At 53.9% G+C, this 60,948-nt stretch overlaps 2 protein-coding genes across 5 annotated transcripts; one reads left to right on the top strand and one right to left on the bottom strand.

Moving 5' to 3' along the window:
• The first annotated feature begins 784 nt into the window (after positions 1 to 784).
• On the top strand, positions 785 to 10,593 carry Maff (MAF bZIP transcription factor F). Of its 3 annotated transcripts, none has more exons than XM_063243795.1 (3): positions 785 to 1,046; positions 8,483 to 8,549; positions 8,946 to 10,593. In XM_063243795.1, exons 1-3 carry the CDS (start codon positions 802 to 804, stop codon positions 9,420 to 9,422), a joined length of 789 nt encoding a protein of 262 aa, XP_063099865.1. In that variant the 5' UTR covers positions 785 to 801; the 3' UTR covers positions 9,423 to 10,593. The 3 variants fall into 3 exon arrangements, with proteins under 3 accessions (XP_063099865.1, XP_063099867.1, XP_063099866.1); XM_063243797.1 differs by lacking the exon at positions 785 to 1,046 and adding an exon at positions 1,053 to 2,910; XM_063243796.1 differs by lacking the exon at positions 785 to 1,046 and adding an exon at positions 5,561 to 5,635.
• Positions 10,594 to 12,685: 2,092 nt separating this feature from the next.
• Positions 12,686 to 54,487, bottom strand: Tmem184b (transmembrane protein 184B). Of its 2 annotated transcripts, XM_005003843.3 has the most exons (10): positions 54,361 to 54,487; positions 33,029 to 33,278; positions 31,808 to 31,973; positions 21,875 to 21,965; positions 21,386 to 21,461; positions 18,713 to 18,804; positions 17,834 to 18,003; positions 17,231 to 17,425; positions 15,654 to 15,674; positions 12,686 to 14,961 (listed from the first exon to the last, which is right to left on the bottom strand). In XM_005003843.3, exons 2-10 carry the CDS (start codon positions 33,218 to 33,220, stop codon positions 14,720 to 14,722), a joined length of 1,245 nt encoding a protein of 414 aa, XP_005003900.1. In that variant the 5' UTR covers positions 33,221 to 33,278; positions 54,361 to 54,487; the 3' UTR covers positions 12,686 to 14,719. The 2 variants fall into 2 exon arrangements, with proteins under 2 accessions (XP_005003900.1, XP_063099864.1); XM_063243794.1 differs by lacking the exons at positions 15,654 to 15,674; positions 54,361 to 54,487.
• Positions 54,488 to 60,948: the final 6,461 nt, after the last annotated feature.

Here is a 60,948-nt window from a genome sequence, read left to right as displayed (position 1 = left end):
AAATACCTGATGCGACACCTCCAGATAGGAAGGCAGCATAAGACACATGTTGGGTTGACAAGACTGTCACAGGCGAATACGCCTGTGGCCCTGGTGGTCAAGCAAGTCCTGCCCTGGCTGGTGACCTTGAGCTGACCCAAGAAGGAGACAGAGCCTAGCAAGTGGACAGAGGAGAGCACATGCTAAGGGCTGGCAGCAGGAATGAGCTTGGTGTGGCTGGAGAACAGGGGCGGGGGACAGTGCCACAGGTGAGCTGCAAACTTAATAGAGATCAGATGGCCAGGACCCCACAGGCTAAGGCGAGGAGCATACTTTGATACACTGTATACTGGGCTGTGGTGCAAGGGGAAACTGCTGAAGTTGCCGAGCCAGAGAGAATATAAAACAATCTGGGGTCTGCTGTGTCCGCGGTCCCCACCTGACACTCGCGTGGAGGCGCGGAGCGGCGCGGTGGCCGGGCTCACCGGCACAGAGATGGCACTGAAGACCACGGGCGGGATGAGATCATCCTGGCAAAGGGGGCAGGTCCAAAAGAGGACGTCGCGACCGCAGACGGCGATACGAAGGAGAGACCCCCTCGGCCCGTTCGGGTGGCCGCCAGGGGGACGTGACGCAGCCGGCGCGCTCCGGAACCCGGGCTGAGCCCCCTGGCGGCGCCGAGTCAGCGGCGCCCCCCCCCGACGGGGGCGTGGCCGTGCCGGGAGGGGCGTGGCCGTGCCGGGAGGGGCGGGGTCTGGCCGGGAGGGGCGGGAGGAGCTGGCGGCCGGGCGATGACGTCAGCGCATGACTGGGTTTTTATGAATGAAAGGAATCTTGTGCGTGAGTAATTCCGGGAAGCTCGCCTTACAACTGCGCGCTGCTCCGGCCCCCTGCGCCGCCCGCTCCACAACAAAACTTTGGCGCGACGCAGCCGGGAGCTCGGATCCGAGGGATCGGCGGTTCGGACCGGAGAGGAGACAGCCCAGGGCACGGGCTGGGACAGCCGCGGGGACCGCACCGAGACGCGCTCGTGCCAGGGGCGCCAGGCCTAGCGGGCCAGGAAGGAGGTGAGGGGCGCTGCTCGGGGACTAGGACGGAGCGCCCGACCCCAGGAGGCAGGGTCGTTTTGCCCGGGTTGGCGCTGCCGGCGTCCTGGGGCATCCATCACGGGGATGACGGGCGTCAGGGTCAGGGGACCTGGACGGGATCGGGACCGGGCCGAAGCCCAGCCGGGCGGGGCGGAATCCAGACCCGGAGGAAGCGAGCGCAGCTACAGTCCCGCGGCGGGGGGTGCACGTAAGGGACTCGGTGAGAACAGCCTGGGACCGGTGCCCGCGGTCGTGCGTGCTCCATTTGTTTACGTCCGCGGGCGGCGGCCGTGCGCGTGTGTCCTAGCCCGCGTCCTGGGAGCTCTGCCCGGGCGTGTGCGCGCGCGCGGGTGTTTGTGCGTGTGTGCACGGCGTGTGCGTGTGTCCCGCGCTCTCCTTGAAGCCCGTGGGTACCTCGCGGAGGGCGTGTCCTAGGGTGACCGCAGCAGTAAATGCGAAATGAGAACCTGAGTTTGGGAAGCCACCCAGCCCGGGACACTCAGAGAATGGAAATTCTCTCCTGGACCGCCCCCCACCCCTTCCCACCAGCCTGGACTGCCTGGTTTCTGCTGTCCCTGGAGTTTCCCAGGGCCCTAAGCATGTGACCCCAATGTTTGTCCCCCGCCCAGAGCTGGCGCCCGCAGCAACAGGGTGGGGCCGAGGTACCAGTGTCCCCACCCAGCTGAGCAGGGCTGAGGTAAGCCAAAGCCACCCTTCACCTCCTCACCCACCCCGTGGACCTGGTAGCCAAACGAGTGGGAGGGCAGATCAGATCGTTGTTTTCAAACTCCCTGGGGAGGGCAGACCCTAGGAACTCTGTCCAACCTCTTACAGTCTCAGGAGAAACCGGAAGGGCCAGAAACCCTGGGCCAAAGTCGGGGTTCCTCCCTGGTGGCTACTGTGGCTAGTCTGAGTGGCCAGCCATACCTGGTTGGCTGCCTTCGTGGGAGTTTTAGCCTGTGGAGGGACTGGTTAGACTGGACCCCCCTCCAGGCTGTGGGACCCCAGAACCAGTTAAGCTGCCAGGGCCTGATAGGGTCCACAGGCAGTCGGGGTGGGAGGTCTTTCTTCGTGGAAGGTTCAGGTGACCTGCAAAAGCACCTGTGCAGGCCGGCAGCCTGAAGCTGGGCTGGGGAAGGGATCCCTTGGTCCAAATCTGTGTTCTCCGAGGCCCTCTGGGAATTATGGGGGGGTGCGTGGGAGTTGAGCTTCTTAAGGTGAGGAACTTTGACTCTTTGTGCCCCGTTGATGTCTTCTACCACACCAGGGACCACCCTCCCACCACCCACCCCCGCCCCAGGTCCCCATCCCAAGCAGAACTAGGAAACCTCCTGCATGGCAGGGCGGCAGGTGGAACTCAGGACTGGCAGCTGCTCACACAGCCTGTTACAGGGAACTGTGGGAGACCAAGGGGAGGCAACACCCCCCCACACACCATGCCCACCAAGAGCTGGGGTGTCAAAGAGTGTGGGGAGGGGCTGGGGATTTAGCTCAGCGGCATAAGCACCTGCCTTGCAAGCAGGCGGTCGTGAGTTCGATCCCTGGTACCGATAAAAATGAAAAAGACAAAAAAAAAAAAAAAAAAAAAAGAGTGTGGGGCTTCAGTAAGGGAGTTAAAGCCAGAAGCCAGGCAGGCCCATCCCCCAAGCCAGGCAGGAAATGCCCTGGCATGGGGCTGGTGTCAGGGGATAAGGGGCGTGGCCGCTGGGCTTGGTCACCTATGGAAAGTTAGTGGCAAGAAAAAGGGCTTCACTTCTCCTGGGATTCGAAGAAAGACTGACCTACCAAACTAAGGCAGAGCAACACAGGGCCGTGTGAAGGGAGGGGAAGTCACTGGTTAAAGGTAAGGAACAGGGCCCTCACATGGCCTGCTCAATCAGGAAAGGCTTCCTTGAGGAGGTGGCCACTGGGCAGAGTCTGATGGAGAGGTGATTTATGAAGTCCTTGAGAACAGAGGAGTGATTCCTCTATGGGCCTTCAAGGCCCACCAGGGAGTCTGGTCCACTGTAGTCAATGCTTGGATGTTTGTTGATTGAATAAATGAGCCATGGCTTCATTTCATTGAAACCACAGTGAGAAAAAGGCCTGGGAGGCTCAGGGAAGCAGAAAGCTAGGACATGGGTCCCTTGAGCTGGGTCTCAAAAGTGAGCAGACCTTTAGGGCTCAGGTAACATCTGCCTTCCAGCACACAGTATCATCGGAGGTTAGCTGAGGTCCCAGGAGGGTGGGGAGGCCGAGGTGGAGGCCTTGAGGTCACAGTGCCTCTGTGGGGTACAGGGGCGCTGGGGCTTGGAGGTGAAGGAGGTGCTGTGGCCCTGGTCTAGCTGGAAGAGGAAGCAGCCCTGGTGGAGGAATGATACTGTGTCCCGCCTCCAGGAAGCCTTCCCTGATCCCTTTTCCCCCTCTGCTGGTGGTCTCAAGTACTCACTAAGGGCTAGAATCTCCCACGCTAAACTCAGCCATCCTGGTTCATCATTGCTGGGCAGTGCCTTAAGCTCAGGGGAGGCTTGGCATGAGGGGAAACTGAGACTCAGAGGGGGACCATGCCATACCTGAAGTCACACGGTGAGTGTGAGTGGGGGCAGAACCAGGTGGACCGCAGGCTGTGGGTGCCACTGCTTCCCGCCTCCCCGTCTTCCCGCAGGGAGGAGGCTCTGCAGCACCAGCTGCCAAGAGTCAGGAAAACACATTTTTTCCCTCTGTCCTCACAGAGCAAGCAGCCCGGCTGGCTCAACAGGCAGAGAGGGGCTCTTGCCAGCACGGGGCCAGCTAGGGGAGGCTACGGGACTGGGATCCACTCTGGGCAGCCACCAGTCCCCCAAGAGCAATTGAGGTTGGTCCCTGTGCCTCCTGTGTCAGGACCTGCAGCCCTGGGACTCAGCTCTGGTGGCTTTTGGGGAAAGGAGAAGCCAGGAGGGGTAGGGTCCTGGGGTCAGCCAGGCTAGTGGCGATCGGGTACCCGGGCACCTTGTCTTACAGCCTGGTGGAGGCCAGAGACTAAAGCCTGGGGTGACGGGAAAACCCCCCTCCTTGTGATTTGTTCTCTGTGCATGACTGCTGAGTGAAGACATTCCTGGGTACATGTGGGTGCCTCAGCTGACACCAGGGAGAGGCTGAGGGGCTGAGGTCAGGCCAGGGCATGGAGGAGGATGAGCAAGTTCAAAGCCCTCCTTGGGCAGGGCTTGGGGGTGCACACCTGTGGTCCCGGCCCTTGGGAGGCAGGAGGATCCCTGCAAGTCTGAGGCCAGCATGGCTTAACAAAACAACACACACACAGCCCTCCTCAGCCTTCAAGGCATTAGGCCCAGTGCAGACTTCCAACGTCATCTGAAGAGGGGGCGGTGGCCAGTTCATCTCAGGGCCACCCTGAAGGCTGCTTCCCGAAGGATTCTGAGGCTGTGTCCAACTCAATGGGAAGCAGCTCTGTGTTGAGAAAGCTCAGTGCCGGGCCACTCACTGGGAATAAGTGCTGTGACATTTGTGCTGAGAGCAGAGAGGGTGACGCAGGCTAAGCCACCATGTGCGACTCCTGATCTTATCTAAGCCGCTTGGGTTTTGTATACCGATACGGTGATGATCGTCCCACTTTTCAGGGGTGGAGACTGGCAGGGGGGTACACGGTCCTCTGCACCTCATTCTGGGCACTGCTGCCACGTTGAGTTCCCCGTGCTGTGTGAGCCTGGGCAGTTCCATTGCTGTCACAGAGCTGCCTGGAGGGCCAGGCAGGTGTCTGAGGGATCCGGAATCAGAGGGCCCTGAGCCCTTGTGGGCCATGCCCAGATGGTGAGTCAGGGCGGGACCCCTGTGCTGGCTGGCGGGTCAGAGCAGCAGTTTGAGAATCTCTGAATGCTCACTGGCCTCTGCAGTCTGTCCGCTTGCACCAAAACCCTGAGAGGGAGGAATGTTCTGACTCTGGAGTCGAAAGCAGGGACCCAGAGAGGTGGAAGCCTGGGGAACGCAGGCACAGGACAGGACTCACATCATGCTGGCCTCCCTGCCCTCCTTCTGTCTCCCCTTTGGCTGGGCAGAGGGGGTCCCTTCTCCTTGCTCCTGTGCTCCCCTGGTGGGATGTCTCCACCTCGAGAAGCCAGGAGGCAGCTGGAGAGGTGCGAGAGGGGGAGACAGGGCCAGGGGGCTCCGGCTTGGATCTGGGGTCCCACTAGGCTGCTGGGAAACAGCCACCCCACACCGGCACACAGCGGTGTCCAGTGCCCCCTGCCCTGGGGAGCATACAGCTCACCCCAGGGGCGAGGACAGGGAGGCTTCCTGGAGGAGACGTCGGTACCCAGGGCAGGATGAGCAGGAGGCAGCTGCTTATCCTGGGGAAGAGGGAAAGGAGAAAAGCATTATGTCATGGGACTGGGACCCAGCCCAGAGGCAGGAAAGTGCAGGCGGGAGGAAGTGAAAGAAATTCCTCTCCGCTGGAATGCAGCAGGAGGCGGGGTGGTAGGGTTGGGACCTGGGGTGCCTTGTTCTCAGGACGGGTGGGGGTGGGGGGCTGAGCATTGGAGCTGGAGCCGGGGGAGCAGGAGCAGGAGCGTGCAAGGTTTTGATCTGGGAGGCAGCAGGTCAGGTTCGCAGATTCTCCGGGTGGAAAAATCCTGTCGTCGTTGCTGGGGGAAGGGAAGCTGGGGCCAGCAGGGCCGAAGGTGTGGGCAGGTGGCCCTTCTGCTGGCAGCAAGGGGTTGGCATGTGAATGGCTCCAGGTAGTCTCTGGAAAATCTGGCAAGGATCTATGCAGGCAGGATGGGGACAGGGCACGGAGGCCCCCAAGGAGAGCTGGGTGGGTGGGGCAGCCTGGCCTAGGTAGGGAAACGGGCCAGGACCTACACTGAGCCCAGGGGTTCAGCAACTTGGAGATCCACACCACGAAGCAGGCCTTACCTGTCACCCGCACCTGGGATCGGCACAGGAAGCTGAGAGCTCCTAAGTCTTGGCCTATGGCACAGGTCTCAGCCTCTCCCAGCCATCCCACCGGAAGCCTGGTGCCAGTCGGGCATGGTGGTGCACACCTGTAATCTCAGCACTAGGGAGGCTGAGGCAGGAGGATCACTGAGTTCTAGGACAGCTTGGGCTACAAAGTGAATTCAAGACCAGCCTGAATTACATAGTTAGAGCCTTCTCACCCCTCCTCTTCTCCCCAAAAAGGAAGCCTGGAAGCTGTTAGACCCTCCCGGCCCAGGGCCACAGCAGCTGCTTCTGCTGGGGAAGCTCTTCAAGTGTCAACTTCCCTTTCCTGCCCCACTCCTTCCTTTCCTCTGAGCTGCCAGACCCCTGACTGCGTGGGCCAGCCGAGGCTGGGGGTTCCCGAGAAAGCTGGACTGTCCCCTGAGTCATGCTGATAGTTTAACAAACACTTGGGCATCCACTGTGGCCAGACAGGGTTTGGGCCCTGGTGGATGGGCCAAGACGGACGCTGAGTGGATCCGTAGTGCGGTGAGAAGTGACTCTATATAACGGACAGTGCAGTGGAGACAGAGGTGGGGAGGGAGTGTGTGTGTGCACGTGTATGTGCATGTGTGTGCGCTTGGGTTCTGTGTATCCAAGCTGGGAATGCTGAACGAGATGAACATGTGTTTGTTTGTTTTGAGACAAGGTCTCGCTATGCAGTTCAGGCCGGCCTTGAACTCACTGGGTAGCCCAGATTGGCCTCAAACTCATGCCAACTTCCTGCCTCAGTGTCCCCAGAGTAGGTTCAGGGTTACAGATGTGCAATGCAGTGCCCAGTTGAACACGGGATTTAAAGAGACCTGAAGGATAGGAAGCAGATTTGGGGGCTGTCTAGAGAACCAGACTGCCAGGTGGAGGGGGCAGCCGGTGCCAAGGCCCTGGGGACGCTCACTGAATGTAGGGTACAGCAGGAGGCTGCAGGGCTGAGCAGGAGCTGAGATCAGGGAACAAATGCAGGGGCCATATCACCTGCACCCCGTGGCCTCTGTGGGGACCTGGCTTTACTGCCAGAGAGGGAGCCAAGGAAGAGTCCTGAGACAAGGCTGGCAGGATCTGCAGATGCTGTCACCCAGGGGAAAGTGAGGCACGGAGAGGTTCACTGACCTGGTGGCGTCCCACAGCAGTGAGTGGGATGCCCTCCGAAAGGGCCAGTGGGTCTGGCAGCAGGTCTGTGCCCTTTCCATCTCCCGTAGTCCCCCAGAGTCACCTGGGTTTTCCCAGTGTGCGGGAGGCAAGGCTGACCCTTAGGCAGCTCACGGAGCCAGGGCCTAGGCCTGGCTTTTTTTTTTTAAAGTAGTCTTGCTATATAGCCCATAATTTTCAGCCTTCCTGCCTCAGCCTGCTGAGTTGTTGGCATTACAGGTGCGCTCAGCTGGAAACACATTCTGGTTTGTTTTTGTTGTCCTGGGGATGGAACCCAGGACCGCTGGGTCCTACTAGGTTGCCTAGACTGGGCTCAAACTTGTGATCCTCCTGCCTCAGCCTCCAATCCACTGGGACTACAGGTGTGCACCGCCCTGCCTGGCTGAACACGGTTTTTGCCCCCTGATCTCTAGCAAGCTGGGCACTGCTAATGATAATGCACAGGGGAACTGGCAGATGAGGAAGCTGAGACTCACACTGAAAGGGTGATCAGATCACATGGGGGCAGAAAGATCATCGCTTTAAAGGGGCTGGGAGACTGTCCCTTTCTCCGCCTTGGCAATGACGGCTGGCCCCCAGGACGTTCCCTGCATGAGTTTTCATCCCCAGTTCAGCCAGATGTAGCGGTGCACGCCTGTAATCCCAGCCAGCATTCAGGAGGCTGAGGCAGGAGGATCACTTTGAGCTGGAGGCCAGGCTGTGCGGAGCTTCCCCAAGAAGCTGGGATTGTTGGTGCAGGCCACTGTGTCTGGCTTGTCTGGTTCCCATCTTGGTTTATGATCTATCTCTCCTTCCCACGCTTCTCCAGCAAAATGTAAGCCCGCAAGGGCAGTGCCTGTCTGCCTCAGTGCTAGAGTCAGTGCCTGACACAGCAGATGCTCAATAAAGATGCACTAAAGAAGCTTCTGCCACCAGCCATTCTTCCTCCATGTGGGGCCAAAGCACACCTATTTGACTTGGTTTTGGTTTTTTCGAGACAGTGTTTCTTGGGAGGCTCCCAGGAGAGGGTCATCGGCCAAGGCCAGCCTGGGCAATGTATTGAGACATTGTCTCCAAAAGCAGAAGTGACTGTTACGAGGGTTCATCAATGAGATTAATGATGTCACATGGATGTTTTAGCCAAGATGGTCAGGGAAGACCTCTCTGCAAGGTGGCATTGGCCTAGATGATAAGTAATCTCATGGGGAGACACAAGAGAACAGCAGGTGCAAAGGCCCCGAGGTGGTAGTTCTAAGGCAGCAGGGCCCTTCAGTGCTAAGGCAGTGAATTTGGATTACTCTAGGTGTGGGGAGGAAGTGGCCTTGACTGCGGTTCTTCCCTAGGTCTCCAGCCCAGAAGGCATCTGTGGCAGACATGTCTGTGGACCCTTTGTCCAGCAAAGCCCTGAAGGTGAGTCAGCCCATGCACAGCCTCGCATCCCAGCTTCTCCTTTCCTTCCCAGAATCTCCAGGGATGGCTCCGCAGGCGGCAGGAGTTCTCGGTGACACGGGACAGGTCACTTCCTGGTTTGGGCCTGCTTCCCCGTTCTAAGGGGCTTTCCGGGCTGGGTGTCTCTGGCTGAGCCAAGGACTTGACACTTGGTTAGGTTTCAGCGGAGCCCTGGCCTGACCTGTTGTGTTGCGATCCGGTTTGGCCCGGTTTCTCTTTTCGGGATTCCGACTCTCCTTCGAGGTCTTGGATCGGGTCCAGCTGCCGCCTCTGTGGCTAAAGTGGTGTCGAGGCGCACGCGCCTGGGGGGGGGGACGCGAGAGTGGACCCCGGACCTCAGTGTCCCCGCGCCCGCAGGTCAAGCGCGAGCTGAGCGAGAACACGCCGCACCTGTCGGACGAGGCGCTGATGGGGCTGTCGGTGCGCGAGCTGAACCGGAACCTGCGCGGGCTCTCGGCCGAGGAGGTGACCCGGCTCAAGCAGCGCCGCCGCACCCTGAAGAACCGCGGCTACGCCGCCAGCTGCCGCGTGAAGCGCGTGTGCCAAAAGGAGGAGCTGCAGAAGCAGAAGTCGGAGCTGGAGCGCGAGGTGGACAAGCTGGCGCGCGAGAACGCGGCCATGCGCCTGGAGCTCGACGCGCTGCGCGGCAAGTGCGAGGCGCTGCAGGGCTTCGCGCGTTCGGTGGCCGCGGCCCGCGGGTCCGCCGCCCTCGTGGCGCCAGCCAGCGTGATCACCATCGTCAAGTCCGCGCCCAGCCCCGCCCCCGGGCCCGCCCCCAGCACAGGCCCCGCCCCCAGCACAGGCCCCGCCCCAGGCCCGGCCGGCTGCACTTAGTGTCGCTGCGCCCCGCCCGCCTCCCCACCGTAGCCGCGCCTCCGGCCCCTCCCTTCTCGAAGTGCCTGAGCGCCTCTGTTCCCGGATTTTATTTCCCTGCCTTCCCCTGTGGCGAACACGCATTCCTTTCCTGGGTTCTGCAGCCCCTCAAACGGGGAGCCAATAGGTCCGGGGAGGGGCACCTTTGCTAGGTTGGCAAACATTTGGGGCCAGGGGTCCCGCGGCCGAAAGCCTTCTTGGGTTGGGAGGGACTGCAGGCGGGGAGGCGAGGCCACACCCCTCGGGAGTTTGGGAAACTTCGGACCCGGCCCGCAAGGCTTCTCACCCCGCTGTCCGGGACTCAAGGGGGCTCGGCACTGGGGGTGACTTGGGCTGTCCTGCTGGGCGCATGCACCTCTCTTGGGGCCTAGTCCTGAGGGTCGTAGAGAGCGAGACCCAGCTAAGATGGGGAACCTCCCCACACCCCCGCCGATGGGACAGTGTTCAAGGCCACATATCCTTTAAGGACTCAGCTAAAACCAAAAACTGGGCTTTTTCACTGCTACCCCAGGGTTCCAGCCGTGGTTTCTCCGGGGGCGACAAGGGTCAGGGACTGATGAAGGTGTGAGAGGCCTCCGAGCCATTAACAGAGCTGATGAGAAGGGAGAGAAGCAAAGGGAGAGAGAAGGTGACACAGATGGCAGAGTGGAAAGGGGCTGGCCAGCCAGAGAGGAAGGGGACAGTGACCACTGTGGCGGTAGAGAAGTGAGGAGACAGATCCTGCATGCAGTCCCAAAGCATGGAGTGCCTTGACCTCTGAGGGTTCCTTGAGAGTTGGGGGTGGCACTGCCGCCTTTGGGGAAGCCCAGCCCGCCCACCCCTGTATACAGTCCCCCTTCCCTTCCCTCCGTTTATTTATTGCACAAACCTAAGTTATTCTCCCCAGCCAGAGCCCAGCTCCTGCTCCCTGGGAAGAGTGGCATGTGGCCCTGAGCTGGGCTTTATATTTTGTATCTGCAAATAAATCACATTTTATCTTATATTTAGGGAATGCTGGGTGGCAAAAACGTTTTTTAAGAAATTGCCTGACCCCCAGAATTTATTTATTTTCTGACTTACAGTGAGCGAGTTATCCGCCTTCTGTATTTTGTAGACTTTCTCAATAAAGTCAAGTTCTCTTTTCTGCAGAGAAGTGTGTGTCCTGGGCCATGTCGTGTGATGAGTGGCTGGAGGGCCCTTGGGGAGGACACCCCACCCATCACTTGTCCGTTCACAGGGTGCACATGGGCGAAGGGTGGGTGAATGGAGCAGGGTACTGAAATTTGACCTTTCATAGAGTAGGGTTCAATTCCTGGGGTCCCCTGCAAGGAGCAGTCGGTTCACCCAGAAAGGAAAAAAAAAAAAAAAAAAAAAAAAACCCTGAATTTTAGAGAAACTTTCCCAGCACTCACACCAGAGTCTGATTGTCTACAGCCCAGCTAGATATGCGGTCCTTGGGACAGAGAAAGAAGAGGTCTGCCCCATCCTAGTCTGCAGGCTTGCAGCTCAGTCCTTGGTCTTGTCCTAAGCCCCAAATTTACACCCACCCACTCTGCCAGGCCACCTGGGGCACCCTGAGGGAGATTCAAGGTATCATAATCCCAAATACTGAATTCAGTCATCCAAGTACTGCAATCCTCTTTCTAGTTTCCTCACAATCCAAAAAGTTGTATTTGTAACCCCGTTGAATTGGAATCCCAGCAAGTTAATTCCAGTCTACCACCACCAATGCAACCCACGGCAAGAGTAAAGACACCAAGACATGTTCCAAACTTAGGGCAACCAAGGGGACCTAAATCCAATCCCTGTGAGGATGTGTGGACCTCGGCCTTGATCCTAGGCCTCTCCCAGCATTTATTATCTTGTGAAGAAGCGGGGTGGCTCAGGGATGAGTGACAGAGAGGACGGTGGGAATTATGCAACTTGAGCTGGTGGCCAGGTGGGAGAAACACTTCTCAGTAAACTGCAGAGATAAAGGTACACAGAAGGATCAAGTCACATAATCTAATTAAGGTAGCAACTGCATTGTTTTGGGAGGCTGTCCTTGGTTTCTGATATGCAAACTCTTGTGTCCTGGGGAGTCTTGGCCTCTTCACCTTGAGGCTTCTCCCCAGCTGACATTCCCGGAGCTACTGGCTCTAGCATCCTGCTGTGCTCACATCCTTTACAGAACACTATTGGAGGAGACAGGACTGCCTGTTGGCTTTAGAGATTACATACCAGCACCTCAGCTAGCCTTATTTGCAATGCTTAGAGCCAACTGAAGAGAGAAGGGAATACCATAGCCAGCTCTGTACATATTAGTATAAGGAAGTAAGTCTTCAAATAATCAGAAATGCAGTAATTGTTTTGCATTCAAGGAGAGACATTGGCGTTGTCTCCCACACAAGGAATCAGCATTTGTATACAGCGGTGTGTCTTCCTAGTGACATGATACTGGTGGTGTACTCGTCATGTTTTATTTGGCTTTTTTGTTGTTGTTTTGGTACCAGGGATTGAACTCACGATCTTGCACTTACCAGGCAAGGACCGAAGCCACTTAGCTAAATTCCCAGCCCCCTTGTTTGGCTTCTTGATGCCTGTTTACCCAGCAGCGTAAGGAGGTGCTGTGAGGTCACAGGTGTGAAAAGCACTAGGGCCTGAAGGGCAGGAGGCTGAAATAGCAGAAACAGTGCCCCCATCACACAGGGCTGGGGGGAGGCCTGTGTGGGGCTGGATGGGGAAAAGTGCAGGGTTTGAGTGTGGGAAAGGGCCAAAACATATGGCTGGTTCAGGTGTACCTGCCTTCCTCCTGGGCCCTGCCAAGACCTCCATCCTGAAATGCTAAGCTCAGGCCTGCAGCAGGAACAGGACCATGGGCAGCAGGAAGCGGAGGGTCAAGCCAGCTGTGTTTCTCCCCGCTCTGCTGGCTGGGAATCTCCCTCACCCACGCTGCATTCCTGAGCACCCTTGTCAGCACGGGGCCAGGCCCCTGGAAGGCACGCAGGGTGGGGACAAGGTGCCCAGGTCTCCCAACTTCTGGGGTGCTAGGTGGAAGAGGACTCAGGAGGGCAGAAAGAGAGCCTGGATTCCAGGGCCCCGTGGAAAGGGCCTTGGTGGTTTGGGCCCCAGCCCTCTCAGGTGGGGCCTTTGAGCACCTGGCTGGGGGACGCAGACATGCAAACCCTACTACCTACCTGGGGACACCCCTGTCCACCCCACTACACCCAAGGGGGCAGGAACAAACCTCACTTCAGGCAGAAGAGTTCAGTACAATCTATATTATCTCATATATATATTTCTTCCTCATTTTATTTGCTTACTTCTGTCACGCATTTAAAATGTCACAGAGACCAAAATAGAGTGGCTTTCTGGTGGAACTCATGGCAGTCATACGATGAGATACAAAACTAAGGGACTCTGTCTTCTCATACATCATACAATTAATTTTTCAAGTATTTTTTTATGTACAAAGAACTACTCTATCTGGAAAAAATTAAAAAACAAAAACAAAAAACAAAGAACCCAACAATGTTAGGTTATGCATCCTAGAAAGGTGGGGATGGAGCAGCCGGGCCTAGGTTCATCCCTGAGGCCCCTTGGCCCACTCATTCCCTGCCACCAGCTCCCCAGCCCCGCCCACCACGCTCGGGAGCACAAGCCAGGAGGGGCAAAGGCCAGGAGGGGCAGGAATCAGCAACACACTTTGGCCTGGAAGGAGAAGGAAGATGCGTCAGAGAAAGCGATTTGTAAAAGCCAACATGGGAGGGAGGCAGAGCTGCTCCTGGAACAGCCTGCACCTGCCAGCTGCCTTCCAGGGTGGCCTGGGACCAGCTGGCCAGGCCCACCCAGACAGGGCAAAGCTGGCCACCAGCACCCCACACACTGTCTCCGGGCCGAAGAGGACGAGGCCAGGAAGGCTGCTGGCAGGCAGGAACCCCACCAGAGTGCCTCACAGATCCCAGGGAGGGAGCCTGTTCACTCGAGTGACCAGAAGAGCGAGCTTCCAGTGTGCGCCCACCACAAGGGAAGGACCCTTCTTCCTCCACCAACATCTACAGCGCAAACCCAGGTGCTTTCAGGGTTTCCAGTGCAGGGCTGTGGCCTGCAAGATCGCAGGATCTCCCTCACTCCTAACCGTGGCCAGCAGAAGCCAGGCCTATCTGGGCCAGGCTCTGGGAATAGGGGCATGAGGCAGGCGAGGAGGACCCAGCCCTGGCCACCAGCCCTGGCCCAACATTGAAGGATCCTGAGTGCCAGCAGCTTACCAAGGAGCCCTCTGGGGGCATCCGTACTAATGGCGGGCTGGGTGGGGTGGGGGGACTTTCATGTGTGACTAAGGCACAGAAGAGATGGGCAGGGGGCCAGACAAGGCCAAACAGCAGGCCCTGTGTGGACAGGGGGCCAGGAGAGGAGCCTGGGGCCACTCTTCCTTTCTCAAGGCCCTGCTGCATGGCCATCCCTCCTGTCCTTCCTAAATGCTGGCCTGAAATGTGGATGTTCAGACCTAACCCCTGAAGGGGACAGAGAGACACTGGGAGTCCCTGATCTCTGGGGCAGCCAGGAAGCAATGGTGCTCTGCCTCCAACTCCATCAAGAGTGGGACCTGAGTAGGGCAGCGCAGCTTCCTCAGCAGGCCGGGAAGAAGGGGCAGCAGGCAGGCAGAGCACGGCCAGTGCCAAGAGCGCCTGCTTCAACAGGGAGGAGCCAGAGGCCCAGGAGCTCCTTCCAAGGGGCCCAAGGCTCCTGGCGTCTGGCTCTGATCCTTGTGATGTGCTGGGTGGGCCTGGGTCAGGGAGGGAGATGTGCTGGGCATCCACGATCCCTCCTCCTGCAGGACTGAGATGAGTGGATCTAGGCTCTAGCACAGGGTGAGGGAGTGGGCAGGGGGAGCCCAGGTCAGGGTATTGCACAGTACGGGTGGGTGGGGCCTGATGGGAAGGGCCTGGAAGGCTGCAGAGAAGGCTGGTCCCCACACTGGGCCTGCACATGGCTGGTCCCTGCAGGGCTGGTCCCCGGGTGCTGTGCCTCTACCACAGGCCAGGCAGCAGGGGCATGAGAGCGGCTCCCACAGTCCTCTGTCCTGGTCGGGCAGTGCAGGGCTGACCACGTATAAATATTCCTGAAGGCTCGTGGGAGAGCCCAGGCGGTCCCTGGCACACAGGGTTGGGTTGTTCCTCTGGAAGCGATATGTGTTTCTGGTCCAATAAATAAAGGGCACTGGCAAAATTGCCAGCTGCCTCCTGGCGTGGCTGGGAGGCTAGAGCAGGGCACGGGGCCCTGGGCCAAGACACCCACACCTAGAACTCGTCATCGGAGCTGAGCAGGAGAGTCTTCTCGGTGTCACGGGTGCCACTGAGGCTGTGGGAGCGGGACAGGCTGTGGGCACCACCCCGCCAGGTGGGCCCGGGCTCCAGGGTAGACTGCTGTGTGTACTGCTGGTAGGCGGGCGAGAAGTTGTGGATGGCATCCTGCACGATGTCATGTGGGTTCATGGTCTCCTTGAGGCTGCTGGAGATGCTCTTCATGGGGGCACAGCGGCCTGCGGGCAGGAGGTGGATGGGGTGAGGAGGGCCACATGGCCGGGAGCAGACCCACGCCCCAGGAGGGTCAGTCAGCCTGCTCTCCTGGGACAGACAGGACAGGGACAGGATGGAGGTGCCTCTGCTGGCCGGGAGCAGAAATACACAGCAGCCAGGGAGCCAGGGAGCCCAGCGCTGGCCACTGGGCAGGCAGGTGGCAGGGGACCTGGGTGGAGAACAGCAAGCTGCTGGCCAAGTGCCCCAAATGAGCGCTCCCAGCCCCAGGGCAGACCCGTGCTCCTACACAGGGAGTGTCTGCTGCTGTGGGTGGGGACCGGTACACAGTGGCCCGCTGGCTCCCCGTGAGAGGGCAGCAGCTCCCTGCCCCATAGCTTCCTCCTAGCAGTCTAGTGACAGGTCCCTGGGCCATCAAGCCCAGCCCTAGGCCCAGGACTCCTGGCCCAGACCTTCTTTTCTCCGTGTTCTCTGCTAAATGCCCCAGTTACTCCTTAACTGCCCTGACCCAGAACAGCCAGAGGCCAGACCAGGAGCTGGCAGAGAGGGGCCTTCAGCAACTGGTGCCCTGGGCTCCCCCGGCCCAGTGCCCATGAGGATGGGATGTGGACAGAGAGGGGATACAGAGAGGCATGCCTGTGACATGTGACCAGGACAGACGTGCAGGACAGACGTGCAGACAGAGAGCAGGACCTACCGTAAGGGCCATACGTTGGCACTGCCCGCGGCCAAACCCGGGGCAAGTGCAGGGCAAGAAGCCGGAGAGATAAAGAAGACAAGAGATAGCTGAGTGAACGGGCCGGCGAGCCCACCCCGGCCTAGGGGACACCATGCCTCCCCCCCAGTCCCCAGGGCTCCTCGGGCTGCAGACTCAAGAAGACACCTGCCCTGGGACGCCTCCTCCCAGGTCTACACAGGGGCCACCCTGACTAGCAGGCATGCACCCTCGCGTCCAGGCCAGGGTGCCCACCCTAAGGGTCCCAGGTTGGGTGGGATGCATCTGCATAGCCACGTGTTTCACAGACCTTCAGATGCCTCCCAGATGAGGACAGGGAAGGCAGGTGCGAGTGCGTGTGTGGTGTGTGTGTGACACAGCCCAGCTGGTACTGCACCCCAGCAGCTGCACTGCCAGCTGGGGTACTTCCCGCTTGGGTGGGCAGGCCTGGGCAGTGCATGTAGAAAGATGGCCCACATTAGTGGCAGACAGCGTCAGCAGAGCCCCTAAGGTGTGGACAGATTCTTTCCCTGTCCCTTGAGGTGGCCCCAGTTGACATTTTCATGGGCCCAGACTCTGCCAGACCGGGTTCAAGGAATGTGGCCTTCAGCACCAGGTGTGTGTGTCAGATCCTTTCCTCTGGCGCCTGGTGGCTACCAGCACCAACAGGCAGGGGGTGGGCACAGAGTACGTGTCCCATGCAGTGACACTGGCAGGTGTGCTCAGGGACAAAGTCCAACCAGAGTAGGAATAGGGAGGGAGTGGGCCAAGGAATCCTGCTACCCTCCATGCTGTGCACACAGGCCTGAAGGGGGGGCCCACGGAAGTATGTTTCTGTCTTGGGAAGAGAGCTGACCCACGGTGGACACACTGGACAGGCTTCCCCATGCAGCCCCTGCTCTTCCTGCTGGATCAAGCTTTCTCTGCCCACCAGGCACACTGCTTCTCCAGGTACCCGGTTTCCCTGGAGCTCCTGAGCATGTGCTGCCACCAGGCCCAGTGCAGCAGGGTCTCCGACAGTGGTCCCTCAGCACTCTTAGATGTAACCAAGGCACCTGCTGTGCAGCCAGGCCTGCTAACCCCATTCCAGATGGGATGACTGGCAGGTGTAAAAAACTGTCAAACTATTACCAGCTACTGTTTCTCAGAAGGCATCCGTTTTGTTTTTCAAGGAACTTCAGAAGGACAGAATTACAGGACAAAACGAGTAACCGCACCCAGGCTGGGAGTCCGGGCCCCTAAGAATGAGTAACCTCACCCAGGCTGGGAGTCGGGCCCCTAAGAATGAGTAACCTCACCCAGGCTGGGAGTCGGGGCCCCTAGGAATGAGTAACCGCACCCAGGTTGGGAGTCCGGGCCCCTAGGATGCGTCCATTTGTTAGTCTCTGTGCCGGCCTTCTCTGCCATCTTCAGCTCTGCACCTGGGCGGACTGCGGGACCCAGGTGGCTTCTGACTCCCAGGCGCTGGCTGCAGGGTCAGGCCCCGCGCTCTGTGGCACCTTTCCCAAGGAAATGCTCTCAACTCCCCACTCCTTCCCGTCCCCAGACCCCGCTCACACCTTGGGCATCCAGCCTCTTGTCCGCGTAGACTTTGTAGGTGAAGGCATGTCGCAGGGCCAGCGCCGCGAAGAACATCTCCACGCAGATGATAAAGTCCTGGTAGCCAGCAGCCACAGTGCCCTCGCCCACTGAGACGCGGGCTGAGTGGATCTTGGGGATGGCCCCGCACTTCTCCAGGATGGCCAGCAGCATGCCTGAGTGGGAAGCCACTGTCTAGCCCAGACTGGACTTCTTCCCAGACCCCGTTTTCCCCAAGCCCCACCAGATACACCCAGGGAGGCTAAAAAGGGGCATAGTTGCTCCTCTAAAGCCAAGGCCTCCAGAAACTCCACTGTCCCAGTTCCCTATCAGCCAACAAAACCAATCATCACCAATTATGAAGGGCTCCTGGGTCACCCCCACCCAGGAAATGGGACCCCCAAAGTTTCCTCAAATGAGCTGTAGGAGGTGCCAGACCTCACCCCCAAGATGCACAATGGGCTGAGGTCCCTGAGATGCAGGATGGCCAGTGGCCTGGGCTCTGGAAGCCCTAGAGACATGAATGGAGGGGACGGCCTCAGAGGATGGGGATACACGCCCCGGCAGGCTGGACGGAGGCTGACCTTGCCAGAAGGAGAGGAAGATGACCGACTTGACCATGAAGAACTTGAGGACAGGGCTGTAGGGACTGAGCAGCTCCCGGGTAGCGAAGTAAAAGAGGAAGAGGGCGTAGAGAGCCAGGCTGACAGAGATGTTGTAAATGATGGTCACGTAGAGGTAGCCGCTGGTGACACTGCAGAATGGCACACGCTGGCTGGGACCGAGCCTGCTGTGGGACAGGGCGGCTCCTCACCCTGGCCGCAGCAGATCCCCAGCGGTTTTGACTGCTCACAGTGGGGTGCACAGCAGAGGCACTGGCCGCCCTCTACTTCTGCTGCCCTCACACCATGTCCCACTCAGGGACCATGTGAGAGGTCACAGCCTGATGGCCAAATGCCAAGTGACACCATGCTTGCTGTGCTGCCCTTTCACATAGCCAAGTTACCTCCCCCAAGGTCACCCTGCTTGCATGCCTGGGCAGGTGGCAGGGCAGGGCTCATGGTGGGGACAATGTGCTTGCAAGCCCAGGCCCAGCATGGAGCCGCTCTCAGTAACCCCAGATGAAAAAAGACAATTTGCAGCGTGGACTCTGCATGTGAGGTTGAGGCAGCCTCTGGCTCCCCACCTTGGGAGTGGCCTGCCCATTCATGCCTCACCCTGACAGCACTGTGTGCTTGGACATGAGCATAAACCAGGCCAGGGCTGGCTCCTGGGGTGGCACCAGAGCCAAGTGCGAGGGTGAGCACTGCCAGGCTCAGGCTGGAGGTGCAGGGAGACACAAGCACCATGATGGTCGGCAAGCACACGGCCGTGGGGCCCATCTGGCTGCCACTGGCCCTCAGCCAGAGCGCTGCTGCAGAGCCAACGTCCCCCCACGCGCCAAAGGGAAGACCGCTGCTTACTCGAAGTCCCCATCCCGGTACTTGCCGAAGGCCTGGAGGACCACGGTGCTGACAGCCATGAGAGGCTTCACCACGCAGAACTGCAAGGTGGCCTGTGAGGGAGCAAGGGGAAGGTAGGGTGAGAGATGTAAAAGGCCTCTCGGAAGGGGCTGGGCCTAGGAAGCCTGCTGGGGACAGAGGGGTGGGCTCTGCGACCCGTCCCTGAGCGGACCACTGTTAGCAGAGGAGGCAGAAATGTGGGAGATAGTGACATGCAGTGCAGCCGTATGAGGGCGTAGGGGAAGGAAGGACCAGCAAGGCAGGGCACAGGGGCAGGAGGTGAGAGAAGCCTTGGCGTGGGAGGCACAGAGACAAGAGAGGCTGCTCTCCACTTCCGGGCAGAGGATGCGCTCAGGCAGGGGCCCAGAGGCAGAGCGGGGCTGGGTGCAGGCTGATGACTGGGGAGCAACAGCATTGGGGAGCGGCTGGGATGAGGCAGGGGGTGCTGGATGAGGCCTCAGCACTCTTGGCGAGTGGGCCCTGCTGGAGACTGAGTACGAGCACAGAGCACAGCGGGAGGCTGAGGGCTCCTCCCCGCTCCATGCCCATCCCCAGTTGCTCCCCTGTCCCATGTTCTGGGCCCAGCCCAGGGCTTCTGACTGGCACTGGAGACAAGTCTGTAGGAGCAACAAGAAGGGACAGGACACGGGACATGGCCTATGCACGCGTGGGCTCCAGAGTCCCCAAAGCAGAGACTGAATGAAGGTCTGGCTGCCTGCTCACTGTAGCAGCGTGGTCAGTTGCCTGGCCTGAGCAGCAGGGTCACTGCTGTGGGGACAGGAGTACCAGAAGGCAGTGTCCTCATGGAGGTCTGCTCTCAGTGCAGGCTCTACAGATCCAGTCAGCCTACAGATTTCCTCAGCCAGGCTTCCACAACCCCTGCAGAGGTCCTACAAATTCGGGGGGGGGGGGGGCACGCATGTGCCCCAGAACCACACGTCCAACAGGGCAAGTCCAGCTGCACACGAGCCCCGTGACGAGGAGTGGCAGGGAAGCCCCAGGAGCTGGAGCTGCAGCAGAGAGTGGCCTATCTTACGGGACTGTTACACGAGAAGCACACGTGACAGGCAGGGCTGTGGTGCTGCTGCCAGAAAACCCCACAGAAGTCCCCTGGCCTAAACCCTGCCAGGAGGAAGTGGGACCCACTCCCTGTGGGAAACAGGCAGGAGCAGCAGGCCAATGAGCGCTCCAAGAGCTAGCCAGCCGCTTGCAGGGATGTGAGTGCTGCAGCTACCCTGGTGCAGATGGAGAAAGCAAGGCACTGATCAGCCCCAGGGCAGACGCAACACTGGAATCCAAGCCACCAGGCCCAGGCCATTGCCAACTACGTCCTGCGTCAGCACATGGCTTTCAGGACAGTCTGGCCTATCCATTCTGGCCATTCAAACACGTGCCATTTTGGCCACTCCAGACCTTCTCCCTGAAGCTGGGTGGGCAGCAGCCTGGGAACCTCCTCTTAACAGCACTCAGGCAGGGTGCTGAGCCCCCCAGGGCTCTGATGAAGCTGCAAGCACTGGCTCACCACGGGAAAGGAACAGGAGCCCTCATGCACTCTCTCCTCCTGCCAGCATCCAAACCCACAGGTCTGGGGAGTCATTTACAGCCCAGTGATGTTCACTGTGATCAGGAGATCAAAACTGTGGACCATGGAACCACCCAACGAGGCCCAAGCCACACTGGGTCCTTGAACCTGGGGGTGCAGAGCTGTGGCTCTCAACACCCCACCCTGTACCAGGGATGGTTTTAACTCCTGCAGCCCCAGGAGTGAGACTTTCAGGGAAAGCCCCCGGGGAAGAAAGTGGGGGACACACAGGCTGCTGGGCCAGGAGGCCCTCAAGGTCTACAGCCATAAGCCAGCCCTCCAGCGGCTACCGAGACTCAGCCACAGGTTTCACTTCCTTCCTGACCACTTGAGGCTGGAGAGGCTGACAGAGGCCCTGGGGACACCGATCCCAGGTCACCAAGACTGTGCATGACACCCTCAGACTCCCTGCTGCAGGAGCCTGTACTCATACCAAAGACTTAACCTTTCTGGCCTTGGTTATGTCTTACACCCACTTTACAGAAGAGCAAGCCACACACACAGAGGTCAGGTAAATTATCTAAAGTCACACAGTCAGAGGAGAAGCTAAAGTCAAACTCAGATGGTCAGACACCCTGGCTCAGGCACTTAATGTGGGACATCAGTGTACTGTCGCTGGCAGGCAGCCACCATGTACCCTGGAGGGTAGCTGAGAGAACTAAAAGCCTCTGGACTGACACCTGGGAATGCAGGAAGAAAGCAGAGACCACACGGGCCTGTCTCTAGTGCCCAAGTTTACCTGGTCCCAGTCCCAGCCAGTATTTTCACATCAGGATTCTAGAATCTCATCCTCTGGTTTGGTCACACCCGGAGATTTGGTCAAAAGGAGCAAGACTCTGGAGCCACCCCCTCCTGCCCCACGGGTAACCCACCCTTCCAGGAAGCTGCTCACTGCCCACTCAGCAGGCACTGCCACCCTAGCAGCTCGGGGATGGAAGCTGGAGGCCTAAATGAACCCCATAGGTGCGCCCAGGGGATCCTGCAGTCCGCTCCTCCACCCGGGCCCAGTCCCTGGCCTGTTCCCCAAGCCAGGTGGTGGCAGTGACACTTACCTGCTTGCAGAACCGCAGAAATCCAATGGAGTAGGTCTTTCCCCAGAGGCAGCATGTCCCATACATGCAGCTGGACCTGGGAGAGCCAAGCACAGGGGAGGGCTGGAGAGCTGAGCACCAGGATGTGGGAGAGGCAGGCTGGGGAGGTGCCCCACTCATACCAGACCAATGGCCCAGGGGTGGGGGGCCTGCAAGGAGGCCAGACTCAGGGGCGCGCTGCAGGACACAGGGAACAAGGCTGCCTGGGCCACACAGAGCATAAAACTGTTAAGGAAGAACTACAGGAAAGGACACGTTGATGGGAAGACAGAAGGCCCATGCCTCCCAGGCCCGTGGCCTCCCAGGAGGCCACAAAAATGACTTTGCCTAGGAAGGGAGAGGCACAGCTGGTCAAGACTGTAAGCATAGAATGTCCGTGTGTCCCACTGATACCAGGACAGACTGAAGAACATGAGGTCACGAGGGGCTCCAGGGAGACACAACACTCACTCGATTGGCTTTCCTCTGATCTCCGACATGATGGCACTCTCTCCTCCAAGGTATTCATAGCACAGGCTCAGGAAATTGTAGATGACCAAGGCTGCGGAGGAGAGGCCCAGAGACAAGACTCAGACCAGAAGCACAGGCGAGCAGCAGGGAAAATCTTAAGCAGCCACTGCCACCGCCACAAGCAGCGCCATGGAAAAGTCTGACATCAGGTTGTGCAAAAGAAGTCAACATCCATTTGTAAGTTCAAACTCAGGCGCAGCTGCATCAACAGCAGGGAGACCCACATGGCAATGACACCCAAAGGACAGAAGTGAGACCACGATTTCAGGGTGGGTGGCAGCATGTTGTTCTGGGTGGAATACTGGCTGGGTAGTATTTATTAGTTTTATTCCCCAATTTGTACATTCTAGATCACAATTTCCCACCTAGATAACGATCCCGGGGTCTCAAGAGAAAATTTAAGCATTAAGACTGAGCATATACTGGTATTTTCAGACAACTGAAGGCAGATGCCTTGTGCCCTGGTGAATGATTTGCAGATGACAATGCACAGTGTGTGTATCAGCGCTGCTCCCTGATTATTGATGTGCTTTGAAATTTTGTTGTTGTTTTTTTTTTTAAATCTTTGAATAAAATGGATTTAAAAAAAAAAAAACAACTCAGGCTGGGGATTTAGCTCAGTGGCACAAGCGCCTGCCTGGGGAGTGCACAGTCATAAATTCAATCCCCAGCACAAAAAAAAAAAAAAAAAAAAAAAAAAAAAAAAAAAAAGAGCATAGAACTTTCACATAACTGGCAGTGGAATTTAGCATCTGGAGAGCACCGGGGGGGGGGGGGGGTGTGTGTGTGTGTGCACAGAATACGGGGGAAATGTCCAGGGGGCTCAGTGAGCTCACATGAGGATGTAGCTCAGCATCACAATGACCTCCAATTTACAGCAGTAAGTGACAGGCACCTCAGACTCTGCTGGGAACGCTGTGGCAATAATCCAGCAAAGCGCCGGCAGGTCTGCAGGGTGGAGAGTTTCTGCGGGGCTAGCTGCAGGGGTCAGAGGCGCACAGACATGCCAGCACCCCATGCTGCTCCCCTGCAGCAGTAGATGCCTCTTGCCTTCTGAGCAGTTTCTGCATCCGTCCTGTTTTTGCACTTGGCTTCTACTGCCGGATGCCCCTGCCTCTGCTCTCCCAAGACCTGTGACCCCAGCTCCAGACTTGGTCTTGGGGCGCACGCTTTCAGTACAGGGATCCTGCCCTGGAACACATTCATCCACTGGCTTGGGTCATGGGTCACTTCAAAGGGGAAGCCAGGGCCCGTGAACCAAGCAAGAGCTCTGGATGCTGCCTGCTGTGATACCGACTGCCACTCTCCACAGTGGGCCGGGGCTGTTTGAAGGTGCTACATCAGGGCTGGGGGAGCAGCCAGTGGAGTATGGGCCTCGCATGCTTGAGACTTTGGGTTCCATTTCCAGCACCATGAAAATTAAGAGCATCAACCTATCTGAGCCCAGGCACACAGAACCCTGCAGATGTGTTTTTAGGCAGAAACTGGCCCTTCGGGATGTGGGAAGAAATAGATTGGGGTACTGAGTGCCACTCCCAGGTGCTGAAATCCACTAAAAACCTCCCATCTTCACAGCCCAGAGCACACGTCATGCTTTGCTGTGACGGCTCCTTTATGTACACTGAGCAGAGGACTTGCAAAGTGGCTCTGTGTCCAGCCAGGTTGTGGGAGCCCAGGACTCTCAGTCTCCTCATGTCCTGGTGGGGACAAGAGGATGGTAAGAGGAACACTTGCTTTTACAGCTGGTGCAGGTGAACACACAAAATGCTCAGAGTGACTGGCTCAGGGTGCCACAGCCATTACTGCTGTCCACTTGCACCCCTCAGCTGGACACCTGTGACAGGATCGATGATCCTGTGCACTGCCTGGCCAGAACAGAGGCAGCACAGGACATCTGGTGACAGCAGGGCCCTCCACTGTCTCCAGATCACTCCTTGCTGACAAGAACCAGGGTGGGCACCCAACCAAACCTGCAGTCACCCTGCTGGAAACCTTGTCCAAGACGCACAAGGCCAAAAGGTGATGCATCCATTCTATGCCAGGTCCCGCTGTGAGGTGGCAGCAGTTCCCAGAAGCAGCCACGCTGTGTGCTGTGCCACCCCCTCCCCTGAGAAGTTCCTTCCTTTTGAATCTGCGTGGACCTGGATGACTACAGTAGGAGGGACATTATGGGACATCTGAAAAGACCCAATTTTTTTTAATCCATCTATTTCAAGATCCTTGATCTTCTAAAGGTGCTCTGGGACCAGTCAGTCTGTAAAATATCAACTTGTTGATGGTTTCTTTAAAGAATCATTAATGAGTCAATAACAGAATCATTGATTCTTCAAGAAAGGGGACAAGATAAAGTCCTTTGGACATGACTCAATCAGCCCAAGCTGGGCCCCCACCCACCTGGGCCAATCTCACCCCTTCCTAGGAAATACAGAACCACACAAACTGCCACCCGCTGCAGCTCAGTAATGGATGAAATGGGAATCTCTACCCAATTATAGAAACAATGCAAAGGCCCAGTGGTCCTGGGCCCAAAAGCAGAGAAGTTGAGATGCAATCAGCTCCTCACCTGGTAGCCTTCTGACCATAGTTTTGAATCTAGGGAGACCCCAGAGATGTGAGATGACCTGTCCCTCCTTAAGTTCCCACCACAGACTGTGAACCAGGCTCTGTGCAGGCCCTTGAGACACCAGGCTCACCAAACTACTCATTTAGGGGGAACTAAACTTGCTGAATTGTTCAGAACTCGGTTTTTTATTCCCAAACTCTCCAAACTGACCACCTCTTTGAGCTCCAGATGCCCACAGTGCTTGTTAGTCAACTCAGCCAAAAGCTCTATGCCTGACATCGAGGAACTGTTCTAGGAGAACATTGGGAAGTAGACTTCACGGACATGGTAAAGCCTGGTTTACAGGGGCACCGCTATCTCTTGGTATTAGTAGACACCTTCACTGGCAGGGTAGAGGCTTTTCCTACTAAGTCCGAGTCAGCCTTAGTGGTAGTTAAAAAGCTATTGCATGAGATCATACCTCGATTTGGCCTCCCACTATCAATGGGGTCCGATAATGGCCCAGTTTTCATAGCCCAAGTCACCCAAAAGTTAGCCCAGGCATTAAAGATTAATCGGAAACTCCACTGTGCCTATCAGCCACAAAGCTCAAGGCAAGTAGAAAGTATGAACTGAACTCTCAAGGACACTTTAGCTAAGCTGTCTTTAAAAACTGGCGATAATTGGGTGAGCCTTCTTCCCTTTGCACTGTTAAGAACTAGATGTATCCCATATGTTTCTGGAATTTCCTCCTTTGAGGCTATGTTCGGAAGGCCCCCTCCACTGGTCCCAAGACTGTCAGAGGACAAATTAGTTGAAATAATTAACCAAGATCTCATTAAGTCCCTGCAGATACTCCGGCCTGTGTTGGCCTCGATCCACCAATTGTTTAGACAAAAACACCGGGACCCGCCTTCAGAGACACCACTCAAAGCACCCATCAAGCCAGGAACTTCTGTCCTGGTGCGACATCACCATCGAGACTCCCTCGAACCCTGTTGGGAAGGACTCTTCACCGTGGTGATCAGTACCCCCACTGCCATCAAGGTAGCAGGAAAAACTGCGTGGATTCACCATACTCACGTAAAGCCACTGGAAACAGCAGACAACGAGGGACATATTGAGTGGACTATACAACAGACTGGTAGCCCCTTAAAGTTAAAACTGACTAAACATAGTTAGATTATACCAGTCATGAGCTGCTTTAGCTTGCTTGCTTTTGCTCCTTCTGTCCCACTGCTGGGGATTTTAATACCATTGATGCCGACCTTGCATGGCGGCTTTGGTCCCCCTGTAAGCAAAGAACAATTGTTGAGATCTTTGTATGGGAGCCCCGTGATTGTGGAGGAGGCTATACTAAAGGTAAAGACACCGGCTGGGGGGGATTATACATACATACAATAGGAAAAAGGATCATGGTCCTGCCCACATAAAGGATAAATTATATAATATAGTCTTCAGACAGGGGTTTTGACTCAAATGTGGATGTGTAAGTTAAAGCCCCGCATGATACCTAACAAAGGCAGCCAGCCAGGGCCATGCCCTCAGAATTGTTCTTATTAAAAAAATGTTTCCCCAGATACATTACCACCCCTTGATGCTTCCTAAATGGCGGGGAGTTATCTGGATTTTCAAACTTCTGATATTCTAAAAGCCACTCATAAAGCCTTTTTATGCTTCCAACCCAATTTTGGCTGAAGATTGCTGGTTACGCATGGCACAGGGCTCCCCCATGCCCCTTGTGATCCCCACCAATGTTTCTCTGACCACTCTGGAGGAACAAGATTACTTAAATTGTAGTGCTGGTCCCCCCTTTAGAGTACAACCAGTATGCTTCAAGGACTCTCTCTGTCTCCAAGGAGGTTTTCATAACAATACCTCCAACATTGATGTGGGGTTTGTTGCATTTACTAACTGTAGTTCCATAGCTAACCAGACTACCTCCCTTTATCCCGCCGAAGGACAAGTATTTATTTGTGGAGGAAATATGGCCTATACTTTCCTCCCAACTAACTGGCCAAGGATTTGGCCTCAGTCACAATATCAGAGGGGAATGTTGTAACCTAGTTCTAACCAATGTGTCTCCTTCCTATTCTGTATGCGCCATTTCAATAGAGATTAAAATTCCATTTCCAGTAAAGACTTAAGTTTCAGCTCCTTGTAACTCCCCCTACCCCCTTCAGCCTATCTGTAATACAATGTGCTGTCCTTAAGAAACGTTTAACTACAAGGAAGTTACAGGAGATACCAAGAAGCCCAGATGCTATCAAACTGGGTCAAAGTTTACAACATTCCTGTGGTTTTTCAGCTTTAAAACCCAACCCTTTTAGCTGTAAAGCACAGTCTCCATGTTGGCTCCCGGAGGCTGTGTAGTCAGGCCTGGCCTAAAATAAAGCCTTTGCTCCCTAAATTTTAATTTCTTGCTTCCTTGGATTTTATCCCAGGGTCCGAGCTATCATACCATCACATGTGTGAAATCCCTTGCCCCGCAGGGAGAAGCTGGCCCTGTCCTCCTGTCACTGAGTCTGGCCACTGCTCTCCAGTCACCTTGACCATTCTATAGCCTACTTGAAACCGGGTTTTCACATGTGTACAATTCAGATGCTAATGTGTACTCCACTGGGTAAGTGGGAGATAAGGAAAAAAATGGGGTAGCACTGAGTGCCACATAAGCTTTCTCATCAAAACAGTCCGTGTCATCACTTTTGATCATGGAACTGCCTGGGGCCCCTTCCCAACCATCACAGCCAAACCCCGGATGCACGCAGGCAGCCACATCCCACCCCGCTGTCAGTGATCTCAGCGCCGTGGGGGCCACACTGTGCAGGATCCTAGGAAAGTTGCCTGACTGCTATAAAGAGCCACAGCCCTCTCCATGGAGAATGGGAACCTACCACTGACTTGAGGTTCACAGTTACACACATTTATTCCCACTCCCCTAAAATGCCACTGAAATTGAGGGCCCTTCAAAGACAGGAGGGTGATAATGGGAACAATCTTCCAGAAATGTCGATGAAAGTTCTGGAGGTCACTGACCTGGGAGAGGGAGAGACCAACAAGAACCCAGACTCTGGCCCTGCCAGGCGGCTCTGAGGCACAGGGGAGGCTCAGCCCATCAGCTCGCCCATTACAACAACCACACCTCTTCTATCTCCTGCGGGATTTTGGAACACTGGTGACCAAAACGAGATGCTAAAGAAGTGGAGGGGAGTAAGGTCACAACAGCAGACTGTCTAAAACACCAGGAAACAGCCATCAAATGGAACAATAAGTAGCCATCAAATAGGAAGATTCTTCCAGATTTCAAGAATAGCCACGGGGCACCTTCCTGCCTTCTCAAAAAGTTCCTGGAGGATGCGCTCCAACCACTGAGAGCAAACCACTGGCAACGCTGAAGTGGCATCCCGGGACCAAGTGACACAGCACAGCCAAGAGATGCAAACACGTCCCAGGATGATGGTGAATGAGAGCCAGAGTTCTAGCTGAGCAGTGAAAGGTTTGGAAGCCAGCAGGCCAGACCAGTGTGGAAGGGCTGCAGGACAAATGCAGCCTTGGAAACAAGCCAGAGCCCACAGATGCACGCTTCCATCTGACTCTACGCTCACTCCCACACTGACTGTTAAACATTCAGTGGAATCTGAGCATGGCGATGCACACCTGTAATCCCAGCACTAGGAAGGCTGAGGCAGGAGGATAGCCGAGAGTTCGAGGCCAACCTGAGCTATGCAATGAGTTCAAGGTCAGCCTGAATTATATAGTGAGACAGGCTCAAAAAAAAAAAAAGAACATTTAGCGGAAGCCCTCAGGCACAAACAAAAAATAGGCATGTGGGAAACTGAGCACACTAAAAAGCAAGACAAATAGCTCCTAAAGCCAATTTTAGAAACAATGACAGCCGGCACACTGAAAGGGGGAGGGCCAGCAAAGTGTAGGTGCGTGGGGGTGTGTGTGAGCCTGTGCATGTACAGACCGGGGAAGTCTCCAAACCAACACTTCCTAGGTGGAAATCACCACAGAAAACTAAAAACTTGAGAGCAATATAAGCATATTTTTAAATTACTTAAGAACACAACTGAAGGCTGGGTGTGGTGTCTCACACCTGTAACCCCAGCACTCAGAAGGCTGAAGTAGGAGGATCGTTGTGAGTTCAAGACCTGCCTGGGCTACAAAGTGAGCTCAAGGCCAGCCTGCACTGCATAGCGAGACCCTGTCTCAAAAAGACAAAAAAAAAAAGAACACAGCTGAAAGCACTGCAGGGCTGGGGATTTAGCTCAGCAGCATAAGCACCTGCCTTGCAAGCAGGTGGTCGTGAGTTCAATCCCCAGTACTGACAAAATAAAAATTAAAATTAAAAAAAGAAAGACACATGGGGCTGGGGATTTCACTCAGCGGCATAAGCGCCTGCCTTGCAAGCAGGCAGTCGTGAGTTCGATCCCCGGTACCGATAAAAAGGAAAAAGACCAAAAAAAAAAAAAGAATGCGCTGCAAACTTGGGAGTGAAGAGGGGCTGAGGCAGTTGTTCAACCATACGCATGTATCACGTAAGTTTTAGGGTTTTTTTTTCTTTTCTTTTCTGTGTCACTCTTAGTTTTTTGAGAAAGTCTCACTCTAGCCCAAATTGGCCTTGAACTGGCAATCTTCCTGCTTTAGCTTCCCAAATGCTGGGATTAAAATCTAGTTCATGCTGGCCTTGAACTCACTACTACCCCACACTAGCCTTGAACTTGCAGTGATCCTCCTGCTTCAGCCTCCAAAGTGCTGGAATTAAAAGTATGTACTACCAGTCTCAGCTAGATTTTTGTTTCTAGAATTTTGTTTAAAAAAAAAAAAAAGATAAATATGTGAAATACTGAGGGCTGAGCAACCTTGGTTAGATCTGAAATCGAGTTCTCAGGTCCCAGCTACTCTGGCTCATTACCTGGCCTTCCTGAATCTTGGGGCACTGAAGAGTACGGGAGCAAATTAGGGTGCTTTTTGAGTTTTAAGGGACAGCTGCATGGATAGAAGGATGGGGGCAGCCAAGACCAGAGCGAAGTGCAGGAAGGGGCAGCCTGAACATCAGGGCAGCTGCCTGCTGTTTGCAAACTCTCTGGAGCGGCCCAGCTGGACAACAGTGTTGCTAGGAGATGGGCTTCAGAGGACAGCAGACTTCCTGCTGGGACCTCTGCTCTCCTCAGGCTGGGAGGCTGGGAGGCAGGGAGGCAGGGAGGCAGGTCTGGGCAGGCGGAACAAAGGCTGCTGGAGTAGGGGTGCCGACCAGCCATCTACTGCCACCTCTGGAGCAGAGGGTTCCCCCGGTTTTGTACCTACCTTCTTTGCACACCCCAACCTCAGGGCCAGCCAGGGAGCCTAAACTTGCCTCTTGGCCACATAAGAGGCTGCAGTGGCACTGGGCAGAAGCTGCTCCTGGAAGCATATGCCAGGCCGGCATCTGTAGAAAAAGGGTCCCCCAGTGCCATGGGCTTTCCCAGGACCTAGCTGCTTCCAGGAACATCAGGCATGGAGCCCCAGCCAAGCGTAGGTCCCCACCTGCCTCGGCATTCTCCCCTGGAGGCACAGGACAGAAGCATCAGCAGGGTGAAGGTGCCTGGGTTCAGGGGCCCCCAGTAGAGCTCAGGCACACAGCAGGCGTGAATAAGGTCCTTTCTTTGTTCAAAGTGAACAGAGCTGGCTGAGAGCACAGTTTGGTGGTAACGGAAGCACGCTTAGCATGCAGGGCCCTGGGTCACAACCCTAGGACCAAATGTATGCATCTATACGGCAACGCCTCTCGGGAGGCCCACTCCGCCAGGCCTGGACCTCTGAGCACAGCTCCTCTCACAGGGCTGTGCTACTGAGAGGGGCAGAAAGTATCAAGGAGCTGCAAGCCATGTATGCCTGGGGGTAGACAGGGTGTGGTGGCAGGGCAGCATCTCAGAGGACACCATGGCAGACAAGGATGAGACCAGGTCAGCCACATTCGGGCCAGGAAACACCAGACGCTGCGCTACAGCCAGGAAGAAGGCAATGTTGGGGGGGGGGGGCCTCTCTTAGGCATCGCCACTTCTTACTGCACCAAAACATTTTTCCCATGAGTCCCTGGGATGCACAAGGCTCCATGTGAGACAGGAAGAGAGACTCTGGCTGCTTAGGGTGGAGCAGGCTGCACCCTGACATCCTCAGAGCCCACTCAGGGCAGGACAAAGCCTTCCAGGGTCAGCCACTGCTGATCACTTTACCCAAAGCCAGCAGAGCAGCTACAGGCAGGGGCGGGAAGCACTGCTGATCCCTGGGTAGGCTGGGCGCTGGTTACCAGGGCAGAGACCTGGGTTCAGGAACCCCACTGCTCTCCCTGTGGGCTTGCTCGGGAGAGCATGGGAAGCCCTGCCCATGCTCTGGGCATCAGAGGGGTTTTCTCTCTTTACCTGGCTTCCACATGTAGATTTTTCTAACCTGCAATTCCCAATTTCTGTGCATTAAGAGTAAAAGAAAAATCAAAACCATATGGCCTACAAAGCTTTCCCTCAGTCTTTGTCTCCCTACACAATCCCAGCCATAGACCTCTCTGCTGACAGCCCCTTGCATAAGCCCCTCCAGTGACCTCCTCATTTCTTTGCAGTGATTATTTAGGGGCTGCAGACTTCAGAGGGCAGAAAGCTTTTTATGCCTAGGCTGGGCTTGATCTTGAAATCCTCCTACCTAAGCCTCCTAGAGCGCTCAAATTATAGGAGTGCACCACCGCACGCTTGGCTAAAACACCCAGACCCTGGCCTGGGGCTGAAGGTTAGGAAAGGAGGACTTATTTCTTCTCCACACATAGTACCAAGGTCCACAGAAGAAGGACATCCCCTCTTTCCAAGGCTTAGCAGAATACCTCAGAGGACAAAGCCCTCTGATTTAAGACACGGGTGGATGGTGGCTCAGCTCTGCCACTGACTTGTCACAAACAGCTGGATAAATCCCTACCCATGGGTACCTGGTTATCTGAGATTTCTATCCACAGATGGGTTGCTTATAGCTGCCCATCCTGATCAGAAACGGGAGAACTGTGCCCCAGGAGGGACCCTGCCTCCAGGAATCTTCCAAAGTGTTCTGGGGCCCCCATGGCAGAGCACATCTGTGAGGAGAGACTTAGACACTCACAGGTCCACAACAGATGGAGACTCTGAGATGGGTAAGGAAGTGAAGGGTGGTGGAGATCAGTCCCCATGGGCCCTGAGGCCCTTCAGCAAGGAACCTACGACAGGGCACATGGCCCGGCCTCAGGCAGGAAGCTGGTATGCGGCTCCTGCACCCCAGCCTCCCATCTGCTGCCCCAGCCCGGCCCAGCCCAGCCCATGCCCTCTCCTTACCCTCGTAGCAGTCACGGACGGTGCCGAAGTACACATAGTACTGGTCATTGGTAAAGAACAGGAGGCTGAGCCAGGAGTCGAAGGCGTAGATAGGCACGATGAAGAGGATGCGCACGATGTAGCGCTGCTCGTTGGGGCAGCTGTAGCAGCGCAGGTGCATGTAGATCTGGAGATCAGGGAGACAGGCAGGCGTCAGTCTGCTTTCTGCTCTCCGCCCAGCCGAGCCCTCTTCGGGCTCTGCCCTTACTCCTACGGCTTGATGCAAGTGACCCTCTCCCCCACCTCAAAGTCCTCTCTACAACGTGCATGGTAAAATAAGGGTGTCCCTTCCCCTCTGTCCTCCCCGAAAGCCGTGGCCTACCCCGGCCTGGGCCTTCACCACTGGTAGAGCGGGCAGGACACACAGGAGCCTCCCTTGTGTGGGACATGGCTGCAGAGGCCTGCTCACAGGACTCTATGCCTCGTCCTCAACTAAGGCTGCACCAGCGGCCACCCCAGCAAGAGGAAAGTGAAACTCAACGGGGAGAAAGAAGGGGAAGTGAAAGTTTCCTGCAGCCCGTGAGAGCCACTCCAGCCCCAGCAGCAGCCCCAGCAGACCCCGTGTGTCTGTCCTGGTCCTTATGATGTCACCTTGGCCCAGGGATTCCTGGCCAGCAAGGAAAAGAACAACTCCCTCCACCCCCACTCGGTGTGCTGACCCAATGCCTTGGCCACAAGCGGGCCTGAAAGGGACAGACAGGGCCCTGGCACACACCCTGCCTCTGCCTCAGGCAGCGTCAGATCTCCTCTTAGGCCATCCCAGCCTCCTCTGGGGCCTCAAAGGCAGGAGATGGGAGATCTGACTTCCTTCCCAGCTCTGCCACCTACTGATGCACGTCCTGTTCAGCTCCTTCCTGTCCCTTTCCAGCTCTCAAGTTCCTCCGCTGCAAAGAGGTCCTAGACACCAGAACAGTTCTGGCCCACTGCATGCGCACAAGTGATAAGCATCCTTTCCAAATTGAGGAGGTCAAGCACCTCCATCCCCTCCCTGTCAGCTGGAGGAAGTCTTGAGGCTGCAGGATGCTACAGAAACAAGCCCAAGCCTGACCTGCTCTTGGCTGAGCTAGGAGGTAAGCCACTGACTGCGTGGGCCTCTGGGAATCTGAGGCTAAGCGATCACACCAGGGCTGACCTAGACTAAGTCTCAAGCTCCTCCCTCAGGGACCCTGTGGTACAGGGTACCTGGTGGCAGGTAATGAGCAGGGCTGTCCACACGAAGAAGCCGGAGATGGCCTGAGCCGCTGTGGTCATCAGGAACACAGGCTGCTCCATGGCCATGGGGCTGCCCTCCGGGGTCACAGAGACGCTGGGTGAAGCTGCTGCAGTGGTGGGCGATGCTGGATCTGGGGCCAGCACAGCCCCCCTCACGGTCATGATGGCCAGCAGCAGGAGGCTCTCTGAGAGGACCCCTCAGAGTAAGCAACGGACGAGCCTAGAGAGAAGAAATCCCAGGTGAGCATGTGCAGAAAAGAATCCTGCAGGTGTCTACATCCACCTTCCAGCTACCAAATAATGCAGTCCTCCCTGCCACCCAGGCCACACACAGCAGCAGTCCCATGATTTCTGAGATCTCAGCAGACCACACTTGGCCTCCTCTGCCAAATGCCTGACAGCTCCCAGCCCCGCTGGAATAGGCTGACGCAGCATGCCAGCCCCCAACTGTCCTTCAGGCCCTGCCCCCTCTCTGATTTCACCTCCGCAGTTCCAGCCACACTGGCTCCTTTGCTGTTCCAGCCTGCTCCTGCCACACCGTACCCTTCCCTGCCCAGCTCGCCACACTTCTTTTAGGTCTCTGTCTTGACCACCTGCTCACTCATGATGTGCCCCACACATGTGCACAGCATTCATGACCCTCTGCTTTCTTCTCCAGGGAGAGCACCTGAGGTCCACTCCACCCACCTATTCACACCCATATTCCCCAGGACAATGCAAACTCCCCAGGCAGAGGCCTGTCCCGCACTACTGACCCAGCACTTGGAACAGAGCGAGCACAGGCATTCAGTAAATGCAGGCTGGACATGCCCACCTCTGTGTGCCCAACACAGCACAATCCCCTCACCACTAAGGCCATCTCCACGAGGCACTGGCTCTGGTCTCTGCCAGCTCTCCCCAGTGTGACAGCCGTTTCTCACCACCCGCGAGGCTGTGTTGGGAGACCCTATGGCTCCCCTCCAATTTGTGCTCCTTCGAACTGCCTTTTTTCCAGTGGTGGTGATGATGTTAGGCATGCGAGCACTGTACCACTGAACTACAGCCCCAGCCCCAAGCTGCTCACCTCTCACCAATTCAGAAGCCCCTGTCCCCAAACCTGCCCCTCCACCCTCTCCATCAAACACTCATTTCATATGGCACAGGCCGCCTTTCCCATTTACCCTCCTGCCGCTCCAAGACAAGACCTGAGTTCAGTCTGAACCCCAGCACGCAGACCACTCCCGATGCTCAGCTTGTTACCTAGTAAATTGCACTCCTATCACAAAAGAAATTTGAGGAGCCTCACAAAGGAGTAACAACATAGAGAGTGAGGACACTGGCAGCAGGGAGAGGTGTGGTGGGAAAGTGAGGCTGAGTGCGTGAGGGGCTCAGGAAGCACCTCTGAGGAAGGATGACTCCAGAAATGGAGCTGGGGCCCCAGGCAGCGCTTCCTAGAGGTACCTTCCGTATTCCTGGGAACGCGTGAGTAACTTCACATTGAAAAGTCCTCCCCACACTCTGCGAGGCTGCTGAGGGAGGATAACTGCAAGTCTGAGCCTCGTCTGGGGAACTCAGTGACTTAGCCAGACCGGGCTCAAACCAAAGGTGGGCTAGTTCAGTGTGAAGGCCTGGGTTCAGGCCCCAGTAACACAAAAGGAATGAATGAATGAATGAATGAATGAATAAAATGAAATGAAAAGAGCAAGTAAAGTCAGATAGAGACAGAAGAGCCTTTGGGTTTTCCTCAGGGGCTAAGGCTGAGCTGGAGGTTGGAACCACTTTCTAGGAGTGAATCAGGACCACCTGGAAAGTCCCCCTGGAAGTGATTAGGTCATGAGGGTTAAGTCCTCAGACAGGATCAGTGGTCTCATAAAGGTCCAGAGGTACCCCTCACCCTTCTGTCCACATGGACACAGTGAGAAAACCATGGCCTAGGAACCGGAATTCTGCTTTCACCAGAATGCATGACCGTGGCATTTTGTTTCAGCAGCTGGAAAGGAGGAAGCCAGGAGCGCAGGCTACTCCCTCTACTGAAGGGAGGGCATCAGAGCCTATGCCCTGCATCTTTCAATGATGCTGCCTGTGGACACTGTAGATGCCACCCAGACAAGAGCCTGGAAGATGCCCCTGCCAAGTCCAAACTCTGACAATGACCTGCAAAGCAGCTAAAGGACAGCTGACAGCAGAGGAAATGGAGGAATGAGGGAACAAGGCATGGCCACTGCTGTCAGAGGTTGGCTGGCACAGGTTCCTGGGGCCCCAGGGCCTCTGCTGCCGGACCATGATTGCTAAGCCCACATGTGACCACCTTGGCAGAATCCTGAGCCAGCCCACAGGACTGACCTCTCACAATCCCCTCCCCGGGCCTCCCCAGTGCAGCTAGCCTGGCCAGACCCTGTGGTCCAGAGCACCCTTGCCTGCTGTCCACCACAGGCCCTGGCTCTGTGCCAGCCCCTCTCCAGAGTCCCCAGCATCCTCTGTCCCATCTGTTCTCCACTCTGAACTGCCACCCAAGGGGAGCCCTTTATATTTCTATTTTCCCATGCAGACGTGAGGCCCTACCACACCCGAGCAAGATATAGAACAAGATTAAAAACTCAAAAATGGAGAAGATGTCTATATTAAGAAACTCAAAGGTGTCTATATAAAGAATGGAGGCAAGCTCCGAAAAAAAGACAGTGACAAGCCTATGAATAGCTTTTGCAAGCATGGCTGCAAAGTTGGGAACCAGTGCCAAAAATATTTCTTTAAAAAGATTTGGGTTGTAAATCACTTTGTCTATTCTCCCAAATTAAATGAATAAACACAGGGAGGGGGGCAGATGAAGTACAAATATTCCTAAATCTTCACCATTTTCCGACATTATCTGATGGTTTTATTCATAGCAACTTGAAGCAACATTATTTGCATCTTGGAGATGTGGAATTTGGTTTTCTATCCCCCCAAGAGATTCAAGGGTTTTTCTATTTCCTCAAAAATATTTTTTGTTTTTGAGACATGGTCCCATTACATAATCCAGGCGGGCCTTGAACTCATGAAGTAGTCCAGGTTGGCCTCAAACTCTCAGCAATCCTCCTGCCTCAGTCTCCCCAGTGCTGGGATTACAGCACTATATTTTCCCCTAAACATTCAAAGTGGTGTCATGGCTTGCAGACACATGGTCCCCAGCCCCAAGAGGTGGGTGCAGGCACCTCTCAAAGGCCGGAGCTGGTCTTGCTCACTGTACCCAAAGCAGCGTGTAGGCACCAACTGTTGTCACGGGGCTGTCTGCACCACACCCAAGCCTCCCTGTACACTGTTCCCACCTGAGTTTGTGCAAGTGCCTTATCTCAAAGCTTCATGTTGGCCAGGTGGGATTGGGAGTGCACGCCTGAAATCCCAGCACTTGGGAAGCTGAGGGAAGAGGACTGCTCCAAGTTCAAGGCCAGCCTGGACTTACACAGTGAAACCTTGCCTCAAAAAAAATTTTTTGTTGTTGTTGTTTTTTGGGGTCTTTTGTCTCACTCAGCAGTCCAGGCTGGCTTTGAACTTGCAGTGACCCTCATGCCTCAGTCTCCTGAGTACTGGGATTACAGGTGTGCACAAAAAATGTTTTTAAAGTGAGCCAGTGATGTAGCTCAGGGTTCAATCCCTAGTACAGCCAAAAAAAAAAGTCATATTTTCCTCATTTATTATTTTTCCCCTCATTTACAATATTTTGGGGGTAACTACATAATTGACAAACTGAAGTTCTGGTTTACAGAAGTCCCATTAATAAACAGAGACAGAATAATGGAATGAAATGTGACATGTGTAGCCCCTGACACAAATAATGATGTAGACGTGAAGTTTGAATCAGCAGTGAAAAGGAACTTGGTGATGAAGCCCTCTCACACAATCAATATCCATGCCACCAACCGGGGCAGTCACACATCTGGGCTTCCCCAGAGCACGCAGGAAATGGATGGCCCACATAGCAAGGACTGGTGGCCAAGGGTGGACTGGACACCAACCACACTTCCAGAATGAACCACTGGTATTCAGGAAACACAGGAGGAGCGGAACATGTGACCACCCTGGGCAGTACAATAGTCTACAAAATAACTGGCCTCCACAATAAATTAATGGCTTAAAATGAAGGTGGAAGCCAGGGGGACTTGTGTGAGCTGGTAATCTCAACACTCAAGAGGCTGATACAGGAGGATCACAAGTTCAAGGCCGGGCTAAGCAAGTTAATGAGACTCTGTCTCAAAAACAAACAAACAAGTAGGGTTATTACAAAACGGAGATGTGAGCAACATAAGGAAATACAGTATGTGGACCCAATCTGAGTTCCCATGCTAACAAACCAACAATTAAAAGACATTTTTAAAGTAGCCAACATACAGGAAATCTTATCGATTTTGTTAAGGTAGGATAATAGCATGATGGCTATGTAAAATTCCTTATCAATGGAGGAAAATACTGTCAATAAAGAGTGCTGAACAACTGCACATTCAGAGGCAAAAAAAAAAAAAAAAAAAAGAACACAGCCCTATCGAAGCCCTCACACCATTCACAGAAATGAATTCACAATGGACCATGGATTACCTGCAGAAATCTAGAACTTTTAGGAGATACAAGAGACCTTTTTGAAACTTCAGATGAGGCCAGTGCTCTTAGATGCCAGAACTAAGATGTACAGAGGGAAAGGCCTGTGCCAGTCAGCCAATAGCCAAGGCCCCAGAACCAGGCCCAGACCAGCAGCCCCACTAGAGCAGTATGCTCCACAGTTCTGCCCCAGAAAAACACACAACATAATCAGAAAGTGGGCAAAAGACAGGAACGGATAGCTCCCTATACAAGAGAGATGTACGTATGTGCAAATGAGTAGGTGGCCAACATCATTAGCCTTGAGGGCATCCAATTAAAACCACAGTGAGGTATCAACTCATACCTACAAAACTAGAAAACATGGACAACACCAAATGCTAGTAAGGATGCAGGGAAACCACACCTCATCTGTGGCTGGCAGGAAGACAGAAGAGTCTGGTACATCTGCTGTGGAAAATAATTTGGCAGTTTCTTAGAAAACTAACAACCACTACTCAATCTGGTAATCACACTTAGATATTCACCCTGGAGAAATGGAAACCTATATTCCCATGAATTTTGTACACAGATGTAATGCTGTATTTGTAATCACCACGCCTGGAGACAACCCGCATGTCCTTCAATAGGTGCAGGTTAAACAGATGGATGTACCCACACCACAGATACAAACCACCAGGTACTGACACCTTCAGCCTCCATTGGTCCCAAGGGCATCATGTTTAGAAAACCAGCCAGTGTCAAAAAGCCGTAGACTGCATGATGCCACGTATAGCACATTCTCCAACAACACAGCCACAAAGATGGAGCCCAGATTACTGGCTGGAAGAGGACAGACAGCAATTCGGAGACTGCAGCAGAGCTCTTCCAGGGGATGGAACAGCTAGCACCTTCATACAGCTGTGGTGTTTACAAGAACCTGCCCTCGATAAAGCTGCAGAGTGACACACAGACACACACCACAAGAGGTCAGTGAGAACTCAGCTCTGCAGTCCAGTTTAGAGCACTGGTCTCATGCCCGTGTCCTGGCTTTGATGCTACTACAGCTACAGAAGGCACACAGGAGAATTTAATGAAAAAGAGTTTTAAAAAGTCTTTATCAGCTAGGCACGGTGGCACATGCCTATATCATTTAAGAAGATGAGGCAGAAGACTGCAGGTTCCCAGCAAGCCTAGGTTGCACAGCAAGACTCTTATTGAGAGAAAAAGTCAATCCCAGCACTTGGGAGGCTGAGGCAGGACAAATGCTGTGAGTTAAAGACCAGCCTGGGCTACAGAGAGTTCAAAACCAGTCTGAACTACATAGCGAGATCGTGTGTCAAAAAAAAAAAAGTCTCTATGATATAGAAATGAAATGTATACTAATGCATTTAAAAGAGTGAAAAATTAATGGCAAATGAGGGATTTCCTTCTCTTTAATTTTTTTTGCAATACTAGGAAGTGAACACAGGTCTTTAGCACTAAACTATGTCCATCTCCAGTTCTTTTGTGATGGTGTTGGGATGAGGTTTCACTAATACACTCAGGTGTCCAGGGTAGGATCAAACTTGTGATTTTCCTATCTCAGCCTCCCAGGGTAGTGGGATTACATGTGTGCACTACCACAGCTGGATTTTCTTTTTTTTCTTTTTCTTTTCTTCTTCTTCTTTTTTTTTTTTAACACAAGGTCTTGCTATGTTTCCCAACCCGGTCTCCAGCTCTTGGGTTTACATGATCCTCTCACCCTAGTCTCTGGACACAGGCCACCATACCCACTTGGGATTTATTTTAAGGGGGCGGGGAAAATCCTACCATGGGCTGTCCTTGTATGTGAATTTTCCATAATAAAATACTTCAGCCAGGTGTGGTGGTATACATCTGTGATCCCAGCACTCTCAAAGCCAGGGCAGGAGGGTTGCCTTGAGTTCAAGGCTAGCCTGGGCCACATCATGAGTTCAAGCCCAATCCAAACTACACAACCTTGTCTTAAAAAAAAAAAACAAAAAAAAACCAGCCTGGTGTGTTGGCACACACCTGTAACCCCAGCATTCAGGAGCTTGAGGCAGGAAGATCATCATGAGTTCGAGGCCAGTGTGCACCACATACGAGATCCTGTCTCAAAAAAACAAAATTTCAGATGGCCAAACAGCACAGTCTTAAAATCTATACTGAGATGGGAGTGACTGAGGAAAAAGGCCAATATGAGAAAGTTACTCGTTATTTAGTAAACAGCAAGCAGAGTGGGATTAAGTTTAACAAGGGGCATATGCTGCCCAGCATGCCAAGGTCTCGAGTTCAATACTCAGCATAGGAAAAAAAAAAAAAAAAAAAAAGAGCTCATTTGGCCCCAGGGATGTAGCTCAGTGCACAGCACCTGAGCACAAGCGTCAGGCCCTGAGTTCCATTTCCAGTACAAAAAAAAAAAAAACAAGTTCCACATCAGGCCAAGGTTTTCTGTGACAACTGTCTCTCTGAGATACATGTCCTCAAAATGTTTACAAAGTGTCTTTAAAGCACATTTAAGATGTCCCTTCACAGAACTGTTGCCTCAACAAATGGGGCTGCTCTTTAAGAGACCCAGGCAGGGCCAGCTTCCGGGAAAAGGCCTATTTGGAATGCTTCTACTGCTGCAGGATTCTGCTACCAAAAACAGTAAGCGTGACACTGATTGAAAAAAAAATATGGAAAAACCTCCCATATTTGAATTCCTAAAAAACTATGTAACAGAATGTTCTAGTCTGTTAAAACACTTCCAAAGCATTTTGAGTGAGTTTTGGACTCATGAGTTAAGAAGTTTAAAATAAACACCTTCCATTTAGTTTACAAGAACATCTGATTGGCACCGGGCAGGATGGAAATGTACTAGCCAAATTTCCACAAATCCTCTGCATGCTCAGCGGATGCGACGGAAAAATGAGTAACCCTGTTTGGAAAGAGAGCCAATGAGGTGTTTCTTCTGCACACAGCTACGTCCAGGGCCAGGATCCTCACAGCAGACGCAGCCATTAGAAGGCAGCGCGCGCACGTGCACACACACATACACACACACACACACACACACACACACACACACACACACACACACACACAGAGCCAGGCCCCAGCACTCACTCCTGTGGGGTTAAAGCACACTCGCCCGAGACAGGCAGCACACTGAGCCAGAGGTTTTTGCACCAACAAAGTAATTTTTAAAAAATTATTACAGCTGACTGGCCTTCTGACTTTTACTCTTGGAACAGGCTTTATTGCGTAACTAGTACAACAGCGAGGTGATGCATGTACACACAGAACCACAGCAGGACCCATGCTCTGCGGCCACGCTGAAAAAGCTTCCTCCCTTACCCACAGGGAGGAGCGGTCAGAGGAAAGGGGCAAAACTCGGAGGCCCCCAAATTGCTCCCCGCTTTCCCTACGGTTTCTCTGCTTCTTGGTCCTTGTTCTTTTTTCTTTTGAAGTCCTGGAGATCGACCGCACCACCACCACCAAGTACTGAGCTACACTCTGCCAGCCCATTATGTTTTTATTTTTAATTTTATTATTATTATTTTTATGATTTTGAGACACGACCTCACTGATTGCCCAGGCTGGTCTCAGACTTTCTGTCGCCTGCCTTTGCCTCCCAAGCAATGGGGTTACTGCTGTGCCCCATCATGCCCCATACCCTTCCCTGGACCAGGAATCTAGCTCCTTCCTCAGGCTGACATCAGACAGAAAGCACAGCCAAGCATTTGTCCAGCCCGCCCAGCCACCTACCTGACTGCACAGTCACCCAGAGATATGAAGAGGCCGGGCCACGCGGCTGGCCCTTTGTCCCAGGCTCTGCGTCAGGGAGCTGAGCTGAAGTGCACCACCGTCACCTGAGCTTGGGCTGGGCAGGTGACTGGGGAGAAGAGCACAGGTGTGGGCACGGCCTTGGGTCCAGTGAGTTTAGAAAAGCACAACTTCCTACACATTAGAAAGGGTTATGGAGCCAGATGCACTGTGACACTTCCAGAGGGGTCTGGGCAGCTCCCCCAAATCAAATGCATAGTAATCCCACATGGAAAAGCCCTGGGTAAGATATTTTTAAAGACAATAATTAGCCTCACATCAATTCAGGTCAGATTTCTGCCACAAAATTAGTCTGCTGAAGACTTAGGAAAAACCTTTGGGATTTCTGAGCATTCTGGTTCCTAAACAGCAGAGAAGGGACACAGCAGGGTGGCCCTCCACAGCTGCAGGGTGGCCGGTGTTGTTGGAAGGGGGCCCAGGGTGCCTGACTCTTACACTTGCTTTCAACTGTGACGGTGCCCCTGCGCCCTGAAATGCAGCCTGCACACAGTAGGATCAGGCCAAGGGATGCGGTCCTGGCTCCTTTCTCCACAGGGGGTCGCGACCCAGGCCTCCCCTCCCAGCCTCCAGACTGAGCACAGCAGTGCATGGTGACCCTGCACACATGTCCCCATGCCTTCCCCCTGCTTGGGTTCCTGGTCCTGCGACCCCTCACCTTGTCCTTTGAATGTCATAACCTCCCCTGGGGCCATGCTGTGCTCACTGAGGTCAGCTGGCAGTCAGCATTGTTCTCACACACCTTCACACCTCTCCAGGCACAGCAGAGATGGGGAGGAGAAAAGAATCATGCAATCAGCTGAGAAGGGAGGGCTGGCCACAGCGCCTCCCACCCTGGGGGCTCAGCTGGCTGAAGGACTTGGTACTCAGCTAGGAGAAGGACCAGAGAGGTCAGGGGATGGCCCTGAGTCACACCCACTGCCCTCTAGTAGGGAAAGACCACACCGTGAAGGGCAAAGGGCTCCATCAGGGCAGGAAGGCAGGTCTGCCAAGATGGAGATACTGTCACTAACCAGTCCCTTTCAGCAAGGTGCCACTTGCTTCTGGATCCAGGACGCTCCCTGGGAGAGCGGTAGGAGGAAAAGGATGGGGCGCTCCAACCTTCCCACCTCCTACCCTGTAGGGTGCTCTGCACCCCTACCGTCCAGGCTGACCGAGCCCTCTGAGCCCTCTGAAGGTCGGGGTCACGCCTTAGAGGTGTGCCTGTCTCAGGGTCCAGACACAGCACTCAACAGGTTGACTGAACAAGAGAACAACTAAGTTTGCTCTTTGAGGTTTTTCTAAAACTCCAGCCCTATGTCTAGAACATTCCTTTGTTCCTTGTTGTCACCATAGACCTCCATTCCTCACAATCTGTCATCTATCACCTTCTCTGGCATTGGTGCAATGGTGCTCTCCACTACTATGATGGTGTTTGGCTACATGTCACCTGTCTTCCTCGTGAGACTGGCTCTGTGAGGGACTCATTCTTCTTGGTCCCCACAGTGCCTCTAAGTATGTGCTGAACAGCTGCATTGGGGATGGCGGACACGGTACGCACAGGACATGGCATGCACAAAGGCACTGACACAAACTTGCCTCTTCCTGATGCTCAGGCAGCCATGGGTAGAGGACAGGGCACCTGCGTCAGGTGCTGGGCAGGGAAGCAGGGCAGTATGACCTGAGCAGTGGCTCTTCCCTGACATCTGTGTCACGTGGGTCCCGTCGTACCAGAGTCCAGGCTGGTGTGAGTCCCCAGCAGGAGCCTCTAGAAGCAGCAGGAGGCAGAGCTCCTTGCAGCCACCAACCCACAGGGCTAAGGCTTACTTCAACGAACCCTGGCCCAGGATCCAGGGCCAGCAGCTGATAGGAAGGAGGGAAATGCTCATGCAAATCCATCACAAAAAAGCCCAAGTGACCAGTTCCCCAAGTACTCTCTGCCTCTGACCAGAGGAGCAAGAGGGCTGAACCAGTTGCCTAAAGAGAGCACAGAATTGGGACAGGGAAGCAGGAAGGTGTGGGGGTCTTGAGTAAAATCCACCCAGGCCCTGGCGAAGCCTGCTGGACCATGCCGAGCCCAGAAACAGCTCAAATTCCCACTTCAACCAACACAAGCCTCAGTTGTCTCCATGTCCAGGAAAGACAAGTCTGGCTGGTCCAAGTTCTGACCAACCACGGAGCTAATGTGGCCACTAAATGTGGCCACCTGCCCCATTGCTGAAGCATCCCAAGGAATGCCTCACAGCATCGCACCCTGATTTTATGGTATATCACTGTAACTTCAGGCTTGTGAGACACCTTATGGATGCCCCTCTGTGGATTTTATTATGTCCTGCATGGTAGGATGATTAACAACCTACTAAAGATGACCATGTCCTGGGGCCCACATCTGAGACCCTGTCCCAGACATGATAAAGGGACTTTGCAAATGTTTTGAGGATCTGGAAATAAAGAGGCCATCCTGAAATAAGAGGAAGAGGGCAATCGTGGAGGAAAACAGGGCGACACAGGAAGTTCAAAATATAGTGGGCACCACCCTGCTGCTGCCTTAGAAGGCAAAGGAGGGGACTACAAGCCAATGAATGTGAGTAGCGTTAGGAAACCAGGACAGATCAAGAAGAAGATGCGCCCTCAGAGCCTCCTGGCAGACGGCAGCCTGGTAGGATCAAAGCAGAATAATAAATGTGTCCTGAGTCACCAACTTCCTGATAATCTGTACCACACAAGAGCAAAGGACCTGCAGATGAGGCTAGAGGAAGTCTGCTGTCACCTGCTAACAGTTCCTCAAACTGCCCTCTCTGCACTATTACATGCATTCCCAGATTTCTAAGGGCTGTGTAAGTCTTGGGTCCTAGAGTGACCTGATTCCCAGGGCTCTGTCATTCGGCAGCTATGTGCTGTGGGCAAGTTACACGGTCTGTCCTTGTCAGCGTCCTCATCTGTAAAATGGGCATGCAGCCAACCCATGTGAGAGGGCATGAGGCAGCTCACAGGAATGCGTTGTGACGCAGCCTGTTACCACCCTCCCGTCTCACTGCCATCACATCCTCTGGTCTAGCTGGGAGTTCCTGGCCAGGCCTTTTGAGGTCAGATCATCCATTAGTTTCAGATCTGACCCTTGCTTGGGCAGCTGCCACCACAGGCAGAGTGGCCCCAGCAGCAGGGTGGTGTGATGGTCTCTGGAATGTTAATACGCCCTGAGGCAGGGAGTGTTTTGTCCTTTCCTCCTCATGGCAGGGCTTCCATCTGCATCTGACCCAAGGGCTACTAACCCTGGCTGACCACACTTCCCAGCTTGGCTGCCTGGGAAGGGTAAGGAGCCCTCTGCCCCATGGCTGTTCCTGCTCCTACAGCTTGGGAAGGGGGGTAAGCAGGGGCCCACACTGAAGCAGCTCTAAGCCCAAGCCTGGCCCTGTCAGAGGGGATTAGAGCTGCCACTAGCTGGCAGTTCTGCCTAGTTGGCCACAGTAGGGGTCCCCACCTCCCCCACCCCCCCCCAGTCAGCACAAACAGTGCAAACCACCCCAGGCACCACCTCTTTCCCCTGCTCCCAGCGGGTGCCCGCAGTCCCCTAACCAGGAAAGAGAAATCGGCCAGCCATGTACCTACCTGTCACTTGGGGGAAGCGGTGCAGAAAGAAAGAACAGAGGAATCCAAAACCTTCCAAGGGGGATTACACAATTCTGCCTTAGAATTGAGCCTTTAAAAAAAAATACATACCAGTCCAGGTTTTGATCACCCATTTTCTTTTTTTCTTTTTTTTTTTTTGGTCTTTTTCGTTTTTATCGGTACCAGCAATCGAACTCACAACTGCCTGCTTGCAAGGCAGGCACTTATGCCGCTGAGCTAAATCCCCAGCCTTTATGATCACCCATTTTCTCCCAAATTGAAAACAAATGAGCCAGGGCTCAGCTGCTTTAACTGGACTTTTGCGCTCCCCTTAAATAGGACCACCTCTCCAGGTAACTGAAATCCCACCCAACACTGCCAAATTCATATAGAATCCTGAAGTCCCACCTTTCCACTGCCAGGTGGAAGTGACGCCTCCAGCCAGGACCCGTGCCCCACCCCATCTGGAGAGCCTGTCAGCAGGGCCAACCCAGCTCCAGCCCAGGTTGCTAACCTGAGCTTCATTCATGCAAATGAGCATGGAGTGGGGTGACCAGCACCCGCCCTGGCAATGAGTGCCCGTGTGCCAGAGACCAGCACGGGACCTTTGGCAGCAGAAGAGGCTGGACGCAGCCCAAGTAGCTACCCATAGAAGGGACAGGTGAATAGTGACATTCACACCCTAGACACCTCCACAGCCCTGAAAAGGAACTGAGGTCTGTCACACATGACCCAGACATCGCACCAGTGAAGTAGCAGGGAAAACCAACCCCAAGTGTGGAGGTGTACACGGCCACCTGGGAGGGGTGTGGCCAGGGAACTGTTGTTGAGCCTCCCAGGGGTTCTGGGAATGCTGGGCCATCACATCAGGACAATGGTTCACACAGGTATTTACTTACTTACTTATTGGTACCGGAGATTGTACAAATGGGCCAGTGCTCAGCTGCTTTAACTGGAATTTTGAGCTCCCCTAAATGGGACTACCTCTCCAGGTAACTGAAATCCTGGGTAGTGTATGCCTATAATCCCAGCACTCAGGAGGCTAAGGCAGGAGGATCCTTGCAAGTTTGAGACCAGCCTGGACTATAAAGTGAGCTCAAGGCCACCCTGAACTAGCCTGGAGCAGAAGCCTGGGAGCCCCCACAACAAGCAGAAGGATCACAAGTTCAAGACCAGCCTGGGCAGTTTAGCACAATCCTGGATCAAAATTAAAACATAAAAAGGCTAGGGCACAGCTCTGTAGAACAATACTCTCCTACCATGCAGTAGACCCTAAATTCAACCCCTAGCACTGCCCCCACAAATACTTTTCTGAAGATTAAACACACCAGGCCCCCTCAGCCCCTCTCAGCTCTGACTCTGAAGTTCTTTCCGGTCCCAGGCCAGAGGGAAGTGGACAGAGACTGGGCCACCACAACAGCAGCTGTAACTGGCCTCCCTGGGTGAAGGGACCAGCGTGCCAATGAAACACAGGCAGCCCTGGCAGTGAGGGCTGGGACAAATGGCTCAAGGACTACCAGCTTCGGTCTAGCCATCCAGGTGACAGAACAGCAACTCCTGCCACATCCCATGCAAAATCTGCAGGGACATCCCAGCCATGTTAAGACACTCAAGCTCCATGACATTCTCCTGTCTGTCCCGGACCCGTTATGTAATTCACATGCCTGCCAGCCATCACCTCCTAAGTGCTGTCCTTCAAGCCAGTGGCGTGTGAGGGATAGAGGCAGTCCCCAGAAGGAATGAGTGTCCCGGGCGAGGACAGCTGAGGACTGCAGTGTGTAAGGCACAGCTCCCTCCCATCTCTCCATATCAGGCCCAACCGCTGACAGCTGTGGATGAAAAAAAAGGGCTCCTTCCCCCAGCGGAGGGAGACATCTTTTAAAGAAAGAACCCTGGTCCTCCTGTCCATCCCCACCCAAGCTCGGAGCCCACTGCCTGAGGCAGCCGGGAACTCAAGCAGCAAAGCTGGCTTAAGCACAGAGGTTACGGGACAGAAGTCCTTCTAACTCACACACAGTGCATCAACAGTGCTCCATACAGCATAGACACATGGCGGTAAACCTAGAGTTCCGCAACCTGCCTGTTTAAATCCCACTGAGAAACACATAGCACTGCATCTCCTCCTCCTGGACGGCAGGCACCAGCAGCACCTGGGCCTCAGTCCACTGTGCACACTAGGCTGCCCTGCTACCTGGAAAGCCCTGCCCAGCTCTTCCCCTGCCCACCTCTGTTGTCCCCACAGCCCCAGCTCAACTGCCGTCTACCCCAGCCCAAGCAGAGCAGACCGCTGCCTCCTGGGGTGCTCAGTTTTGACCAGAACCCTTATTAACGTGCTTCCATCTCTCCACATCAGTTCAGCATGCCGGACTTTCCAGGGGACTAGGGTTGTAAGGGTCACTAAGGGCAAGAAGGGCAGGAAAGCTTTTTCCCCAGGCTCTCAGGCAATTCTCCCTCCGAGTCTCAATCTTGCCACCTACAGAGTAGTGTAACAACTCCAAGGTTCCCCAGGCAGTGGGAGCACAGAATGAAAGGATACCCGTGAAATGTAATTTGCAAAGCCCTACAAATTCCAGCGAGGACAAAATTAATGTAATTAGTTGCTAATATTAATTGATATTAACAGCCTTGCGCATAGCCTTTGCCAACACCTATCACTGTGCCTTGCAGGTACCCAAACTGCTGATGGGATCCCAGGCTCACTGCTCCTTCTAGATAAACCCACAGCTGCAGGAGGCATGGAGCGGGCTTCATAGCGATTCCATTCAGAGGCTCTGTAAACCATGACCTACGGGACTTCAGGAACAGCCGTGCCCCGCAGAAAGGGGGCTCTCATCCATGCCAGCAGGACAGAGTCTCCCTTGGTGCCAGCTGTCCAGGGGGACTGTGGCAGCAGAAAAATAAAGGTACTACATGTCCCATGGGGTGGAGATGCTGTCTGATCAGAAAATGCCTTTCAGGGTGACAGATGTGGTAAGTTCCAGAGTTCCCACTGTGCCCCTTTTTTGGGAGGCAGCCATCTGGGGAGCCACTCTGATGCCCAGGTGAAAGGTCTACAGATGAGCGCTTCCAGTGGGGGACCAGCCTCAAGGGGGCCCAGAAAGAGATTAGAGGTTGGGAGAGGAGACCCAGAAGCATGCTGCACTGCATGGATACCCCTGCGCAGTCTTCCATGGTCACGTGACAGGCTCATCCTGCAAAGTCGCTGCCAGCCACTCGGGCTCAAGCCTGGCTAACGCAGGACCTCACCTGAGCGTTCAGATACCTCAGCAGAGGGATATGAAGGGTCTCCCCCACTGAGGGAGTGATGCTCACAGAGGTCAACTACAGGTCTTCACCTGGGATCCTGACTGGGCCCAGTACTCCTCAGCTGTGGTATGGTCCTGGAAAAAGTTGGGACTTCATCTTGCCCATTGAGAACTTGAACCAAAGTGCCCAGGGCTTGATGAGAACTTCTCTGTTTCCTATCTGTAGCTGATTTTTTTAAACTCCATGGATAAAATGCTCATGACCTGGCATCAAAGGAACAATGACAGGACACAAGTTTACACTAGAAAGAATACCTCCCCAAGCTTCAATGAAAGCTTCAATGGTGACTATTTTTTGATTGTGAAGCTGGCATGATTTGTAGTCTTACCCTAACCTTGTCTATGTTCCAAATTTACTGTAATCGACAAGTACCAAGTCTAACAGCAGAACAGCTCCCAAAAGTGGGTTCTACACCACCAAATTCCCCAAGTCTATACGCACTTTGTGATTTTTTGTGTGGTTTTTTAAAACAAGGTAGAGCTGGATGCAGGTTTGGCACAAAGGTCTTCTGGGTGGGATCTTCCCCCTCTGGTTTCCGCTCCCAGCAGGAGAAGGAAAAGGAGGCGTCTGCCAGGCTTCCTGCCTCTCTCAGCAGGCGCCTGCCCCAGGGAAGATGCAAGTCTGCTTAGTGGGCACCCGGGCTCTGGGTGATACCTCAGTCCGAATGAACAATCACCTTTGGATAGCCCTCATATCTACCGCTTTTCAGGAATAATTCCAGCCGTATCCTGATTGGCAATGCCATTAACCCATCTAACTGTTCATTTGTTCAGCTGAGAACTATTTTTTTTTTTAATCGGTACCAGGGATTAAACTGACAACTATGCGCTTGCAAGGCAGGCGCTTATGCCGCTGAGCTAAATCTCCAGCCCCAAATTATTGTTTTGTTTTGTTTTTGGGTACCAGGGATTGAATTAATGACCTCATGCTTGTCAGGCAGGTGCTTATGCCCCTGAGCTAAATTACTGGCTAGCTGAGAACTATTTAGGCACTGTGCACCAGGCTTCATGGCAGATGCTGAGCCACTGTTAGCTGAAGACTGCAAAAATCACCACTGGAAGCCACGAACCCCTTTGCTGTGTTCTCCCCAAGTGTGGCTCCAGCCAGGTTAGCATGCAGTGGCCAGGCATGGGAAGAGATAGATACTGCCCGCTGCAGCTCCTCAGCTCCCTCTGCATGTCATCTGCTCCTTGCAGCCCATTGGAGGAGCAGAGTTGGAAGGAGCACGCCTGTTAACAGTGCCAACAGTTGCCAAAGGTCTCCTCTACCCAAAGCCCAGCTTGCACCTATATGGCGGCAGTGCAGATGATGGGAGGGGTGAGAAAATCCAAAACTTGGGGGTCCATCTAATCCTCACCATGGCCCTTTCTACTTTCCTTCTGCCTTTTCTGGCCTGAGTCTGAGGCCAGGCCCCAGACAGTGAGGATTTATTTTGGCCCTGCTAGGTGCTAGGTCCAAGGCACACAATTTTGCAGATGTGAACACAGGCCTTTGCATATACTGTTCCCTCCATCTGGAGCCTACCTAACCCTTTCTACATGGTGACGCCCCACATCCACTGTAGCCTAGCCCAGAGCCTACGTACTGGTACTTTTTATTTTATTTTATTTGGTACCAGGGATCGAACTCATGACCTTGCGCTTGCCAGGCAGGCACTTAAGCCACTGAGCTAAGTCCCCAGCCCTTATTGGTACATTTTAGATATACCTAATGATCATATTCATCATAGGGAATCTGTACCCACACGATACATTTTGATTCCTTATTTTTTAATTTTAGACAATGTCTGTAGGTCGCTAAATTGCCCAGGCTGGTGCCAAACTTAACAGGCCTCCTGCCTCGGCCTCCCAGAGTCCTGGGATTACTACAACTGGCTCACATAGTAACAGTTTAACTATCACTTCACCAAAAAAGTATCTGCCTAATTAATGTTCCCTCAAAGAAAGCACCCTGACAATCCCAATCGTCCTGTGTCTGATGTTTCTCTCCCCAGCTGGACTCAGTTACCCACAAACCACTGGCTGTCAGGACGGAGACCCTCCTAAATAAAGTAAGTGGCCTGTAAGCTCACAGATGAAGCTGGTGTCCTGAGGATGTCCCATGTGCCAAACCCAGAGCGGAAGCAGCTCTGCATGGCAGGAGTCGGACAGCTGCACACTCCTGCTTTATCGATAAAGGAAACTGCATCATCCCCACTCCCTGTTTAAAAGACAAGAATCAGAAACCAGTAAGTAACTTGCCCAAGAATACAAGGCTGATAAAGCAAAGCTGATACATGTGCTCCCTCATTCTCCTCCAGGTCACCAGCAGGACTTGGCTCATTATCTCCTCTCCTCCTGCTGCCAGGCCCCTGGTGATCACTTTGACCCTTCCTGAATTCTCCAGCTCCTAACCCAAGGCACCCAATTCCAACTTCCGCCCTCACATCCTCTGCCCATCAGCTCCCACGCTCCTCCCTCTGCGGGACTTCGGAAACACTCACACTAAGCCCCAGGGCTGTGTCCTACCCCAGGGCCCGCTGCCCTGAAGGAGACAAGGGTGTAAGTCACCACAGTCTGCTGGGACTAGCGTGCGGCTGCATCCTCCGAGAGCAGGACTTCAGTGAGCTCCGGGTGAGACCCAGCAGTTAGACCCAGCTTCCAGCTCTGCCCTCCCATCTCACAGAGCTGATGGACGGGGGCCAGGGATGACGGACACACCTCCCCAAAGTCCCCGGATCTGTGGCGTAAGAGGTCAGTGGAACCCACACGACCTAGGAAAACCAGGAAACTTCAGTCCTAGAAAAAATAAATTGCAGCTCAGTGGAGCCAACTCAGGGAGTGGACAGAAGAAACCAGCTATGAAGCAGACACCATGACAATGGTGGCTCCAGAGGCCTGGCTCAGGGCTCATGGACCTCTGACCAGAAGCTTCTGGAAGAAGCGAAAAGAAATGCAACAGAGACTAAGAGGACACCGGGGCCAGAGGAGAAGCAAACAGCAGGGAGGCAGGCTTTCTCGGAGCTAGGACAGGAATGAAGGAAGAAAGACAGGATGACACTGCTTCCCAACACAGGGCTGAGCCTGTGGCTTCCTTCTGGGAACTTTCAAAGGCTCCCTGCTGACCACACTGGGGTCAAGCCCAGACTCCCCATTGGGACCTTCAGAGGTCTTCATGAAGGACCATCGAACCCACATCTGTCGGGCCTCCACATCTTCCCGGCATTGCTTCTCACCAGAATTCCTTCTTTTCCTTCATGGGTCCAGCACCCTCATCCTTCAGGCCCCAGAAGACATCCGGCGCGCCCCAGGTCAGTGAGGAAGTGCGAGGCTCAGCTTTCAATGCGTAAGGTGATGGCCCCACCTTCTGGGTGGTGGGAGGAGGAAACAGTAACTCATGAAAGCACTTGGAGGCCAAACATCACAAACATTGTGACACATACCTGTAACCCTAGCACTGAGAAGGCTGAGGCAGGAAGGTCACTGCAAGTTCAAGGCTAGCCTGGGCTGCATAGAGTTCACTGTGATCTAGTATCAAGATCCTATCTCAAAAAACCAAACTGAAACAAAAAACCAAAACAATAACAAAAAAGCACTTTGAACTGCACCTGGCACACAGTAAGTGCTCAATAAATGAGCTGTTGTTTCTATTGTCCTCTGGGCCCCTTTAAGGCCCTCTGTCTCTACCACAAGTAGCACACTGTCTTATGGTATTTGTTACACTGGCTCCCACAGCCAACCAGAGCCTTTTCAAGAGACCGACCCACTGCTCTGGCCTCTCTTCCTGAGGCCCAGCAAGGGCAGACTGTACAACAGGTGTCCAGCAAGCGCTGCCCGCCTGAGGGCCTTGGCCGAGGTCCTGGCACAGACCCTACCCTGAACTCCCAGGGCCCAGCTGCAGGCCTCCCAGAACTCACCCTCCAAATCCCCAGTCTCAGTCTGGCTGCTACTCGTTTTCAAAACAATAAAGGCTGTACCCTGCCTTGCAGAGGCTGTTTCTACTCCAGGGAGTATACGGAGAGAAATGAGCACAGCAGGGACTGGAAATAGCACCGAGCCCCTCTCAGGGACAAGGCTGGGCAGGCCAGCCAGCTACCAGGTACAAAACCTCAAACACACAGCAAGTAGGAGAACACAGCTGCAGCCCACAGAACCAACTCGAATGGACCAGGACAAGCAGGTTACCTCCACTGTCCGGTGGGGAAACTGTTCTTCCAGCTGGGGGAGGGATTTAGACTACCCCAAGGTCGGGTATACCCAACTACCCCAAGGGCGACTTACCCTAGCCAGACTTGAGGGTGCACACCTGTAATCCCAGCACTCACAAGGCCAAGGCAAGCCGATCATACAAAGTTTAAGGCCAGCCTGGGCTACACTGTAAGACCCCTAGGTTACTGATGGCTCTTGGGGAGTTTTTACAGTGCCCGCCTAACTCACACTAGCCACTCAGGACTCCAGTGTGGATTGGGGCCACTATCTATGTCCATCTCCCCAGCAGACTGGGAATACCCACAAGGCAGGCTCAGGTACCACTCATCTTCAGACCCCTGTACCCTTAGCATGGTGCTTGGCGTGTAGTACATGCTCAGAAAGTTACAAGCAACAAGATATGGCAGCAAGAGAAAAGCTCTGATTCAAGGGTGACCCCACTTGAGCAGCCCATATCACGGTCAAGAGTGGCACAAATTTCCTCAAAGCCTCAGTTTCCCTCAGCGACAAACAGGGTAACAACAAACAGTTCTCACACAGCTGCTGTGAGAATGAACTGGCAAAGTATTCGTGGAAAGCACAAAAGCCTCACAGGAATGTCAGCCACCCTTCCAGCTTCGGCTCAATTGTCCCTTTGTGTTAGCGGCTTTTTCACTGGCTTTGCTCCCCCTTGTCCAGCAATGAACCCACCTCTGCACTCCTGTTTCTTTGTTTTTAGTTTTTCACATTGCTGTTTCCAAGTTTGATTTCTCCACCCACCTAAGAGCCACCAGATGCCTAGGACACCTGCTGTTGTGTTTGTGTCAAACTTGGACACAAGGACTTGGCTTGCCAGTGCTCTCCCATCCCCAATTCTAACCCCGACATTCACAGCACTATGGACAAGACTGTTATCACCAAAGCCCAGAGACAAGGAGCACAAGAAGGGGTGCTGCAAACAACCCACCATGAACGTCACACCTGAGACCTCAGCCTCGGCAGGTACAGGTGTGCAGGCGTGCCAGGCTGACAGCAGTGCACCGGCCTCCAGGGCACAGATTGCTACTTCTTGCCTTACATAAAACGCTGGGCGCTCGCATACATAATACATGGCCTTCACCTCGCAGGCAGGTATCAGGCATGCAAACACCTGCTCTGCCCCGCGATGCCCTGGAACAGAGGGTGGGGTGAAATGTCTGGCCTCACACAAACCCCAGAGAGGATGTGGCCTGGGAGTCCATGCCCACTCCCCAGTCCAGGCAGTGCCTGGGCATGGCCTGGAGCCACCTCGCACAGATGCAAGTAAAGCAAGCTAGGAGCTCAAGGGCGTGCCTAGGGAAGAAACACAAGACCAGCCCACGGGACACACGCTTCTAAATCAGCCTCTGAAGTCCCTCGTAGGCAAATAACCCTGGAACCCCAGCCTCGCGTCCGTCCTCTCCAAACACACAACCCAGGACACCCACGGTACCAGGGGTACGCCGCTGCCGCCGCACAGGGCACGGATGCCTCCCTCTCTCCCCCAGCGGCCGCGTGCAGCCCCACTTGCAGGGGCCGGTCTGTCCTCCGCCCCGTCCCCAGCCACCCCCACCGGCAGGTCGGATTACGCTCCCGGCGCGGCCCCCGCCACGTTGGCGTGAAGGGGGAACGGGCACACCCAGGGGTCGCCCCGAGACCCCGCAGGGCAAGGGGCGGATCTGACAGGATCGGCGACGCCACGGACGCCCCCTCCCTCAGTGGCCAGGCCGGCCGTCTCTTCCCCTCGCCCAGGAACCCGCGGGCGCCGCGACCCCCTCGCGGGCCTTTCCCACCCCTCGCAGCCCCCGCCCCGCGGAATCCGCAGCCGCTCCCTCCAGGTCCCCGGCGCGAGGCCGCCCGGGCGAGTACCTCAGGAGCCCATGGCGGTGGCGCGTGCGGGCGACGCGCGGCGACCAGCTCTGCGGGCGGGGCGGGCGGGCGACGCCACAGCCCCGGTCTGGCCGCGGCCGGCGCGTCTGAGCCCAGAGGAGCGCCGGCGCATGCGCAATAGGGGGCGCCCTCGGGAAGGGCGGGGCAGGGAGCGCGCGGCTGAGATCACCCGCCCGGCCTTAAAGGGACAGCGCCGCGAATGCCTGTGAGCGGCTCCCGGGGACCAAGATTTCGCCGCCGCCCTGCGGCACCCCCTCCTCCCCCCGCCTCGTTTCCTCCCCTCACTTAACTTCCTGGGGCTCCAAGACGGAACCCTGGCGTACAGTCCGTCTCAGACACATGGTGGCTGCCTAGTGTTTCACCCTCTATGTAAGTCTGTTTTGAAGGTACAAAACGCAGCGGTCACTTGTTGCGTGAAGGATGCTTGTGGAATAGTGGATGTGAAATTTCAAAGGGCCAGAGGCTTTTTTCTTCCCATCCCATTTAGCACCTTGTTTCTGCCCCCGCCCCGCCCCGCCCCGCTGGGGCCTAACCAGCGGGATGCTACAGGTACCATTACAGCTGCCTGGTCCATTTCCGTTTGCCTGTCCACACGTCACCCAGTTAACTGAAGAGCATAATATACAATCAGATTCTGAGTTGATATGCTCAAGATCCACAAGTTTTGCTTGGGCTCCCAGGCTGTCTACTAACACTTGGTGGAGGTCCAAGCCCACCATACTCTCAACACACAAGCAAACCTGCTCTCCTGCAGCCTTCCCGTATCAGCTGCGGGCACCCCCAGCCCCTGTCCCCGGACTCCTACATTCATCCTGGAAACCTTATTGACCCTGCCTGTAAACATCTAAACTATACCCTCTTCCAGTCCCTCCTACTGCCACCACCCACCCAGGATTACTGCAAGGTTCTTGAAACCCAGCTCCCTTTTCCTGACCTTGCCCTCTGGTCTGTTCTATGTTAATGGGAGAATCAGAGGGATTTTTTTTTTTTTTTAATCAGTACTGGGGATGAACTCACAACCCGACCCCGCTTGTAAGGCAGGTGCTTATGCCGCTGAGCTAAATCCCCAGCCCCAAGGGAGAGATATTCTTTTAAAACCTAAAGCAACCTTTGAGTGTAAGGTCTTGAATTCAATCTCCAGCACTGCAAAATAAATATATCATGCTAAGACAAAACAATGCTTGCTCAAAACCTTCCAGCTACTCTTCATTTCATTCTATTCTTTTTTCTCTCAAACCCCTTTTTTCATTTCATTCTAAATAAGAGGCAAAGTCCTTTCAAGTCTGCACAAAGCCTGAATATGACATTCCTCCTCCCTGGATAAGCGTGACTTTATCTCCTGTGACTTTATCTCCTGCTCATCTCTACCTCTTCACTGGCCCCTTGTTGTTCCCAGAACAAATCAAACACATTGAGCTGCAAGGCAAATCTTTGCACTGCTGTTCCCTCTGCTGCGACCGCTGCTCCCCCAGACACCAAACTAGCCCCACGCCCCAGTAAAACTTCCAGACCCCTCATATGTACTCAGTGTGGCCCCTTCACCCTGCTCTGCTCTATTTCCCCAGTAACATTTCATTTCTATTGTACTGCGAAGTGTCCCTGTTTTGCTGTCTGTCTTCTTGCAGGAGAACGTACATTGCATGATGGCAAAGACTTTGGTCCCGGGCTGGTCATGTGCTCAGTGATAGAGCACTTGCCTACTGAAGTCCTGGATTCAAACTTCTGTACTGAAAAAAAAGAAAAAGATACTGTTCTTTTGTTTCCCGATGTAACTCCAGGACTTGGCACAAGGGCTGGCATGGTGAACATAGGTAAAAATATCTGTACTGGGAAGAATATCCTACAAAGGCAGAGTCCTATAGAAAACTGTGCTTCTAGCCTAGGTCTGAAGTCCTTTAGGGTGGGGACCAGGCTTCTGAACTGCAGTGTCATCATTTGCTTTTGACCCCCCCCGCCCCCACTTCTCTCTCCCTACTCTAATCCTTTCAGGGTAAAGTCCTTGTCACAACTATCTCCGTATCTGTCATGCTTACAAACCAGTCATCCTCTGATACAGTTCCCTGCAGAGCTGTCAGGCCAACTGTACCCAAATTCAGGAACGTGGTCCCTGCTCTTCAAGGGCTCTCATGGGTCTCAACTTACAGAGGCCCCAGACTGGCAGGAGGGTGAGCAAAGGCAGGTGGTGGGTATTTTTAGGCATCGGTTGCCAGACAGGGTCTCAAACACAGAAAGTCACCTAGCCTGGTGGCAGGGCAGGGCAGCAGGTGGCACTGGGATCTGTCGTTGGTTGTTCCTCATTGGGAGGAAAGCTCAGGCTTTCCAAGGAGAAGACACACACAGAGTCCCGACCTGATATGTGCAGCCCAGCGGTCCCAGCTCATTTCCAGGCCTATGGCCACCACCTTGCTCAGTCCACCTTAGCTCCTGGACAGTTGTAACTATGTTTCCCAACCTTCCAGCGTCCTCTGCACCTACCACTGACTAATGAAGAAAGCGTGTCTTTCCCCACTGCCAGTGCCACCCCCTTCTATTCTGGCTCCTTCAGAGATGAAAGCAGATGTCACCTGGTGGCTTCTTTATTTGGTGCTGGGGGTTGAATGCAAGGCCTTGGACATGCAAAACACATACTCTACCCCTGAGTGACACCCTCTACTTCCTGTTCTTCCGTTTGAATTAGTTTCTCCCCAGCAAAGAGTGGACAATAACCTGAAAGTCACCGAAGAATGGTTGGGTAAATTCTGGTAGAGCCACACAATGGCAGCTTATATAGATATTAAAATAATCTTTTTAGCCTGTGATATAGCTCAGCGGCACAGCATCTACCTGGCAGGCTCAAGGTTGTGAGTTCAATTCCTGGTACAAAAATAAAATAAAATAGTCTCTTTACACTGCCCAATCGTGTTCACAGAGGAAATAATTAGGACTAATATTGGGTGAACAAGGTAGTTATACTTCTGTTTGACATACTGGTCTAAACTGTATAGAGAACAAATGCTAAAAGGAAAGATTAGAAAGAGAGATAACAAATGATCTATGAAGGGATCTTTCTAAATGCTAGAGTTATGGGCATTGATTATTCTGTTGTTGCTTCTCTGTGTTTGCAAAAGCATGGGATACTGGGGCTGGGAATTTAGCTCAGTGGCATAAGCGCCTGCCTGGCAAGCTCAGGGTCATGAGTTCGATCACTGGTACCAAAAAAAGGCGTGTACTATTTTCCTCTGTGAGTGTGTTTGTGTGTGTGTGTGTGTGTGTGTGTGTGTGTGCATGCGAGTATGTGTGAGAGACAGCGAGAGAGACAGAAAGAGACAGAGACAGAGGATTGAATCCAGGGCCTTCACACTGAGCTAGATCCTTAGCCCTTTTTTTTTTTTTTTTTTTTTAGCCCTTTTTTTTTATGTTTTTATTTCAAAACAGAGTCCCACTAACTGGGCTCAAACTTGAAGTCTTCCTGCCTCAGTTTCCTAAATTCTTAGATTACAAGTGTAAGCCACCAGGCATGGCTTAATATTTTCAAACTAAAATTATTTTGAAAAATGGTGTACTGTTCCATTCTGTGTATCATAATTCATCTGAATGTATCTGGTACCCCTACCAGATAAGGTTGTCTCCAGAATAGAGACTCAGGTTAGGCTTATTTGCCCAGTGGCTGTGGAAATATCCAGATAAAAACCAGAAAAGTCTGCAGCACTGCTGAGTATCAGCTGCGGAAGGGGAAAAAAAAAAAATCTGACTGTGCCTCAGTTTCCCCATCAATAAGTAAGTGGGTCGTGAGAATGAGTCACATGGCAAGATTGTCCGTAAATGTATGTTTAAAATCAGTGCAGTATTTGGGCTGACATCATGCTGCTGCCAGCCAGACGATTGACTATCCTGCAGGAGTTAGATCATTTTGGTTGCAATGGGCAAAAACTCCATTCAACTGATGTTAAACAAAGGCACAGGGTTATGGGCTGACTTAATTAGGAGGTTAACGAACCGGATTTGAGGCTTTACACAGGATTGTTGGGATACTAATTCTATTCGTGGTGTGTGTGTGTGTGGGGGGGGGGTGTTTGGCCAAATTCCCAGGCAGCCTTTGAACGTTTCGCCCCAATAGCAGAAATTGTACCCATTTCCCAAGAATTCCACAGTATGTCCCACGACCACCTCTGATTGGCCCAGCTTGGGTCACAGTCAGTCTTTGTAGAGGAAATGCAGGACATCAGTTGGCCAGGCCTGGAGCACAGCCCCACCCCTGGAGACCGAGACTGGGGTTAGTCCCTTTCTACCCCAGCACACATGGAGGGGTGAGCCCAGCAGGAAAACTGAGATGTCCATGCCCCGAAGAAGTAAGAGAGCTGGGAAGGAGCCAGGCATGGTGGCTGTAATCCCAGGACTTGACAGGCTGAGGCAGGAGGATTGCCACAAATTCAAGGCTGGCCTGGGCTGCATAGTAAGACCCTGGTTTTTTTTTTGTCTTTTTCGTTTTTTTATCGGTACCAGGGATCGAACTCAGGACTGCCTGCTTGCAAGGCAGGCGCTAATGCCGCTGAGCTAAATCCCCAGCCCCAAGACCCTGTTTTAAACAGACAAGACAAGACTTCTGGGAAGGAAAAGAGGCTTATATATTCTGTAGCTCAGGGAGTTTCAGTAACTTTTTCCAGGTCACTCAGAAAGGAAAATAAGAGACAAAGCGGTGATGTGACCTCACCCAGGGCAGAGATGGAGGGAACCAGGAGAGAGCCATTTGTATAAGGTGGAGGCTTATAGCCTGTGCCATGGTCAAACCACCTGGTTGAAAGCCTAACTCCTCTACTGTGAGACCTTGAGCAAGTCTCTCAAGCCTTAGCTTCCTTCTCTGTAAAATGGGCCCAATACCAGAACCATTTGAGGGCTGAGGTACAGACTGGCTGAAATGAAATAACACAGGTAGGCTGTTAGTCCAAGGCCTGGCATATTTTTTTTTCTTTTTCCTTTTTATCGGTACCGGGGATTGAACTCACGACTGCCTGCTTACAAGGCAGGCGCTTATGCCGCTGAGCTAAATCCCCAGCCCCCGGCCTGGCATATTAAAGGTGCTCAATAAATGCTATTTCTGGTGCTGAGTAGAGTACTTCTCTAATGCACAAGGCCCTGAATTCAATGCCCCAGCACTGCAACTCTGCTTATAACAGTAAACCAGGTAAGAACACCCTTTCCAAAACACTTGGTTAGGAGTAAAAAACATACACAGATCTCATGAGCTGTTTTGGAACAAATCTGCTCTCTGCTAACACGCTCTTCCTCATTCCCGCCTCCATCCCTTTCCTCTTCCTCAATTCCTAGCCCTCTTTCAGGTCCCTCACAAAACCTCAGTTCCCCCTGGGTGTGATTAAGTGGAGAAGGGGGAAATATACAGAATAACACACCATGAGTAGATACCTCATTTATGTAAATAGGTGTGTATTACGTGTGTGGTTTTATTTATTTTAATTTTTTATTTTGTGTATGTTTTGTTGGTTTTTGTTTGTTTTTTAGACAGGGTCTTTCTATATACTGGCCTCAGACTCACAATGATTGTCCTGCCTCAGCCTCCCAAATGCTGAGATTATCAATGTGTGCCAGCACGCTGGCATGTGCATGATTTTAAATGTGTAGGAATTTTCTAGAAGTCAGGAGAACAGCTGCTCACACACAGAAGGCAAAAACAACCAGATCTTAGCTCCTTTTGTATCCCCAGAAGGGCTGGCATTAGGGTCCTCTTCCTCATCATCAGAGTACTGTTCATTCAGCTTTTACTGTGTGGAAGGCAATGTGGGAGACTGACAGTCATCTCAGCAAGCGGCAGTGACCACCATTTGACAGATGAGGAAATGGAGGCCCAGGGAGGCAGTGTTACTTGGCCAAGTAAAGAGCTTGGCACAGGCGAGCCCCATGGACGTTTGGGGAATGAACCCGGGACCCACACCCACTCCACTGGTAGCGATCGGCCAGCAAGAGAAAATTCTTCCCAATATCATTTAGCCCTCGCTGTCTGGATGGTGACATCCAGGACATCAGTGGTCACCAGGAAGCAGAACAGGGCCTTTCCAGGGGACACCACTGGGCCGCACCAGTGAACTGAGGATGCATCTACCGTGTGGTTTGCTGTGAGAAGAGCCTGAGTTAGAGACACAGGAGAGGAAAGCTTCCTTCCCTGTGTACTGCAAACCCCCAGCTGGCCAGGGGAGTCCTTTCCAATCTGACCCACCCATCTTCCTGCTGGCTTCCCTGGAATCACCTCCCAGGTTGAAGCCAAGTCAGGAAAGGGAGGTCCCCCTGCAGGTGTAGAGGATAGGGGAGCTGCCGGCGGCCCAGGGTTTCTCCAGGGGGACTAATGAGGGGGTGAGGAGGAGAGGAGGAGAAAGCTGGTGGCCTGGCTGTGCCACCACTAGGGTTCCAGGGACTTCTCCTACCTGCCCTGTGAACCCGGGCGGGCAGGGTGACTTCAGAGGGAGGGGTGGGGCACAGTTTAATCACAGGTGCTGTGGAGATGCTGGGATGAAAGGCCTTGCGAGGAATAATCACCTGAGAAGCACCCCGGGCAGGCCCTGGAGCCCAGGCTGTGGT

The sequence above is a fragment of the Cavia porcellus genome, unplaced genomic scaffold (assembly GCF_034190915.1).
Source record: "Cavia porcellus strain 051 isolate PalLab524CR breed Dunkin Hartley unplaced genomic scaffold, mCavPor4.1 scaffold_40, whole genome shotgun sequence".
Lineage (NCBI taxonomy): Eukaryota > Metazoa > Chordata > Mammalia > Rodentia > Caviidae > Cavia > Cavia porcellus.
The sequence above is the reverse complement of the archived record's forward strand: the minus strand, read 5'-3'. Positions and strand labels throughout refer to the sequence as shown.

Excerpts from the sequence above, each read along its gene's own strand:
- Maff (XM_063243795.1), top strand. The coding sequence starts at position 802 with ATGAAAGGAATCTTGTGCGTGAGTAATTCCGGGAAGCTCGCCTTACAA. Across the intron at positions 1,047-8,482 it reads CCTAGCGGGCCAGGAAGGAG|GTCTCCAGCCCAGAAGGCAT; the intron begins GTGAGGGGCGCT and ends GTTCTTCCCTAG. Across the intron at positions 8,550-8,945 it reads TGTCCAGCAAAGCCCTGAAG|GTCAAGCGCGAGCTGAGCGA; the intron begins GTGAGTCAGCCC and ends CCGCGCCCGCAG.
- Tmem184b (XM_005003843.3), bottom strand. The coding sequence starts at position 33,220 with ATGACCGTGAGGGGGGCTGTGCTGGCCCCAGATCCAGCATCGCCCACC. Across the intron at positions 21,462-21,874 it reads ATCAGAGGAAAGCCAATCGA|GTCCAGCTGCATGTATGGGA; the intron begins GTGAGTGTTGTG and ends TGGCTCTCCCAG. Across the intron at positions 18,805-21,385 it reads TTCTGCGGTTCTGCAAGCAG|GCCACCTTGCAGTTCTGCGT; the intron begins GTAAGTGTCACT and ends GCTCCCTCACAG.